The sequence below is a fragment of the Bos javanicus genome, chromosome 19, assembly GCF_032452875.1.
Source record: "Bos javanicus breed banteng chromosome 19, ARS-OSU_banteng_1.0, whole genome shotgun sequence".
NCBI classification, from domain to species: domain Eukaryota; kingdom Metazoa; phylum Chordata; class Mammalia; order Artiodactyla; family Bovidae; genus Bos; species Bos javanicus.
In genome coordinates this window covers 56500873-56554961 of record NC_083886.1, presented here as the reverse complement: position 1 = coordinate 56554961, position 54089 = coordinate 56500873, and the positions used below count along the sequence as shown (strand labels likewise).

Here is a 54089-nt window from a genome sequence, read left to right as displayed (position 1 = left end):
ACGGACTTCAAGGTCAAATTCGATTTTCTCTACAGTCTTTCTTCTTTGAATAATTCTGTAATGTAGGAGAGGGTGGAATGAAAGAACAGACGTCTACTGTTTTTGCTTCTCCAGACCCTGAACAGTGTAGATTGGAGATAAATGTAACAGAAAACCTTTTTCCCCTACCACTCCCAAACCCTGCCCTAGTTATTTAAAAAAAAACAGCAGTGGACAATTTGTAAGGTGCCGTGCCAAACACAGGACTGATATTGAAAAACCAGGCCCTGGGTTTTTGCTTAGGATGCATTCTTTTTTGGGAAAAGCAGTGTCTGAGTTGATAGCTGATGTAAGATCCTGGACAGGGGGGCCTGGCGTGCTGCGACTCATGGGGTCGCAAAGAGTCGGACACGACTAAGCAACTGAACTGAACTGAGTTGATAGCTGATGTAAGATCCTGGAAGGAGTGCTTCTTTTTTAATTAAAAAATATATTTTACTTTTATTCATTCGGCTGTGCTGGGTCTTGGTTGCAGCACGCTGAATCTTGGCTGCAGGTTCTTCAGTTGTGGCATGGAGACTCCTAGTTGCAGCATGTGAGGCCTATTTCCCCCACCAGGGATGGAACCCAGGCCCTCAGCCACTGGACCACCAGGTCCAACCCACCATCACCTGTCCCAGCCAGTGCCTCTTTTTAAAAGGAAGATGCAAGAACACTCTCAAGCTTCCTCTTGAGCTCTAGTTACGACAAACAAGATTCCAACAGCAGGGTGAGCTTAATCCTGCAATATCACATAATGTTAGGGGGACACACAAAGGGAATTTTAGCGGAGGTTGATAAAAATGCCCACTACTCTGAAATGTGGAATGAGGTTTTTCTCCTGGCTACTAGCTTTTGACCAGTGGGGGACTTTCACCCAAAGTGTTTGGGTCTTATTTTTGTTACCTGTCTCCCCTGTTTTAAAGTGTACAGTTGACTCTTGAACAACATGCATTTGAAGTGCATGGTTCCACTTACATGCGGACATTTTTCCATTAAACAGGAACTGCAGTACTATGCAATCCGAGGCTGGCTGCAGAACTGTGAAACTTGGATACGGAGGGCTGACTCTCAGCTTATCTTGAATTTTCCACTGTGCATAGGGAGGATTGTACCCCTAAACTCTGAGTTGTCAAGGGTCAAGTGTATTTTTAAGAGGTCCCTTTGTGCAGACAAACTCAGTACACTCTGTTGACTTTCATATGAATAAGAATGAAAACAAGGACAAGACAATGCAAAAAACCCAAACCCAAATCAAGTTGCTTTATTTAAAACGATGAACAAGTTTCATCGCAGTCCAAGTTAAAAATGCCAAACCAGTGGCGGCTGTCCCCCAGCACTCCCAGGCATTTGGTGACAGTCCCCACAGGAAAAACTACAGCAGAACCAGCAGGCGCTCAGCGCACTTGACTTAAATGACTGAGGAGGCACCAGGTACTCGGCAGATGGTCCCAGTTCCTCTGTAGTGTCCAGTCTCCGTGGCGAGAGCAGGCGAGGTCAGTTCTCCTGCTCTCAGGAGAACAAAGGATGGGTGTGAGGTGTTCCAAGTTTCTGAACTTGAACTACAGATGAGACAAAGTTAAAAGCCATCCTGGGAGGGCTCCTGCAGTTTTGATGTATCATCATGACAGAAGCTAGGGGGGCAGGAGTGAGGAGAAACCAGACTCCACGTGGAACCATCAGCAGGACCCAATACACGTGACAACACACTTATTTGTGGAAACGCTACATACAATTCAAGAAATCTACAGTCGCGTGTTTAAATGCCTACTTCCTAAACAGTACTTTTTACATTTACCGCAGAATCCCTGTTCCACTCCAACTCCTATCTAGCATCTTAAAGTATACAGAGGCAGAACCTCTAATAAATTTGTAAAGCACTTGTACCAGCAATTTTTGTGCTGCTCCTTAAATACCTTTAGCTGATTTACAAAGAAGCTGTGTCCTCAGTTAAAAATACAGCTAAAATTATAATTATGTTCCTTTATGAAAATCTCATTAACTTGTACTTAGTAAGGGCTAGACTTGCTTTTCTGATCATGGAGATGGACGTGTATGGTTCTCCCTGCCCTGACCCGTCCGTAGTCCTTATGAACAGCACCCTCACAGTCTGTGAAGATCTAGGGGGTCAGGGATCTGGGTTTGTTGTCCCTGTGGTGTCTCCAACACCTAGAATAGAGCCTGGAGCGCCAACGTTTGTTGAACGTTTTAATAATGAACAAATGGGGATCTACAAGTTGAGCAAAATGTGAACGATGTTCCTGTTTTTGGTGGCTCTCCCCTCACAGGTGTCACCTTCAACATCACGGCACTACGGACCTCAGAGGCACCTACCATTGTGTGACACTGGCCACCTCGGGCTGATGGTAAAGCCTTTCGTGACCTCCCTCGTCTCCACAGACCCAGATGTCCTGGGTCCCTGACTCTGGTCTCACCCATCCTGATCCTCGTCTTCAGTAGTTATTAGTCTAGATCCTTTCTTCTAGGACCCAGCTTGTTGGTTTTTTAACATTTATTTATTTGGCTGCACTGAGTTTCAGTTACAGCATGCGGGATCTTCGATCTTCTTGGGGTAAACACGATCTTTAGTGGCGGTATGTGGGGATCTAGTACCCTGACCAGGGATTGAACCCGGGCTCCCTGCATTGGGAGTGCAGTGTCATAGCCACTGGGCCACCAGGGAAGTCCCCACCCCCATCCCCCTGCTATTGGTTTTAACATCAGTTGTCATCTCAGAGAATAATTTCTAAAAATATTTTAATGTTGTATCTTTCTCCTTACTGTCCTTGGCACCACTCACAGGAGCAGCTCATGCAAGGTGGGTAGAAGGGTTGACTTTAGAACAGATGGGCCCTTGGACCCCACTTCCTGCCTCACAGTGACCACCTGGCCACACTCCACTGCTTTCTTTCCTCACCTCAGCCCTACTTTTCGTCCACAGCGGTATGTTTGCCTGGCTCAGTGACAATAAAAGGCAGCTGCTGAATCTCCCCCGGCTAAGACAATGAAAGAGGGTCCCATAGTCCTTCATGGGGTGGTGGGAGCCAAGTGGTGTAACCTGTGCCACCCAGGCGCTTTCAGGGCAGGGGACTGCGGGCCTGTCACACAGGCTGGATCTCTTATCTCTGGATGTTGTTTATCAAACAGGAATTACCTTTGGCATCTGGGTGAGTAAAACTGGGCGGCTAGTCTCTCCAGCGGAACTTCTACTTCACCATGCCCACCACGCCCCCTGGCGGCAGGCGGCCTGTCCGGTGGTTTGATCCTTTACGCTGAAGCTGAGGGAGAAGCAGTTGGTACGGATTGGAGAGGAAAGGGAGTGTGATAGCCCAGCAGCAACACTGGGGAAAAGAAAAGCACTTTGAAGATGTCAAGAAAAGTTTTTTAAAGAGGAGGAGGAACGCCATTCAAGTATGAATGCAATCTCTGGATGATCCCTTCGGGGTCTGGGTTCCTCACACCTAGAGACACTTCCTGGGCTTCCCTGGTGGTTCAGTGGTAAAGAATCTGCCTGCAATGCAGAAAACTTGGGTTCAATCCCTGGGTTGGGAAGATCCCCTGGAGCAGGGAATGGTACCCCACTCCAGTATTCTCGCCTGGGAAATCCCACAGACAGAGGAGCCTGGAGGGCTCCAGTCCATAGGGTCACAGCGTTAGACACCACTCAGTGACTGAACACTCACAGGCACAGACATGCCCTGGAGCCAGAGCAGGTGTGTGTGTGTGTTGGAGGCCGCGGGGCGGTGGGGGGAGGGGGTAGTGGGGGGCGGGGGGGGGACGGGTAGACTGATAGTAGGTAGACTGATACTAGGAAATGGGCAGAAGTTCCACCCAATCCACATGAGTTTTGGTTGGCCTTTTAGAATGCAAAAAATTGGGCAAAGACAAAATAGGGGACCAGCCTTCTAGAGTAAAGCCACATGACCATCCCAGGGAGTTAGGAAGGGATGACTGGTCTGTAGACAAGTAAACAGGATTCCCTGATCACACCCACTTAAGGGAGGATTCTGAGAGCCAACGGTACGACTCCAGTTGATGGCCCACTCCTCTGCGCCTGCTGGCGCTGGTGAGGCTCCTCCGCCTTCACCTGCTGGTGCCCTTCCCTCCCGCAGTCCAACCTGGAAATTCACTGGATGCGTCCTCGACAGCCCCCTCTTATTTTTATAACACTTTAGTTGAATTTGGAGACAGATGAAGGCAAGCAGGCGAATCGAGAGGGCAAGAGATGGAACCTGCTGGTCAACCTCTAAGTATTTAAACCAGAGTTATTTAGAAACCTAAACAGATCCCAAAGACCAGATGCACCACCTCTGCATTTATTCCTGGCTGCTAACAGGATCACCCACCTAATGTCTCCAGGTCCAAAATATGAGGCTGTTAATTATGAAGCCTTTGAGAGAGCGAGAAACTTCTGACTCAGGGGTCACGTACGTGGTGGGAAAGATGGGGACAAATTTGTAAGAACCTGGTCCTGTTTATAACTTTAGTTCTGTGATGACAACACGTTGAACACCTTTCCTGCTCTGATCATAAACCCAACAAGCCCGATGGGTCGTCCTTCCCCCACAAAACACATCACAGGAAAATATCCTTGGAATCTCACAGCCTCTCTGACCAGAGTAAAGGTGATGAATGCTCACCCACGCACTGGGCAGTGGGTGAGTGGCGCTGGCCCCCGGCCGGGCTTCTGCTGCCAACTGCATTCCTGGACGGATGGCGGCACACAGGGAGGCGGCGCTCTCGTGGTCCTTCGTTTACATAACTGGTTCACATAGGACTCAGAGTCCACTCACCACTCTTGGCGTCTCTTGCTTGCGTGCAGCCGGCCACATGCGGATGGTGGGAGCCCCTCACCAACACCAGCAAGGCGACAAGGCGTTCAAAGGATCACAGCCCTCCAGGCTTGCAGGTGGTTGACCGGTGAGGTTTTAAAGAAGCACAGAACCTTCTCACCTGATGTCACAGCGGCCTTCAGTGCTTCGCTGAGCATGCTGAATTTTTTTTAACTTCTTGACAATCTAGTCTCAGTTAGCAGAGAAAAAACAGCATTTGACCGGAGACATGAGCTTGGGCCAGAGAGGATTATCCAAATTCAAAGAAGACAAAGGAGAAGGTAGGAGCAGAAGACAGGAAGACTGAGGTGAGTGGCTGCCAACAGCTGCCACAGGAGCCACCTCAGGGAGAGCTTCAGCTTAGGGGTGAGCACGGCCTCCACAAGTGTCCCTAATCCTGTCAAGGAAAGTACAACCGCCTGTGATCAGCTGGTAGACAGCACGGCTGCTGCAAAGGGGAATGAAAGGTTACAAGCAGAACCCCCAGGGCCCCAGGCTGAAATAACGGCAGGGCCTTCTCTAAAGACTTTCCTTATAGAGTACAAATACAAAACCATACCCCAGGGGCAGATATAAGTCTACAACAATGGAAACAAGGCAAGAAGAGAACTCTAAGGCTGGAAAGGACAACTAGGGCTCAGAAATGCAGGATCCAATCTGATCGATTCATCTGATTAGGACACCCGAATAGCCCCCACGGGATTCCAACCAGACCCCAGAGAATGCGGAAGAGATGACAGAAAGGAATGTGGGTCCTCCACTTCTGTCACATTTAAGCAAGTGCCAGGCTGCTTGGAGACACAAAGAACATAACAGGGGCATCAGCTGCAGCGGGCAGGGACTTCAGACAGAGTCGCAAGAGCCTCAGGATTTCACTGTCTGCCCAGAAACCATCCCTCTTAATGCCGCCCCAGTGACGCTTCGGCTAGCAGCACGTGGACAACAGGGCTCTGGGGTTTAAAGGCCCGGGACGCAGACAGGCCTCCCGGGAGCCGGGCATGTGTGCAGCGCTGGGGTAGCCACTTGCAAAAAGGTTAGCTTGTTGATTTTACCTCAAGTTTTAACTTATTTAGATCCAATTCCATTTTTTTTGTTGTTGTTTAATAATTTAGTCTGTTTAGGCTCGTGGGATCTAAGTTCCCCAAGTTCAGGGACTGAACCCAGACCCTTGGCAGTGAAAGCTCAGAGTCCTAAGCACTGGCCCACCAGGGAATTCCCTCCCTCAGGTTTAACACAAAAACAAAACCCCGCTGGAGACATGATTAAGATTTTATTTAAAAATCTGCAAGTGCTCCATGCAGTGGCAAACTGGGAGAAAAAGCAGGAGGCCACGCCTCAGACCCTTCAGAAGCTTGGGGACAACTTCTCAGCGTTTCACCCTTTACTGTGATAACGAACCATCATTTCCCCACTGAGGGCAGCCACCACCCGCCAGCAGAATCAGTCTTTTCTCCCAAGGTCACAGCAAGAAGAGCAATGAGAGGAGATTCTGGTGTTCTCCAGGGAAAAAAATTTCCAAGATATAAGATGAATTTAACTTTTATTAAATAACGTCAAGGTTTCCCTTGGCACCATTCACACGGATCCTCACCCTTATGCTTAAAACAAGCCCCATGCACTTGCATCGGTAGCGGAGAAGAGAGCTACTGCCGCAAACACTGAGAGAGAGGCTCCCGGCCCCGGAGGTCCTCATTCTCGGGCTTTCGGGGCCCTCCCGGGTCTGCGGGACCCACCGGGCTGCCCCGGGGCCCTGCCGCAGGCTGCAGGCGCGTCCTCGCACACAGACGACAGCCACGCGAGGTCACCTGGAGGAGCTGCGCTCTTTGCTCACGCAGTCGTCCTGCGAGGTGGTGTCCCCGTTCCCCACCATGCCGCACGTCCGCCTCTTCTTCCTGCGGTGCATTGTGCCTTCGCCTTCAGAGCCGGACTCGCACTGGACGCAGAAGGAGAAAAACAGGGCATCAGTCGGAGGCAGCCAGGGACTGAAACTGGGCCCTCAGCAGTGAAAGCAGAGTCCTAACCACTGGACACCAGGGAACTCCCTCTAAGCTTATTATTTACCATCCACGGAAATTCCTAACATGGGCTTTCAGTCTGGAGAATGCTTGAAGTTTAAATCCCGACACCACCGTCCCCAGCTGTGTGATCCTGCATCATTTACTTAACCGAATCTTCAGCTACGTCTCACCCCTAGAAACTACTCTGCGTGCGTGCGTGCAAGTGAAGTCGCTTCAGTCATCCCCGACACTTTGCGACCTTATGAACCATAGTCCGCCAGGTTCCTCTGTCCACAGCATTTTCCAGCAAGAATACTAGAGTGGGTTGAGGGGATCTTTCCAACCCAGGTATGGAACCCGCGTCTCCTACATCTCCTGCACTGGCAGGCGGGTTCCTTACCACTAGCACCACCTGGGAAGCCCAGTGACTGTTTTAACGATTAACAAATGCTTCAGAGCTATAAAAGGGGCAAACCTCACCTCACAGAAGGACTGAGGACAGTGGCAGTTCTTGGAAGAAGAAGGTGAAACACGACCCCCTCTCTTTCCCTTCTGGGGAGGAGGCACAAAGTCCCCTCTGGTTTTTCGAGGGTGCCCTGCCCTGGAGGACTGGGGAGCGAGGGTGGCCTCACCTCTGAGTCCGAGTCGGACGAGCTGGAGCTGGAGGAGCTGGAGGAGTCACTGGAGCTGTCGGAGGCGATCCCCGTGGATTCCTGCAGGTCAACGGAGTCAGCCAGGACCGCCAACTCCGGGTGCTCCTGCTTCAAGATCCTAAGGGATGAGACACGTGCTCTCAGTGTGGCGACAGCCACCCACAGAGCCCCAGACTCAGGGCTGAGCCCTGCCTCTGCTAGACGTGCCGGCACGGTGCTGAGGACAGACACGGATGCACAGGCCGGGCACAGAGCCCCCCGCTGCTCAGGCTTCCCTGAAAGGAAAACCAGCCGCACGCGACTGGCTGCTGCCTAGTGAGCTCAAAAGCCACGCGTGCGCTGCCCACACGAGGCTGCGCGCCCCTGAGTCAGTCTCGGGAGAAACCATCTCTCTCCCTCGTACTCTTCCCTGCACCTTCCTAGCTGATGTTTTTTAATCTCTCCTTTCCACAGCACAGTGCTCAGTGATGGGAGCTGGGCTCAGTTAACGTTCTATTTGTTAAGAGCAGAAACAATAAGGTTTGTGAGAGGTAAGAAGCGTCGGGTGATAGAGTGGGTCCCCCCTCACTGGAAGGTAAAGCTGGACGGGACTGTCGGGGGGCGGCCGCCAGCCCGCCCCTTAGGGACCTCGTCTGGTGGCCACTGCAACCGAGGACAAAAGACACACTGTTCGGGAAGGCCTTTCGGAAGGACCAGACGGCAGCACACAGCGGCCTGAGGGATGGAGTCAGTGGGCCTCGGACGCCCGAGAGTCCGGGGAGAACAAAGCCACCACCCTTGCTGGCCCTCTCAGCAGGGAGGCTGAGCACTGAGCAAGCCGGGATCCCTCTCTTACCCCGAGAGCTGGTCCCTCCAGGTCAGGGTTGGGACACAGTGGCACGGGGTGGCTGGGGGTGGCTTGCACTGCCGCTGCCCGTGCTGTATCTGTTCTGTGGATAAACAGAGGAGCTAAGTCTCCAGGGCAGTCACCTCACTCACGAGAACCGAAGGTAATAAGTTCAAATGGGGGTAAAGCTTTTGGAATAAGGAAAAGAAAACAACCAAAATCAAACCCAAACAAAAATGGCTTCCTTTGCTAGAGCTAGCTTTGAGGAAACACAAAACCAAAACCGAAAAAACGAAAACAGAAAATGAGGAACAATCCCAGTTATGACCGTGTTCGTTGGGACGCCTGGCCTCGATCAAACGTGCAGTCTGAGCCTGTCACCTCAAGGCTGGCAAGCATCCTGAGAACTGGCCCTGACCTTGGACCCACTCTCTTCTACCCGTGAGGTTTTGCAGCCCCAGTTTTTCCCAGGCCTGAGTTAAACTCAGCACATGTTATAGCAGCAGTGGACTCTTGCCATTGTATCTCTGGGGTAGAAGTTGGAGCAAAAGCAAAAAGTAAGAAATCAAAAATGTCTCTCACCTATACCATTTCCTTGACAACTTTGGTCTCCCTCTTACCGTCTTGTGCCAGACAACAGGGAAGTTGGTACTGCTGGCAAAGTTCTGGGTGATGGCAATGGTGGTGTCAAGATTAAGGACAACGTGCCACCAGCCTCCTGAAATCCAACAAATAAACAGTTAAACAGGAATGGGCTCTACACACAATCGCCCTATAACACAAATTTCACATAACATGTAACACAAACTTCTGAAACTGGGGATTCCTGTCCACAAGGGACAGTCTTAAGAGAGCCAGGACCCGGTGTGGTTAGCACTCCTCCTGAGGCAGGAGCCACCACCCACCTGCTTGTGCTAAGTTTCACTGGAGCCTGGCCACGCCTGCTTTCCTGTCCCCTGGGCAGAGCTGAGCCCTTCCGACAGACACCATCCAGCCTGCAGTGCCTAAAATATTTATTCTCTGGCTCTTTTACAGAACAAATGTGTCCAGCCCTGTCCATCCAAAGCTGTGACCAAAACTGTAAAGGCAGCAAGTTCTTCGGTTTCTAGGAAGAGGGTGCATATCTTAAATACCCTCAATTCTAACACTTGGCCTATCAAAACAAAGCGTAATTTTCAGGTGTGGGATTTCCCGCCTCTTGGCTTTTAAGTAACTGTTTCCTGACTTAATCCACCCAGTGCTACACTGTGTCAAAAACCCCATTTATGGAAATAAGCACAAGTCACTGAACACACACAAAGACACTGGGTAACTAGTAGGAATAAAAAAGAATAGGCTCTCCAGCAGATACGAAGTTTTTCAATAGTCGTAATACACACAGGCTACAAGAAAAGTGGACAGCAGCCCCCTGAGCCGGAGATTACGCAGCAACACATCACAGTCAGAGGCAGGCCCCAGTCAGTTCACCGGGAGTCAGCCTGCGGAGGGATTTCTTTGACTCACTGTATATAACTGTGCTCAGGAATGACAGATTACTGAAATCAAAGAAAGTATACCTGGTACAAAAACAGTCTCTCCTGGTTTCTGTAAGATTTCCAGGGGTTTGAATTCGGGTGGCCAGGTTGGAAGCTGCGTCCGGGGATAGATGATGTTAAACCAGGTAATAGCTTCATCTTGCTGGTTCCCTCCTTCTTCTCGGGTCACCTTGATGAGCTCCCTAGGCGTGCTGGTAGGGAACAGGCACCAGCGCTTGTGGCCCTGAACTAAGGCATTCCAGGCACTGGTTCCCAGAGGGTCGATGTGGATTCCTGTTCCGGACCGCGGTGGCCCCATCACAAACCACCTAGAGGATGGAGCATCCAAGATGTGCAGTGTGATTTGACTGCATACATGCCACAAAAGCAGCTTTCAGTTTTATACAAATGTTATTTTGAAAACTATGCAAATTCTAATATTTAGAAATGCTGAGTAAATCGTACATGGGCTGATCCCTAACAGAAAAATCACTGATGTGGCTTATTGCTGGACTTCAGCTATTAAAATGTCCCTTACAGAGACTTTCCCGGTGGTCCAGTGGCTAACACTACGAGCTCCCAATGGAGGGGGCCCAGGTTTGATCCCTGGTCAGGGAACTAGGGACTTCCTTGGTGGCTCAGCAGTAGAGAATCTGCCTCTTAATCCAAGAGACACAGGTTTGATTGAGACGACCCCCTGGAGTAGGAAATGGCAATCTGCTCCCGCATTTTCCCCTGGGAAATCCCATGTACAGGGGAGCCAGGAGAGCTACAGTCCCTGGGGTGGCAAAAAAGTTGGCTACGACTGATCGACTAAACAGCAGCAAAAGGGAGCTAAATCCTGCATGCCACAGCTTAAAAGAGCCTGCATGCTGCACCAAGACCTGGCACAGCCAAAATAAATAAATATTTAAGTAAAATAAAATGTCCCTTACAGATCACTGGTTCAACTTTGATTGCATGCTTGGATCACGTGAGGAAGCTTTCAAAAATCTGATGCCCAGGCAGCACCAGGCAGGAGTCCCTGGGCAGGTATGGGAAGCCCTCTAAGTTCCATGAGCGACCATGGCAGAACCACTCACTGTTTCAGAAAAAAGATTACTTGCTGGAGACAAGATTATAACCACATCACTGCCCAGTACTTACCTGTAAGGGGGCCTGCGCTTCTCCCCCGCATACTGGAAAAGGTCATCGGTGAAAAACTTTGGCACCTTGTAGTCTTCCAAAAGTTTCCTTCTTTTGGGGTGTTCCCCGTAGCTGCTGTCAAAGATGTAAAGGGGGCTGTCATCGCGGGTGCTCTCCATGTACTCGATGTAGTATTTCATCTTCATCTTCACCGAGTACCCGTCGTTGTCCTCGCCACACTTGAACTTCTGGTTCCGGTATTTCCTTTTGAGGCGCTCCAGAGTCCACTTCTCCTGCGCAGACCAGCCCTCTTGGGCATTCAGCAGAACCACGGGCTTGTACGGTCTTTCATATCGCTCCACAAATTCTTCCACCGACAGTTGTAAAGCGTCTGCCCTTTCCACATTGTCCTGAGGGAATCAGAAAAGACCCATCGAATTAAAAAAAAAGAGAGAGAAAGAAAAGCCCGGTGGCAGGTAAGGGTGTTCCCCAAAGCCAATTAGCAATCATAAGCCCAAGGAGCCAGATTCTAGTTCTGGCTCCTCTTAGGGAGGGGAAAGGACTTGCGTGCATTCGGGCACAGCAAACCCATCGCCATCCTACCAAGGAAGCAGGGCTTCGCGTCTCCCACTTGTGGCCTTGAACACCTAGGTTCCCTATGGCCCCGCCGCCCAAAAGGGGTGCAGGGGTGACAGGCCTCGTGGAGGGCGTCAAGGGGGTGCGGCTCCAGCTGCCCTCGGCAGGCGCGGCTGCGGCGAGGAGAAAGGAGGCCCGCGCTGGAACGGGCGCCGACGACCCCGACCTCCGCGGGGTGCGGGCGAGCCCATCGGAACTCCGGGGGCAGTGCTGGGCGGCACCTCTCCGGTCCCGGGAGAGGTGCGCACAGCCCCCGGTGGATGCCCGTGGTCCGCCCGGCCCGCGATCGCGGCCCGCTCACCGCCACGGCCGCCGGGTTCAGTGGGAAGCTCTCGTAGTAGTTGTGCCGGGTCCAGTCCAACGAGTCCTTCAGCTCCGGCCGCGCACTCCTCTTGGCCTCACGGATCCGCTTCTTGCTCTTGTGGTTCATCCTGCAGGGTCACCACCAGCTGGTTCCGCGACGACCTCAGCGCAGCTCGCTTCCTGCCACCAATGCGCCGCTCCCCTCTCCGCACACACACACACACCCAGACTAGGGCGACGGCAGCACCAAGACGCCCTTCGCTCCGGCCCGGCGCCTTTAAAGTCGCCTTCCAGAAGATTCACTCCCTAACCACCTTCCGAGCCTCCGGTTGGACGAGTGGCTGCCGTCTTCCCCCACCTCCGGCCTCTCGCGATAAGCCATTGGCCTCTGCGTCTCCAGGCCCAGCCCTCACACATACCGGATATCCGCCATGTTGGGAAGGTCAGCCCAGTCGAGCTACCTCTTCGTTGCGGCCCCGCCTCTCCCGCGTCCGCTTCCTGTTCGTCACTTCCGGCAGCGAAGGGTGTCTCTTTTGGCTCTCTTCCGGCCGGCTACCCGCCCGCTGCACCTGTTCTGTGTGTCTCGTTTGCCTGGTGTTGGGGGTCTGTTCTCGCCGCGTGGTCATTTCGTCGCTCGAGGGGTGCTTCCCCCGCTTGCTGTCGGGTAGTAGCGACCTGAAGTGCGCCGGGGAGACGGCCCGAGCAGACCCGGGGGCCCTCGCGCGTGCAGCTTGGCAGCCTGGCGGCCCGGCGCCCTCCCCTGCTCCCGGCCCGCACGGAGGCCACCGACTCCTCTTCGGACGAGGGTGGCCTCCGAGGGCAAGTGGTCCGGGCCCAGCGCTTTCGGTTCTCGGAGGGGCCGGGTCTGGGAGATGAGGGGGCCGTACTGGAAGTGTGCGTCCCGCAGGTGCGTGCCAAGGCACCCACCGGGAATCGCCTTAGCGCGGTAGTGTTTCTCAGCCGGCCTGGGGCTGTAGGGAGGAGTATAGGAGAGGGGGTCAGGGGCTTTTTCATTCAGCCTTCGGGTGAACCCGCAGAGCCAAACGGTTTGCTATGAAGCCTTTTGGCAGATTAAATGTCGAGAAGGGGAACCTCTCCGTACCTAATACTTCTTGCTGGGAAAGTGACATTCTTCACACCTAATTTTTTTAATCTTGTTGAAGGGCGTGTTAACTGAGATTTATCTGGGACAGGGGATTCCAACTCTCATTAATCAAATAAAGTTTCTGGGGCCTGGTCTTGCTTCCTTTCAGCTCATGGCTGCCCCCAAATTCTCAATAGCAATTATACGTCCGGTTTTTCAAAGCGTTTTCACGTTGCAGCGTTTCATTTGATTTTAACAGCAGCTGGTGGGGTAGACATTGGCAGCAACGGTTTTGAATATGAGAAACAGGTTAAGGGTTGAAGGCTGGAGTGGAATCCATTTCTGGCAGTCTCTAAAAGCCTTCGTGTTAAAATTCCCCTTTGGATTTCTTCCCAGATTGAGGAAGTGGATGAAGATACACCTTGTGAAAAGATACACCTTTACTATAAAAAAATGTTGTAATTGGGGTATTGTTGAAGATATGTCTTTTTTCTTTTAATTACCTAAATCTGGATAACTTACACTTCAGATCAGAACTCCTTCATTGTACTCCTGGGTAAAATCCACCAGGGCAGGCATTTTTGTTTTATGTTTTATTGTATTTATTTAGAAACACAGACAAGAGTGGGCCATTTCAGTGGGCGAGTGCAGCCTGAGCACTCAGATTTTTGTTGAGTGTATTGAATGATTATGTTCAGACCTTCAGTTCCTTCACCTTTGGTATCTTTACCTTTTCAGCCTATCACCCTGGGAGGGGCACCCATTACGAAACAGACTTGCAGTTTTGCAGTTAAACAGTCACTAACTCTGTATACTTTGTACTAACTAGTTTTCATTGAATTTTCCTGACATTCTATGAAGATAGTGCTTTGGAGTTGAGGAAACGGAAGCACAGGTTAAGTAACTTGAGTGAGGTTACACAGCTAGTATTGATAAATTACATTTCTCAAGTTTGAACTCAGGCAGGCTTATATCAGAGTTGTGAGCTATGTTGCCTTGCCTACCTAAATACCATGCTCATGATTCAGTGCCTCCGCAAAGGCTTTACAAGTTGCCTGCCTTCCTAACTCCAGGACTCAGCTCTACTCAGACATCATCTGAGATGTCATCCTAGAATCACCCTGTTCCTCCTCAGCGTTAGCACGTTGCTGCCTGTGCTGTCGCTCAGTTTTGTCTCTGTGACCCCATGGGCTGTAGCCCGCCAGCTTCCTCTGTCCAGGCCATTTCCCAGCAAGAGTACTGGAGTGGGTAACCATTTCCTTCTCCAGGGGATCTTCCCAACCCAGGGATCAAAGCCTGGCCTTCTGCATTGCAGGTGGCTTCTTTACCATCTGAGCCACCAGGGGAGCCCATTACCAGGTTATGCCTAGCTTAAAACCCTCCAGTATCTTCTCACTGCACTTAAATAAAAAGCTAAACTTCCTGTGGCCTACCAGGCACCACAAGTCTGGTCTTTGCTTTCCCTCTGACCTATGCTTGTACTATGCAACCCTGCCTCCAGCCCTCAGGCCCACACTGCCAGGGAGAGGGCCCCGGGGAGGCCTTGGCCTTTGCCTGAATCATCCTCTCCCTATCTTGAGCAACCACCTTGTGGTCACTGCCCACCCCCATTACTCTCACATCACCCTGTTACACTGTGCTGGTAGCATTATTACTGAAAATACTTGCACACACACACACACACACATTCCATGAGTTACATCCTCAGCCTAAAATAGCCACTAAGCCACAAGCCACTCAGGCCCTGGATAAATTCTAGTTGAGTAAGTGAATTATGAAGAATGCTTATCACAAAAAGGAAAAAAAAGTGCTTATCACATTGTATTATAGTTTTATATTCCCTCTCCCCCACCCAAGGGGCTTCTCTGATGGCTCAGTTGGTAAAAGAATCCACCTGCAATGCAGGAGACCCTGGTTCAATTCTTGGGTCGGGAAGATCCACTGGAGAAAGGATAGGCTACCCTCTCCAATATTCTTGGGCTTCCCTTGTGGCTCAGCTGGTAAAGAATCTGCCTGCAATGTGGGAGGCCTGTGTTGGGAAGATCCCCTGGAGAAGGGAAAGGCTACCTACTCCAGTATTCTGGCCTGGACAGTTCCATGGACTATAGTCCAGGGGTTGCAGAGTCGGACATGACTGAGCAACTTTCACTTCACTTACCCACCCATAGAATGTAAACTAGAGAACAAGGAATTGTCATTTTTGTAATGGATGCCAGTGCCAGGCACTCAGTAATTGCTGTATAAATATTCTGAGTTCCAGCATGTTATTTATGGCATACAAAAAATTTCTTTTCAGGTCCTGCATCTTCAATATGGAATGTATGTTTGGCCCTGTGCTGTGGTCCTGGCCCAGTACTTGTGGTTTCACAGAGGATCTCTGCCAGGCAAGGCTGTCTTAGAGGTAAAAGTGCCCTTGAGGTTTGCAAAAATCCTAGATTATAAAGTCTGTATGCTGGTTATTGGGTTTCGTTAGATATCTATTTTTAAGTCAGGGATGATGTGGCCAGTCTCCATGGCAGGTGAGTTAAAAACACTTTAAAGTGTAAGTGAAACCCATTGACTAATCTTAAGGAACCTTGGCGTGGAAGCAGTCTTTGAGGCCATCTTTCTAGGGTGTCCCAACAGGGTCATCCAGGCTCTACTATACCACTGCAGCCTTTCTCGAAAAATGGCTTTCATCTTTGGAAATCTTGAGATTAGTTTTAAAATGTATCCAGTGCTTTCTCACTACTCCACCTGGCTTAAGACTGCTGAAGGCTTACAGAAGTAAACAAGTCGTTTGCAGAAACGGTACTATGCTTAAACCCAAAGGCTGAAGACAAACCAGAAGCTTAAGGACACCTCTTAACTTTTGCAGAAGCATGTAAATGAAATGAAGGCATTTGGTGCATAATTCAGGCTCAAAGTAGTGATGGTTTTTAGCTACTCAAAAAAGGTCGGGAATCTGTGTTGATCCTTGAACAGGAAGCATGTTTCAATCCATAGCAATAGTAATTTTTTTTTTTTTTAGCAATAGTAATTTTATGTAAGGATTTCTTGGTATTATGCAAAGTATGTTTAAGTTCTTTGCTGTTCTAAAGACCCAACTAGAAAAATCCCAAGTCATGCTGTAGACCTGTCAGACTTTAGCCATGTAAGTTATTTAAAATTGGTAGTAATTTAATGGCTAGTTATACATTCAGGTCACCCACTGAGCTTCTAGAGACCTGGGGTCGTCATTATTAGGAGCTCCTTATAGATCATGAGAACCAAGTGACTGAAGGTCACTATAGTGCTATAATGCCCTGGACATCCTGAACAATGGAACTGCTCAAGATATGCTCCCACTTGGAAATGGTTGATCCTCAAACAGCTCAGTGATTGGAGCACCCACCCTCCACAAGACTCAAAATCCACATACAACAGGTGGTTGTTCCCACACCCCAGGACTCAAGAAACTGGATTGCAGAGTCCTAGTTATCAGATCTGATCAGTCGCTCAGTCGTGTCCAACTCTTTGCGACCCCATGAATCGCAGCACGCCAGGCCTCCCTGTCCATCACCAGCTCCCAGAGTTTACTCAGACTCATGTCCATCAAGTCGGTGATGCCATCCAGCCATCTCATCCTCTGTCGTCCCCTTCTCCTCCTGCACCCAATCCCTCCCAGCATCAGTCTTTTCCAATGAGTCAACTCTTCACATGAGGTGGCCAAAGTACTGGAGTTTCAGCTTTAGGATCATTCCTTCCCAAGAAATGCCAGGGCTGATCTCCTTCAGAATGGACTGGTTGGTTATACACCCTCCCAATTCAAACCTGTAGTTGCAGTTGAGGGCCCTTTAAAATGCTGAAATTGACCAACTCCTTTGACCCAGTTAGAACTGTCAAGTTTAAAGGGAGTAAAGCAGTGTTGAATGGAGTTTTATAGACATGGAAAATTCAAATTTACACATTGACCCTGTACTTAAAGGCCAATGCATGAAATGAGAAATCATTTGCCAAGATCCACAACTTGTTGCAGTTCTAAGCAAAACCTTTAAACTTGTTACTAGATTGGTGCTGGAGTGAGCCTTCCAGGAATTGTGGCTGCAAAATGTGGTGCTGAAGTCACACTGTCAGACAGTTCAGAGTTGCCTCACTGCCTAGCAATCTGTCGGGAAAGCTGCCAAATGAATAATCTGCCTCAGGTCCATGTTGTAGGACTCACCTGGGGTCATGTATCTCGGGATCTTCTGGCTCTACCACCACAAGACATTATTCTTGCATCTGATGTATTCTTTGAACCAGAAGGTAAACCTTTTCTTCTTCTCGGTAGTCAATTTAACCACAGATACAATGGAATTAAAAGTCTATTAAGAAGTCTTTTCTTCCCAGACTTTGAGGACATTCTAACTACAGTTTACTTTTTGATGCAGAAGAACCCCAAAGTCAAATTGTGGTCTACTTACCAGGTAAGAAGGTAAGCCTGAATCCTGGTTTACTCCCAGTTTTATTAAAGTTAATGCAAGCGTTACTACTCATTCAGTGTCTAACTTAAGGATAAAATGAGAACATATCTAAAGTAAAACAAGAAAAGCTTGGTTTTTTAAAAGTAATTTATTTTTTTCAGTGCTGACTGGTCACTTGAAGCTTTGCTCTACAAGTGGGACATGAAATGTGTCCACATTCCTCTGGAATCTTTTGGTGCAGACAAAGAAGATATAGCAGAATCTGCCCTTCCAGGAAGACATACTGTTGAAATGCTGGTCATCTCCTTTGCAAAGGACAATCTGAATTACACCTAAAAACTGTTTTGGGACAATGTCAATACTGCTTAGCAACCTGGCAAGCTAACTGTGTGACTCAGACCACTTCAGCTTCTTGAGTACAGTGGGTTTGAAGATGGTCAGATCTGCTGGCTTTAGACTGTGATGGGTCACATAACCGTTAAGACAAAAATTAAAACTATAAGAAAAAGGACCTGGACTGTTCCTAAATTATTAAAATAGGGCATAAATTAGATTATAAGAAGGGGGTTATTCAACTTTTAACAACGTGCTACCTTAGAGCATTGAGGAGAGTGGGTGCTGAACTGGCATTTCCACTTTTTAACTTAGGGGGTAAAAAAAATCAACTACCAAACATTCACTTTCATTCTATACAGTCAGTAACATTCACAAGATAATTGCACAGGTCTTTCAAATAAATGAGAAGGGAAAAAAGACCAACACATATTCTGAGAAAAGCTAACACCAAGAAAACGTTTTAATTAAACTACAGAAACAATGGCTATAGTACAGAATATTCATGAGCAAAAAGATACACCATGTTATAAGTACTTACAAAATTACAAACCATTTGTTTGCTTCCTTAACATTTTCCATATTTTAAGTTCGTACATGAAGATGATCAGATTTACCATTTTGGGGGGGAAGAGGAAGAAAAAAAAAAAGGTGTATTTATCATCGCTAGATGTGCTCACTGTATGCTCCATTATTTATATGCAAGGCCCGGGTGACTGGAAGTGCAGTTGTCAGGCATTTTAATAAACTGGACAGCCATTTGTTTCTGCACGACAAGGCATCTTTACACAGGAGCAATCAGGAGAAAACAGGAAACAGCCAAGCACTCTGCACTGCAACACGCCACCTTAACAGCTAACCAGCATTACTCAACTGCTACACAACTGCGCCTAGTGCACAAAAATACATAAGAGAAGAGATTAGAATTGTGTTTGGTAAACAATCCTTCCCAAAAAAAAAAAAAAATAAAAATCAAGTCTTTTCACCTGAAAAGTCTTTATACAAATTTGGGTTCTGTTTACCATTTAGACCTGAAGGTAAATAACATATACAAATAAATTTACACCAACTTTTGTAGGTTTTTAATTTTAAGGTAGGAAGGCAATGTTGAGTCAATCTCTTGACAGCTTTAGGCTGTGTGTAATGGCTGCACACGTTTCCTTAAAAGTCAGGAGGCCACAAATTAGGTTACCAATCTGTTTAATTCCAAACAAAAAAAGTCAGCACTATATAAACAAAAAGGAAAATTTACCTCAAATATCCAAGTCAATAATGAAATCTGAAGTCGTTCACCTTACTAAATTACAAGAAATTTGAATAACAGCAAAAAAATGGCACATAAAATGAGTTTGCCACCTGAGGCAAAGCTTAAAACAAGTAAAAAGTTAGACAAAATGTTACAAAATAACCTTTTCAATAGCCAGTTGCTTGTTCCAAGGACTCTTCTGATGGACTGAGTACTACCGAGTAAGTGGTCCTTTCCCCCAAGTCCTCCTTTATGTTGCTTGTCGACACATCTAGGTTTGAAAAGAAACAAGCTCAGTTTACCTTCCATTAAACAAAATCACCAAAAGTGCACATGGTTTCAATTTCAGTACTTACTAAGGATCTGGTGAAACCAGTAGGTTACAGAAAGGTTCCAACCAGCCATTATCCATTTTTTAAAGGCCCAATTAGGAAAATTTCACAAAGGTTACCATCAGCACTAAAAACGTGTGTTTAGCTTATGTATTCTTGGCCAAATGACCAAGGTGAAAAATGGTAAGGGGGGAAAAAAGAAGAAAAAAAAAAAAAAAAAAGGAGGGGGGGAGGGTTGGGCTGTATCCAAACAAAACAATTAGTCAGTATATTTTAAGTTTTTAGTTTTCAAATGAAACCATTGGCATTTTAGAATGCTTTAACATCTGAGCTACTTAGGGCCCTTTCCTTTTAAAAAATAGGACCAAACAATTTGAGAGTTAAAGACACACTATCCTTTCCCCACCCAGTGCAATCAATACCTGTAAACTTTTGATTCCAAAAGTTCATTGCTTCTTTTTCGCAATTCGTTTGCCACATCCATTAGAATATGAAGTCCCAGTCAGTACAACAATAGTTGAACTGATTGTTTTCTCTAAGAGGATAGTGCATCTTTAACATTTAAAGACAAACCTGCTCCAATACACGCCCACAGAAACTGGTCCCTGGAGGATCAGCCAAATCAGTTAAAATCTGCAATACTGGCCAATATTCTTTTATCAAACAGGAGACCGCAGCTTTAAAGGGGAAAATGCAGACGTTGGATAAAAACAGCAAGAAATAGTCATTTTCATTAATAGGTCTCAAAACAGTTCATGAAACAGCCATTATCTAAGCTTTATACACATCCTTTCTGCAGACCCCTCTTCAGTATAACTCCCAAAGCTGAGTTAGCTCAGAGCAGTACTCCTAACATCAGGAGCCATTTTTATGTTAATACGGAACAAAACAACTACTCCAAACCCCATTTCTGAATTCGGGCCGTGAAGTCTCGGAGTCGCGCGAACCTTACCATTTGCTTAAGAGGACACCGCTCCTTCCTCTTCCGGAGACTTGGGAGGACTCTTGGATCGCGACCTGGACTTGGATTCCCTCTTGGACACGGGTGGAGGACTCCTGGACCTAGACCTGGATCTGGACCGCGAGCGAGATCTGGAGACCGACGAGGACTTGGACTTGGATCTTCGCGCCGATCTGGACTTGGAGGTGGATCGCGATCTTGAGCGAGTGCGGGACCGGGACTTGGAGCGGCTGTAGCGAGATCGACTCCGGGACCTGGACCGGCTCCGACTCCGGGATCTGCTGCGGCGACGCCGCCTAGGGCTGCGGACAGGGACAGCGGCGCGTCAGGGTTCGGCGGCCCCGCCCGCGTGCTCCCGCCCGCCCAGGCCGCCATTATCTCGCCGCCAGACGCCCAGACGCCATTTCCCTGGTCGCGAGGCCGGGTCCCCGCCCTCCCGCGCCCCGCCGACTCGGCCCGACCGCCACCACGTGTCCCCGTAGGCCTTTGTGATGCAGCCAGGCCCTCCCGGAGCCCCGGCCGCGACTCCCGCCTGCTTACCTGCGGCTCCGACGTCCGTAGCCGCCGCCCCCGTACCTGCGGGGCGGGGGGCCCCGGCGGCTATGGTGCGAATCCGGGGGGCGGCCGTAGCGCGCCATCTGCACCCGCAGCTCGCGGCCGTCCAGTACGGCTCCGTCCATGGCATCCATGGCGTCCTCGGCGTCGCGCTTGTCGTGGAAGCGGACGAAGGCGAAGCCGCGGGACTCCTTGGTGTAGCGGTCCCGCGGGATGTACACATCGCCGACGCGCCCGTACTTCTCGAACACGCGCCTCAGGGTGTCGGGTGAGGTGCGGTAGGTTAGGTTATCCACCTTGAGAGAGGTCATGCCCTCCACATCGGGAGGCGGGCGACCGTAACTCATGGCTCTGGAAAGTCGGGCCGGGGCTGCGCGCAGACGAACTAATGCCCCGGCGGGCCCACGCGCTCGGCTGCAGCGGCAGCGGTTTCCTCAGGTTAGCTCGGCTCGACGCCGCGCCTCTTTCCTGGCGGTTGGTTTCCGCGTGCAGACGTTTCGAAAGGCCGAACTGGAAAAGTCCACAAGAGAAGGGCCCAACCGACTCCACCAGAGAAGCAACTGGGCCGGCGGTGGCTGCAGCGCCCATTTATATCCCTCCTCACAAAATGGCGCCCGCGCCACCCGGAAATGAATCTTCTGATTGGCTCATCTCACCCCGCCTCTCAACGTCCCTGCCGCGCGCCCCGCCCCTGTCCGGCGCGCTTGCGCAGAGTAGGCGGGCGGGTCGAAAAGCGCGGAGTCACTGCTGCTGGGAGGGGGAGCGGGATTGGCCGACAGTTGGAAAGCCCGCGAAACGCTCCTTCCGGCTGCGAGGCCCGTTGTGACAGGAGGAAAGGGAGGGGCTCCCCTGCTGGGCTCCGCCTTCTTTTCGTGCCACTTTCTAATCTCGCAGCTTTTCTGCTGGAACCTCCGCCTTCTCTGTTCAAGGGGTATTCCTTCACCTTGCCCCTCTGTGATTCTGTCTCCTCAGACCGGCTTCGCGGCCTACAGGCTTCCTTCCTCAATTCCTGACTCCTTCGCTGGGTTCCACTTTTTAGCTCCCGCCTTTCCGGAGCCTTCGAGGTCCTCCCTGCTCCCTCCGAGCGGATGCGGGAGCCCTAGCCGCGAACTTGCGCTTCCCCGGCCGCCCTGGACTACAATTCCCAGCGAGCCCAGCGGCCGGCGTCTCGGCTGCGGTCAGGTGACTGGGTCGCCTGACCTGAGGTGAGTCAGGGCAAGGCGGCGGGGCCGTACCGGCTGCTGCATCTCGCCCTTGACTCCTGATTCTCTCTTGGCTCCTCAACTTGGAGCAGCAACGTTCTTTGCTCTTCTCAGGGTGTTGGGTCCTTCCCTACTCGAATCGTGTGCTAGGAAGGTCCTAGCTAAGCCTGTGGGGAGAACTTCACCCTAAGCCCCGGATTCTACTCCAAGACCTGGAAGTTGACAGCTTGGCTGCCCTGCTCCTGGATCTGCCTCCTCTCACCATCTCATTTCTTCTCCCAGGATTGCAGTGGGTTCGCCTGGAGGAGAGCTGAGTGACTGCCCTGGGCTACTGCTGACCTCCAGCAGAGTTGAACCAAAATGTCCCCGGAATCTAAAAAGCTTTTCAACATCATTATTTTAGGAATTGCCTTTATGTTTATCTTCACCGCCTTTCAAACTTGTGGAAATGTAGCGGTGAGTTGGACTTTGTTCTCTCTCCCTCCTTTGCAGTGCTTGTCATAATGCATTCCAAAAATGATCATGTTATGTCTAATAGTACACTTAAGTTGCACCTTTTATTTTGTCACCTAACACTTCCTCGTTTTCCATGATAAGATTTGATTTCATGTGTCAGACATCTCTTAGTGGGGTCATTTATTTCTCTGATCTGATTTGGAGTTTATATGTTGACCTATTTATTTGTTATCTGTATTAAGGACTATATTAGTACTTGGACAGTTTAGGGAATAAACGTAAAGTCTAGTTATAGATGATCTTCAGCCCTCCCCACCTGACCTGCCTGCCATTGGTTTGCCTTCCGTTCTGTAGTCCTTTCCCTTCTCTCCTGTTGGGATTTCTGTATTAAGTATCCAGCATCTTGAATTTTTACTTTATTCTCACTACTTGGAGACAGATTTTCTGAGGGGGAGGGAGATTACAAAACGTTTTCATTGATTAGTTTTATTTTCCACACAGCAAACTGTCATCAGGAGCCTAAATAGTACAGATTTTCACGGCAGTGGATATACCAGGTATTGTACTGTATGATTGGTTCTACTTTGTATATCCTACAAGTTGCTTAAAAGTCACGGACAACATAAGATACTGTGATTGGATTGTTTTTTCTTCTCTGTATCTAGACTGTTTAGGGGAACATAATGTGGTAAAGATGATGAGTTTAGTTTTCAAGTAGAATTAGACAATGAGGTTCAAAACTTAATTGCTGTGGTATTTTAGGAAATTGCTTCTATGTGATCAGCTTCCTTGCTCAGGTTAATGTGTGTAAAGCACTTAGCAGAGTGGCTGGCATTTAATAAGCACTCAGGTATTGTCATAATTACATCTTCCCAATCCTAAATAGGATGTTTTATAAGACTCTTGAAATATTTGTTGGTCTTCCTGTTTTTCTAATTTCATAATTATTAATATACTGTCATCAGGAGCTTTTAGATTTCAGTTAAGGTGTTTAGTAGCAATTTTACAGGTGGAGAAAATGAAGTGAAAGGCTCTTCATAGGTCACTAGTACATTGTGATTGAAGTTGGGACTGTAACTCAGTATAAACACAAACAGATTTCTTAATTTCTCTATGGTTAGATTGTGGTCAGCTCCTCCTCCCACCCTCCCCAACTCTTCTTATTTGGTTCTTTGTTATCTAACCTAAACCTGATCTTATGTATAATACTTGAGAGTATAAGAATGTTAAGGTCCATTTTTCTAAGTGACTAAAGACGCTTACTCCTTGGAAGAAAAGTTATGACCAACCTAGATAGCATATTGAAAAGCAGAGACATTACTTTACCAACAAAGGTCCGTCTAGTCAAGGCTATGATTTTTCCAGTGGTCATGTATAGATGTGAGAGTTGGACTGTGAAGAAAGCTGAGCACCAAAGAATTGATGCTTTTGAACTGTGGTGTTGGAGAAGACTCTTGAGAGTCCCTTGGACTGCAAGGAGATCCAACCAGTCCATTCTAAAGGAGATCAGCCCTGGGATTTCATTGGAAGGAATGATGCTAAAGCTGAAACTCCAGTACTTTGGCCACCTCACGCGAAGAGTTGACTCATTGGAAAAGACTCTGATGCTGGGAGGGATTGGGGGCAGGAGGAGAAGGGGATGACAGAGGATGAGATGGCTGGATGGCATTACCAACTTGATGGACATGAGTTTGAGTGAACTCCGGGAGTTGGTGATGAACAGAGAGGCCTGGTGTGGTGGGATTCATGGGGTTGCAGAGAGTCTGACACGACTGAGTGACTGAACTGAAGTGTAGCACGCCAGGCCTCCCTGTCCATCACCACCTCTCAGAGTCCACCCAAACCCATGTGCATTGAGTCGGTGGTGCCATCCAACCATCTCATCCTCTGTCATCCCCTTCTTCTGCCCTCAATCTTTCCCAGCATCAGGGTCTTTTCAAATGAGTCAGGTCTTCACATCAGGTGGCCAGCATATTGGAGTTTCAGCTTCAACATCAGTCCTACCAATGAACACTCAGGACTGATCTCCTTTAGGATGGACTGGTTGGATCTGCTTACAGTCCAAGGGACTCTCAAGAGTGAGCCATTACGTTGAGTTAAATGAATTCTGGTTTAAACAAGTTATAGCTACATGATTATTTATAGCAGTGAGATTTCATGCCACTGCCAGGAGTTGTCAGCTAAATCTGTAGGGCAGACTGGTTGATGAGGGCCTCTGGAATCAGATTCCCAGGGATGAGATTCTGGTTCCACCATTGACTAGCTGTCCAGCTGCAGTTTTGACAAGTTACTTGACCCCTCTGTATTTCACTTCTCTTTTCCATAAAAAATAATATGTTCTTCATGAGGTGTGTTAGCTGCTATAATAATTCACTGGTATATTAAAAACCATATTGTCCAAGGCAGACTAATTATTTTCATTTGACAGGACTTCAGTATTTTAAACAAGTGAAAACTTTAATGTGACATTTAATGTAAGGACGTAGTTATAAATTCTGACTAAAGACTGAGTGGTTATTGCAAAAACAAAAAACAAACAAACTGTAGACTCTAATTAGGTTTGAAAAAAATTGAGCTTTGAGACAGTGTTTCAAGAGTTTTGTTTTTTTCCCTTTTGTGTGTTACGTGTGCAGCATGGCAATTATTTATGGAGTGTTCTCTGCTTCAAATTTGATTACACCATCAGTGGTTGCCATTGTAGGACCTCAACTCTCTATGTTTGCTAGTGGTTTATTTTACAGGTAAGTAATCCCATTTTCTTTCATTTAATTAGAATGCCTTCAGCTTCTTTCAAGCACATAGTAAACTTGTGCTTTGAACTTGCTGACTTGGTTGGAATAGATTATAGGTAGTGTTTTAGAGGTTTGGCTCTCTACTTGATGCTTAGCGGTACTGTTGTTTTAAAGTGATGGGATTTGTGTATATTTGCTTTTCTTTTTCGACTAATATATATAATATACAAAAATCTCTTTCTATAGGCTTGAAAAGAACTCAGGTAATAATCTTATTTTGTGTCAAGTAGATTAATGGGAATTAAATTTCTTCTGGGCTACAGAACTGTAGTCCCACTGTGTGCTGAGCTTTTTGGCGAAGGCCAGTTGCAAACCTTTATTCAATGCCTGAGTTCACAAATTTGAAATAGTAAGTTAAGAAATGACACTTGTCCTCTTTTTTCCAACACTGGAGAAGCCCTTTACAGCTTGAATTTTGAAAGAAGAGATCCCTCAGAATTGATTCCTAGAAGGCATAATTGACATTCTGTTTCAGGTATTGTTTGACTGTAATACGTTGACCTGTTATATTTTAGCATGTACATTGCCGTTTTTATCCAGCCTTTCCCGTGGTCCTTCTACACAGCCTCTGTTTTCATTGGAATTGCTGCTGCTGGTAAGCATTTTGATTTCTATTTTCTGAGTCTAAGAGTATTGTTTATATGTTTAATATATAAAGCTAAATGCTTTCATTCCCTTGATAAACTTTTGATTTGAATTTTAGTACTTTGGACAGCACAAGGAAACTGCCTGACGATAAATTCAGATGAGCACACTATTGGGAGAAACAGTGGAATTTTCTGGGCACTCTTACAATTTAGGTAATAATTTTTATGGCTCCATCTTTCCTATAATTTTTTTTTCTTTGGTCAGACCATTTTTTTAGATCCCGATTGTGTTGAGAACTCAGATCTTCTTTTTACATGAGTTAAGTTCCTAGGTACATGTCATAGAGATTTAAAATTTTATGGGATTACTTAAAGATTCATGGATCTACCTCATTGAAATTTATGATTAGCAAATGGAAAATAATATTAACCATAATGTATATAGCATCTGCTATACTTTAGGTGGCTCAGTGGTAAAGAAACCGCCTGCCAATGCAGATTGGGTTCAATCCTGTGGAACAAGTGTATGACGCCCACTCCAGTATTCTTGCCTGGAGAATACCAGTGGACAGGGGAACCTGACAGGCCACAGTCCACAGGGTCACAAAGAGTCAGATAGGACTGAAGTGACTTGCAGGCATGCATACTTTGTACATACCTTATATACTTCTGGACTTCCCTGGTGGCTCAGACGGTTAAGCGTCTGTCTACAATGTGGGAGACCTGGGTTCAATCCCTGGGTTGGGAAGTTCCCTGGAGAAGGAAATGGCAATCCACTCTAGTAATATTGCCTGGAAAATCCCATGGACAAGGAGCCTGGTAGGCTACAGTCTATGGGGTCGCAAAGAGTTGGACACGACTGAGCGATCTTCTTCACCGTACATACTACTGGGCTCTTTAATCTCAATAATAGTTACAATCTCCTGTGATAAGAAGGCATTATCTCCATTCTACAGATTAGATAACAAAAGCTTAACTAAAAGTTAAGTAACTTATCCAATCATGTGGATTCCAAAGGCCATGTCCTTCCCACCCAGTTATGCTACTTGACAACTGTTAACGATTAAATTTTCAAACAGAGACTAACTCTATGGACACTGAAGGATACAGCATGTTATATATTTCCACAGTAAAAAGCAACAACAGGCATACATGCTATCATGGAATCTGTCCTGAGGATTTACCCTCATATCCTAAATGCCTAAAATTTTGGCTTTGGTAAGGCTTAAGCAAAAAAAGAAATGCAAAGAGGCAAAATGGTTGTCTCAGGAGGTCTTACAAATAGCTGAGAAAGGAAGGGAAGCTAAAGGCAAAGGAGAAAAGGAAAGATACGGCCATTTGAATGCAAGTTCCAAAGAATATCAAGGACAGATAAGAAAGCCTTCCTCAGTGATCAGTGCAAAGAAATAGAGGAAAACAATGGAATGGGAACGACTAGAAAATTAGAGGTACCAAGGGAACATATCTTTGCAGAGATGGGGACAATAAAGGACAGAAATGGTATGGACCTAACAGAAGCAGAAGATATTAAGAAGAGGTGGCAAGAATATACAGAAGAACAATACAAAAAAGATCTTCATGACCCAGATAATGACAATGGTGTGATCATTCACCTAGAGCCAGACATCGTGGAATATAAAGTCAGGTGGGCTTTAGGAAGCATTACCAGCACCCATCTCACACACTAGCAAAGTAATGCTCAAAATTCTCCAAGCCAGGCTTCAACAGTACATGAACCATGAACTCCCAGATGTTCAAGCTGGATTTAGAAAAGGCAGAGAAACCAGAGATCAAATTGCCAGCATCTGTTGGATCATCAAAAAAGCAAGAGAGTTCCAGAAAAACATCTACTACTGCTTTTTTGACTATGCCAAAGCTTTTGTGTGGATCACAACAAACTGGAAAATTCTTAATGAGATGGAGATACTAGACCACCTGACCTGCCTCTTGAGAAATCTGTATGCAGGTCAAGAAGCAACAGTTAGAACTGGACATGGAACAACAGACTGGTTCCAAATCAGGAAAGGAGTACGTCAAGGCTGCATACTGTCACCCTGCTTATTTAACTTATATGCAGAGAAATCCTGGACTGGATGAAGCACAAGCTGGAATCAAGATTGCTGGGAGAAATATCAGTAACCTCAGATATGTAGATGACACCACCTTTATTGCAGAAAGCGAAGAAGAACTGAAGAGCCTCTTGATGAAAGTGAAAGAGCAAAGTGAAAAAGTTGGCTTAAAACTCAACATTCAGAAAACTAAGATCATGGCATTCAGTTCCATCACTTCATGGCAAATAGATGGGGAAACAGTGGAATCAGAAACTTTATTTTTTGGTCTCCAAAATCACTGCAGATGGTGACTGAAGCCATGAAATGAAAAGATGCTTGCTCCTTGGAGGAGAAGCTGTGACCAATCTAGACAGCATATTAAAAAGCAGAGACATTACTTTGCCAATGAAGGTCCATCTAGTCAAAGCTATGGTTTTTCTAGTAGTCATGCATGAATGTGAGAGTTAGACCATAAAGAAAGCTGAGCGCTGAAGAATTGATGCTTTTGAACGGTGTAGAAGTTCAAAGAATTGATACTTTTGAACTGTGGAGAAGACTCTCGAGAGCCCCTTGGACTGCAAGGAGAGCCTACCAGTCCATCCTAAAGAAAATCAGTCCTGAATATTCATTGGAAGGACTGATGCTGAAGCTGAAACTCCAATACTTTGGTCACCTGATGCAAAGAACTGACTCACTGGGAAAGATCGAAGGCAGGAGGAGAAGGGAACAACAGAGGATGAGATGGTTGAAAGGTATCACTAACTCTATGGACAGAAGTTTGAGTAAACTCCAGGAGTTGGTGATGGACAGGGAAGCTTGGCATGCTGCAGTCCATGGAGTTGCAAAGAGCTGGACACAACTGAGCGACTAAACTGAACTGAAGGCTTAACAAGTACGAATATCGTTTTAAGGGTTGTATGTTAAGAAACTGGAGTGTAAGTGAATGATTTCTTCCCTGTTGCTGTTTAGTCACTCAGTCCTGTCTGACTCTTGTGACCCCAAGGAATGTAGCCCTGCCAGTCTCATCTGTCCATGGGATTTCCCAGGTAAGAATACAACAAAGGAGTGGGTTGCAATTTCCTTTTCCAGGGGATCTTCCCGACCCAGGGATAGAATCTGCGTCTCCTCCATTGGCAGGTAGATTCTTTACCACTCTGATTTTTTTCCCTAGGAAAGTGCTAAATAAAGTATTTGATTAGATGCAGATAACTAAATCATTGATTTTTTCACCAGTTCTTTAAAATACAGAATTTTAGAGGTAGAGTAAACTTGTTTTCTGGGTGTCATTTTCAGACTCCAATACATCACATGTTTCAAAGTGAGTCAGGTCTTTGGAAGCCGGTTCTGAATCAGGTTGCTGTCACGTGGAAGGAGACTGAGTTCCCTCAGTCAGTTGAGTTTTTCAGAAAGAGGGTGAAGTCGATACTTTTAAATGACTTAGGGCAGGTAGATAACTTCGTTATGTAGGCCTCTCTCTCTTTTTTTTTTTTTTAACAAGGAATGGAAAAATTATTTTAAAGCCCATAAATATGAAAATAACTTCCCAACATCCTCTCCCTCCTTTTCTTCCCCCAGCTTGTTCTTTGGAAATCTCTACATATATTTTGCTTGGCAAGGGAAAACTCAGATATCAGGTTTGTTTTATTCACTGTGCTTTATTCAGATACGTTCAAAGCGAAATAGCAGTTCCATGAAAATTCCCAGTATGCTTGGTTCAGATTGTTCTAGTGAACGTTGGTACTCTTAAGTCCTCTCAGATTTTTGCTTTTAATATCTTCCCTTGGATTATATTATTATACTAGGATTTACAGCTTATGACTGCACTTCAAGTAGGATCTCAAAGTGTGGGAGAAGGTTGTGCATGTGTGGGTAGACTAATCAGTTGTCAAAAGAATTTTTAATTCACTTGTTTTGTCTATACTCTGATTAAAAGAATATGATTAAGTTCTTATGCTGTTTTTCTTTTGGCTTATTAGTATTTCTCTAACTGAAAGACAGGTGGATGTATCCTATTTATCTCTTTGTCCTAGGTTTTTACTGATGCAGTAAAATAAAATTAGTGATAAAGTATGTAAATAGTTATAAACAAAATACTGAACATGATACTGACTCTGAAATTGTTTGTGTGGCTAGTGCTATCTACTTTCATCTTCGTTTTTCTCCCTAGAGAGTGACCGAAGAACAGTGTTTATCGCCCTAACGGTGATCAGCCTTGTGGGAACAGTACTTTTCTTTCTCATTCGGAAACCAGATTCTGAAAATGTCCTGGGAGAAGATGAATCTTCTGATGACCAGGACTTGGACATCAACGAGTAAGAAATTGGAAACATTCCTTTTATTTTAAGCTATATTTTGAATAGATACAGTCTAGAAATTACAAACCTGTTATAGGCCTAACTGATATCCAGTATTAGACAGACATGAGGGGAAAGTTTTAAAGCAAATACGCAGAGAAAGAAGATAAAGAGGAGCTGTCAGGGAGGAAGAAGGGAAAGGAAGATAGACAGAGGTGGGGGAGGTAGCTAAAAGGTTTGTGGAGGGATTTTAGTCTCATCCCAGGTCACTTCCTGTATGACCCTGGACAGTAGCAATGTTCCCCTGACTTTCTCTGGGCCTCAATTTCCTCCTTCGGTTCAGCAGACATCTTCTGTGTTTTAATGTTTGAGGATATAGGCTCATAAAGTTAAATAGAAAATAGTCCTCAGTCACTTTCTTGGATCCAGGCTTAAAATTTTCTGGTCATATGGTACAAGTGAGTGGCAAGGCCACCAACATCGTCATAGATTAGCCGTGGTTACACCCACGCTCTGGATTTTGCACTAACCTGTGATGGTAGTTTCCACTGACATAATTCCTGCAGGGAAATAAGTTCCTAGTCCTGTTTTTCTAAAAGTTGTGAATAACCTTGAGCATATTTCTTATGTATTTGGCTGTGCTGGGTCTTAGTTGCAGTATGTGAAATCTTAGCTGCGGCATGCAGGATTTTTAGTTGCAGCATGCAGGGATTTTTAGTTGTGGCATGCAAGATTTTTTAGGTTCTTTAGTTGTGGCATGTGGGATCTAGTTTCCTGACCAGGGATTGAACCCAGGCCCTTTGCACTGGGGGCATGGAGTCTTGGCCACTGGACCACCAGGGAAGTCCCATTTATTATTACTTTTTCTTTTTTTTACAAAAGTTTATTTTTAAATGTATAGCAGGCTCTAAAACAATACTTCATTCTAGCTATAGGTGGCAACAGATGTTATAGCTGGAAATCCAGACGTTTAGACAGGAATGGAATTAAGGGCCTTTATTTCCTCAGGCACAAGGAACAGCTTTGCTTTTTAATAGATTTCTTAATTCCACTTGTGGCCAGGGGGCCATTCCCCGAGACCTCTTCTTTCCGTTTTTGGTTGAATGTCTTATCTTCCTCATCCATCCTCTTGGCCTGGTTCTTGGGCTGCTTCAGCGGCTAATGGTTGCCATCTTCAAGGCCAGACGTGGCACCTTCTGCCCCTTTCCCAGGTCCTGCCACTGAAAGCAGGGGCCTGTTTAAGTTGTAAGTGAAACTGTCTAAAACCTTGCAGGTGATTTCTCTGCAGGTCGTCATCTAGATTTGAAGAAAGGGGAATAAGAAGTCTTTACCACTCTTGTGCTATGTGAATTGATAAATTGTGAAGCTTGCCTTACAGAATTTTATCTGTTGTTAAAAATTTTTGCATTGAACTTTCTGTGCTGCCTTTTTAAACCCCCAAAAGGGCATAAAATTCTCCAGTCACAGGATCATTAAGCATTCAGAATTTGCACTGTTCCAGGCAAAAGAGAGGTGTTTATATGAATATACATATGTATATATATCACATATTTTTAAAAGCATAAACCAATGGATATTGGAGAAGTGGTCTCCAAAGATGAATGACACAAACTTAACAAAAATTCAACATTCATTCAGCAAATGTTAGGGGCTGTGAAGACAAATACAGTCCATCCCTGTGTTCATGGAACTTCATTGCTAGACAAGGGATCATGTACCTGTCATAAGGTGCAGTGCTGAGTGGTTCTGCTCCACCTTGTTGATCTTTCTCTCCCTGAATTGTCTTCCCAATCTTGAAACTTCTATGTCTTTATTCTATAAAGAGCACCATGCATGCACTAGCCATCTTCCAAAAGGTAGGAAAGAAGTAATGAGCAAGACAGAGAAGTCCCTCTTCTTATGAAATTTAGTTGTAGATGGGCTGGTAGTCACCATGCATTTTAAGAACACAGCAGAGTGAGTTCTACCAGACAGTGAGAGAGGGGGAGGTGGTGGAGAGCTGGGTGGTGAGAAGGTGTGAAGATCAGCTGATGTCTGTTGCAACAAAGGCCAGGTGTGGAAGGGAGTGTGATGGCTACCGGAGGGCCCGCGGGATGTGCACAGTGCAAGTAGGAGCATCTGCATCGGACAGAGAGATGACTGCATCAGGATATGGCGGGAGTTTGGATTTTGTTCTTGGTGTGATCAGAAGGCACTGAGGACATGTGTGGGGTCTGACTTTAAAGGTACCATAAAGTGGAGTCCACTCTGAATGATTTACAGCAGAGTACTAGCTGAGTTGATTATATTTCAATAGTCTATAGCCTACACATCAGTTCCTACTTATTTGGGGCCTGGAGTGTGAAATAGTATATCCACCCTGGTGGCTCTGTGGTAATGAATCCACCTGCCAAGCAGGAGGCGCAGGTTCAATCCCTGGGTTGGGAAGATCCCCTGGAGAAGGCAATGGCAACCTGCTCCAGTATTCTTGCCTGGGAAATCACAAAGGAGCCTGGCAGGCTACAGTCCGTGGGGTCACAAAGAGCTGGACACGACTAAGCGGCTAAAACACCACCACCCGATCTTATCCAAGTACCAGGTGAGGGTAGCATCATTAAATAGAGTCTACAGAGTATTCACTTCCAGGGATGGCATGAGGTGTGGGTTTTTTTGTTTTTTGTTTTTTTAATTTATTTTTAATTGAAGGATAGTTGTTTTACAGCGTTGTTTTGGTTTCTGTCATACATCAGCATGAATCAGCCATAGGTATACACATGTCCCCTCCCTCTTGAGCCTCCCTCAGGCTTGAGTTTTTATGGTGGGGGAAAATGTTTTCCTATTGGTTAAAACATATTACCTTTTTTGTGTCAGTAATTTAAGTCACCTGCTCTCCTTTAGATTTTTTCTTTCGGTTTGTTTGTAAACGATATCTTTTCAAGATCTAGGAGTAGACTTGGCTGATAGGATAAGAAGTGTAATTTCTTACAGACTCTCTTACCATGACCTGCAAACACTTACCCTTAAGTTACTGTATCTCGTTTCCTTCTCACAGGTAAGTGATAGTGGCCCTGTTTTATAAATGAAAAAGTAAAAGAGAAATGAAGCCACTTGTCTAAAACCACACAACTAATAAGTGGCAAAGCAGGACTCCGCCTCGAAGCCCGCGTTTTTAACCAGTCGGTGATACTGCGCCCAAACCCGTGTAGCCGGTGACGGTGTTGCTTTTAACACTGAAGGACCACAGTAATTTTTTACGTAGTTGGAATGGTGGAGAATTGAGCCCTCACGATTTGCTTTTACAGTTTAGAAACAGCAAGGTAGAGGAGACTTTTGTCCTGCCTGAAGTATCATTTCTTTCTTTCCTTTTAAACTTTTTTTCCTTTTTTTGTCTGGGTTGGGTGTTTGTACAGCTTGTGGGCTTTCTCTGGTTGTGGCTAGGGCTTTTCATTGCAGTGCATGGGATTTTCTTGACAGGCTGTAGAGCGTGCAGAGAAGTACCATTTCTGAAAAATACATGCATGACTCTGTGTCATAAATTTAATGTGAGAGAATCATGTTCTGTGGTTAATAAAGGGCCACCCAAGTAGCACTTTACCCACAGTCTCTGAAGCAAGGACACCTTGGAGCAGGGAGCATTGAGGCCACTGAAGTGTTTACCAGACCACATAGAGCACAGAGCTTTTACAGACTTAAATGAAAATATGATCATTTTTTGGTTTGTTCTCTTTTTCAGTTTTCTGGGGAAAACTTTTTTCTTTTTATCTTTTCAGGTCTCCCCAGAGCAACATGACAAAGGCAGTAGATGCATTTAGTAAGTATTTTCTGTATCTGAAGTGCAGGAACTGTTCAGGAATAACTTTCCCCCTTTCTCTGGTAGCTTTGCATTGACAATACCCCAGTATTTTCACATTTCTAGGTATACTGCTCTGAAATCCGCTTGTCTTCTCAATAAGTATCTCTAACATGAGGCCTGTGAGGGATGGAGAATAATTCAGTGCCCTACCTGAGTGCATGTGTGAGGGAGGTCTGAGGAGGAGGAGGCAGAGGTTTAGGAGTTTATAGGAGGAAGTGAGGACACAGACCATTTCTTCAAGCATTGCTTGTCACTCCTTAGAATAGAGCAGAGGCTCGGGTAACCCAGTATCATGTAAAACCAATTATCCTCATCTGTTGAGGGCTCTTCCTGGCTAAACCTCTCGATGTGTTTTATTTTGTTCTCACGACAAATCTGTGAGTATCATATAATACATATGTATCACTATCTCCATTTTATAGAAAAGAAAACTGAGGCTTTGGCAAAATTATTTACTCAAGGTCAAACAAGGAATTTCCTTCTTGTTATGAGAGGCCTAGAAAGACATGTTGGCTTCTTTGGTGAACATGAAGTCAGGCAAAGGGAGGGTGATGACCTTCAGGCTTATGGGCTGGTTCATCCAGCTTCAGTAAGACTTGATGCAGCCTCTGTGCTCTGAAACCCCCCCGCCGCCCTCGATGTCTCTTAATATTAACCAGATTCAGGATGTACTTTCTAGATAGTTGTATCAGCTTTGCCTCAACTTCTCTGTAAAATGAGACACTAACACAGTGAGGGCCTCATGCTTTTTATCACGGAGCTGGTTGGTTACCTAGTGTAGGGTTTGGTAGTAATAGGATATTGGGCTGTTAGGTTTGAATGGGGAGAAGGAAGGGAGCAGCTAATAAAGATAAGACATATAAGGTGTCACAGGGCAAGAAAATTTAAATTTGGGCAATGGTTCCTGGCAGTTGGGGAGCAATGTGAAGTTAGGAGGTGGCAATGAAGCCAAAGGCAAAGAGAAAGGGAAAAGAGTGTCCAGGCTTTAATTTGCTTGTGAGCCAGTGTTTCATTTATTACTTAATCATGATATTCCTTCAGTTGATGCTATAATAGGTATTGAGTAGAAAGGATTCCTGCTTATTTAAAGGCACTTACGTTCCTCAGCTCAATGTATATGTTTAATGCAATTCTAGAAAATTTCAATGAGAACTTTTAAATTTATTTTTTGGTCCTGATAAAAGGTTCCTCTGGAAGAATAAACATCTGTCAATAGCCAACAAAATTCTCAAAAAGAACTTTCCCTAGTAAATATCAAAACGTATTATGAATTCATTTGAAAACACTGGAATACGGGCAGCACTGGAACCGAAGTCTGGACGCAGGTCTGTGTTCATAAAGGAGCATGGAATACTGTAACAGAGCCTTAAAGCAAGGCCAGACAGCGGACTGCATGGGAGAAGTGTGAACTCGTACTTCCCGTCTTATACTAAAATTCCATGTAGATTAAATGTAAAAATGAAACCATAATAGTAACTGTAAGAAATTAATTTGGTAGAGGAAAGCCTTTAACAGGTCTGTCAAACAGTAAGGGGAAAGTATGCTCTTTTTTACCTAAAATATAAAATTTTGATCTCTCACAGTAATCAAATGAAATTAAAATGGTGGGGAAAATATTTATATGATAAAGGGTTATGAACCAATAAGAAAGGCATGCGTTAAAACTGTGGTGTTGGAGAGAAGACTCTTGAGAGTCCCTTGGACTGCACAGAGATCAAACCAGTCAGTCCAAAGGAAATCAGTCCTGAATATTCATTGGAAGGACTGATGCTGAAGGTGAAACTCCAATACTTTGGTTTTTTTATTTTATTTTAATTTTTTTTTAGTTTTTTTTTTTATTTTTTTAAATTTTATTTTATTTTTAAACTTTACATAATTGTATTAGTTTTGCCATATATCAAAGTGAATCCACTGAAACTCTAATACTTTGGCCACATGATGTTAAGAACTGATTCAATGGAAAAGACCCTGATGCTGGGAAAGCTTGAAGGCAGGAGAAGAAGGGGATGACAGAGGGTGAGACGGTTGGAAGGCATCACTGACTTGATAGACCTGAGTTTAAGCAAGCTCTGGGAGTTGGTGACGTAGACAGGGAAGCCTGGCGTGCTGCAGTCCATGGGGTTGCAAAGAATCAGACACAACTGAGCAACTGAACTGAAGAAAGGCATAAGAAAAAAGTTATAAACAAAGAAAAGTTATTAAGTCTATAAGAAATGCAAATTAATAAGTTTTCTATTAAATTTCCAAAGATAATTCTCAGTATATAGGCTGTAGGTACTTAAATACATAAGACCACATTGTTAAGAATATAGTCCTTGTATTACTTTCTGAAGATAGATTTATTAGTAAGAATCAAAAGCCTTAAAAATGTTTATCCCTTTACTCCAACAATTCCACTAATAGGATTATCCTCAGGAAGTAAGAATTTTCCCCAAGATTTAGTTACTGTTTATATTAGTGAGAAATAAAAATAATTTAAATATTCAAGTACAAAGCAGCTATCCAATAGATTAGTGTAGCCATTAAAATGATTACTACAAATGTTAGAAAATGTTTGCTTTGTTAATATGAAAATAAATTGTAAAACAGTGTAAATAGTGAAATTTCTTTTTAAAAAGCATAAAGCCTGGGAGGAGACTCATTAAGGTGTTAGATTATGGTTATTTTCCTTAATAGAATAACTTTATTGAGATGTAATTCACATAGTATACAGTTCACCCACTTATATAATTCAGTGGTTTTTAGTATATTCAGAGAGTTGTACAGATATCACCATAATCAATTTTAGAACCTATTCAGGTAGTTACCTGGTCTAGTGGTTAGGATCCAGTACACATGTGGCCAAAATTAAAAAAAAAAAAAAAAATTAGAACCTAATGATCACCCCCAAAAGAATCTCTGCGACCATCAGCAGTCAGTTCCCATTTTCTTCCCATTAGTAATCACTTTCCATTTCCTCTCCCAACCCCAACCCCAGCCCTAGTTATCCAGTAATCTACTTTCTGTCTACAGATTTGCCTATAACTGGACATTTTGTGTAAGTGGAATCATAGGACTAGTTGGCTTCTGTGACTGGATTCTTAGCATCAGTTTTTGTGTGGACATTGTTTTCAGATTTCTTGGCTGTATACCCAAGGGTAGTGGGCTTGCTGGGCTCTGGTGTCTCTGTGTTAAATCTTTTAGGAGCTACCAGGTTGTTTTCCAAAGTGGCGGTACCATTTTACATTCCCACCGGCAATGGACGAAGGTTCCAATTTCTCCACTTTCTAGAGTTATCTTTTTGATTATAGCTATCCTACTAGCCCCTGATGCTTCAGACAATAAAGAATCTGCCTGCAATGTGGGAGCCCCGGGTTTGATCCCTGGGTCGAGAAGATCGCCTGGAGAAGGAAATGGCAACCCACTCCAGTATTCTTGCCTGGAGAATTCCACGGACAGAGGAGCCTGGTGGGTTACAGTCCAGAGGGTCGCAAAAGTTGGACACGTCTGAGCGACTAACACTATCCTAGTATGTGTAAAGTGGTTTTTCGTGGCTTTGATCTGCATTTCCCCAATATCTAAGATGTTGATCGTATTTTCATATGTTTATAGGCATTTCATCTCTTCTTTGGAGAAATTTCTGCTCAGATCTTTTGCTCATTTTTTAATTGGGTTATTTGTATTATTATTATTTTGGCCACACCGTGTGACTTGTTCCCCGACCAGGGATTAAACCCCAGCCCTCAGAATTGGAAGTGCTGAGTCTTAACCAGTGAACTGCCAGGGAATTCCTCGTCTTTTTGTTATTGAATTGTAAGAGTTCTTTATATATTATAGGTGAAAGTCCCTTATATATATAATTTACAAATATTTTCTTCCATTCTTTAGGTTGATTTTTCTCATTTTCTTGGTAGTATCTTTTGAATCTTAGAATTTTAAAATTTTTTATGGAGTCTGATTTATCTACTTTATCTTCTGTTGGGTGTGCTTTTGGTGTCCTAGGAAGACTCCAAGTCACAAAGATTTATTCCTGTATTTTTTTGGTAAGAATTTTATAGTTTTAGCTTTTACATTTTGTTCTGTGATCCACTTGAGTCAAGTTTTATGGATGTTGTGATGCAGGACTCCAGCATCATTCTTTTGCACGAGATCAGTCATTCTAGCACCATTTGCTAGAAATACTATTCTTTCTCCCATTGAATTATGTTGGCACCCTTCTTAAAAACCAAATGACTGTGAATGTAGGAGTTTATTTCTCAATATGCCTGTTCTTATGCCAGTACCATGCTGTGTTGATTATTGTAAATTTTGAGTCTTCATTTTTGTTCTTTTTCAAGATTATTTTGGCTGTTATCAGTCCTTTGAATTTACATATGAATTTTAGGATCAGTTTGTCAATTTCCTCAAATGAATTATATTGGGGTTTTTTTTGATAAATGATTTTTTTTTTTAGAAGTTTTAGGTTCACAGCAAAATTGTCAATATACAGAGATTTCCCATACATGTCCTGCCCTCACCCATGCGTAACCTTCCCCGTTATCGTTGTCCCTCATCATTGTGGTACTTTTGTTAACAACTGATGAACATATAGTGACACAGCATCATCTAGAGTCTGTTGTTTACATTAGGGTTCCCTCTTGGTGTTGTACGTTTTATAGGTTTGGACAAATGTATGAGGACATGAATTCACCATATAGGATCATACTAGGTTATTTTTCTTTTTAGGTTATGTTTTAAAATTTCCTTTTGTTAGCTAAATCTTCTGATTACTCAAAAGCAAATATGCTTTGCTAATATGATTTTTCTAATTAAAATATTGTTTTAAACTTTATTAATCAAGTATTTTTTTCTGGAAGTATATGAAAATGATTGGTGAAAATATCTGACTGATTTTCAGTTCAGTTCAGTTCAGTCGCTCAGTTGTGTCCGACTCTTTGCGACCCCAAGAATCGCAGCATGCCAGGCCTCCCTGTCCATCACCAGCTCCCAGAGTTCACTTAGACTCACGTCCATCGAGTCAGTGATGTCATCCAGCCATCTCATCCTCTGTCGTTCCCTTCTCCTCCTGCCCCCAATCCCTCCCAGCATCAGAGTCTTTTCCAATGAGTCAACTCTTCACATGAGGTGGCCAAAGTACTGGAGTTTCAGCTTTAGCATCATTCCTTCCAAAGAACACCCAGGGCTGATCTCCTCTAGGATGGACTGGTTGGATCTCCTTGCAGTCCAAGGGACTCTGAAGAGTCTTCTCCAACACCACAGTTCAAAAGCGTCAATTCTTCAGCGCTCAGTCTTCTTCACAGTCCTAGTCTCACTTTATTTTAGTGAAATTCAAGAAAAAAGCTATCCTCTTTTGTATATAGAGAAATTCAGGACAGAGTGTCTGTGACTGATGTGTTTCCTAGTCATCCACTGAGTAGGAACTGAAATCTGGATCCACCATTAGTTTAGGATCCTAGATAAGTGGCCTTAAGTTATGAAATGTGAGCAGGTTCAAAGACAGTTAAAATGTGCAGCTTTTAGAAATGCATTTTCCACTGTAGATTTCAACGAAGTTAAACAATAAAAATTAAAAATTAAAGGGATCAGAAACAAATGAGCAGAACTAAGGTTTCAGTCCTCAGATCCAGAGACTGAGAATCCAGGAAGTGGTGGTATCCCAGCTTGGGGTGGTCAAAAACCTCTGGGCTGATTCTGACCTTGAGTCCAGCCTTAATGCTGCCCTGGGAAAGTTGCTTAGGGAAATTAGCATTTTGCCAACTGTTGACTCCCTAACCTTTAATCAAGTCTGTTGGAATAGTCTGTTGTTTTGTTCTGTTTCTTTTCTCTGTTTCACGTTTTATTTGTTTTCTTGAGAGCTGGAAAAGGTGTTAGAGAAAACACAACTCTAGAATATATTTAAACAGTTGAAATCAACATTTTACTTATAGGGCAGGTTTAGTTCATATGTTAAGCATTTTAATCTCAATCATTAACCTGTGTCCCAGTGTCTCTGTTTACTGGCATTATTGACAACAAGTAATAATGAATTGGTTGAATGAATATTTTAGAATTTTTGTTCGGTTGATTAAAATCTAGTTTAGTTCAGTTCAGTCGCTCAGTTGTGTCCGACTTTTTGCGACCCCATGAATTGCAGCACGCCAGGCCTCCCTGACTATCACCAACTCCGGGAGTTCACTCAGACTCACGTCCATCAAGTTGGTAATGCCATCCAGCCATCTCATCTTCTGTCATCCCCTTTTCCTCCTGCCCCCAATCCCTCGCAGCATCAGAGTCTTTTCTAATAAGTCAGCTCTTCGCATGAGGTAGCCAAAGTACTGGAGTTTCAGCTTTAGCATAATTCCTTCCAAAGAAATCCCAGGGCTGATCTCCTTTAGAATGGACTGGTTGGATCTCCTTGCAGTCCAAGGGACTCTCAAGAGTCTTCTCCAACACCACAGTTCAAAAGCATCAATTCTTTGGCGCTCAGCTTTCTTCGAGGTCCAACTCTCACATCCATACATGACTACTGGAAAAACCATAGCCTTAACTAGACGGACCTTTGTTGGCAAAGTAATGTCTCTGCTTTTGACTATGCTATCTATGTTGGTCATAACTTTCCTTCCAAGGAGTAAGCGTCTTTTAATTTCATGGTTGCAGTCACCATCTGCAGTGATTTTGGAGCCCCAAAAAATAAAGTCTGACACTGTTTCCACTGTTTCCCCATGTATTTCCCATGAAGTGATGGGACCAGATGCCATGATCTTAGTTTTCTGAATGTCGAGCTTTAAGTACTCCTAATTTTTTTTTCTTTTTTTGCAGAAAAGTCTCTGAAGTTATGTGTCACCAAGGAGATGCTCCTTCTTAGCATTACAACTGCTTATACAGGTAATGGAGTTAATTACAGTGTTGGTTTTCTGTAACTGTGTAATGACAGTAAGTGTCGAAAACAATAACTGTGTTACTTTCTCACAATTCTGTACATTGACGTGTCTCAGCGAAATGGTTTTTCTGATGGTCTCAGTTGGGGTCTCTTGTGGTTCTTTAAGTTATAGTGCTAAGGTTCTTTAAGTTATAGGGCTAAAAGTTCCAAGGTAGTTTCATTTGCATGTCTAAAGGGGTCTAATGCAAGCTGGATCTCACCTCTCTCCATGTCTCAGCATTTGCGTGACCCCTTCCCGTGTTGGTGAAAGCAAATCACAGGGCCAACCTAAATACCACCTAGGGGAGGGTTCTGTACAAGGGATTGAAAAGCAGGAGGCTTGATTCATCTCAGCCAGTGATTTTAGGACAAAATGGAGCACTACAGAAAATAATCATGAGTAAATCTTTGCCACATGAGTATGAATTAAGAGAATTTTCAATAAAACAGAATGAATTCTGTGGCTTCCAGTGATAATGTGATGTGGTAATAGGTGAAGTAGGCTTAGGTCTTAAGGAAATCTGTTTCCTTGTCAAAAGTTGCGCTGATATGTCAGTTATTACTTTTGCCTTTACAGTTGACCCTTGAACAGTGAAGGGATGGATTAGGTGTGCTGACCTCCCCTGTGATCAGAAATCTTTGCGTGACTTCAGTCAGCCGTTTGTATCTGTGCTTCCTGGTCTGCACAGTCGACCAACTGTGGACCCTGTAGTACTACAGGGTCCTGCACAGTTCAAACTGGATTTGTTCAAGGTTCAACTCTCTGCGCCTCATAGGTATAGGTAGAAACATCTTATTTTTAGGTCAAAGGGTGGTGTCAGAACATCTTCAAAATTCAGGTAAGATTTTGTGACATTAAGGAACCAGGTCTTCTACTGATTTGCTCTAATTTTTTACCCAAATTTTAAAAATTTCTTTTCCTGGAAAACATGTTTAATTAAAACTTTTTCCTTTAAGCAAAAGTAGATAGTAGGTATTAGTCTTGCCACCATATGTTCCTGTTCCCTTGGAAAGCTATTAATAAGGATAATGAGTACTTTAGTGTCTCTGTTACAAGTTTATGTTAATTATGTCCTCTGTCCACCCCCTTTTTGTGCAGAGTGACTGTTTTAACATAAGGCTGTCTTTGCTTATTTGGGTTTTATGTTCTAATCTGAAATATGTGACAGTTGCCATCTCGTGGCTAATTCCTTTTCATCAGTTATGTCACGTGGAGTAGCATTTCAGTCTGAGTGAATTTTATTTTATACATGCATAGCTCAAATACTACAAGACATGAAGACATGAAGAAAAAACCAGGAAAGGTAGACTGTGTTTCTTCAGTACAAAATCCAGTGCTTTGTTATCTGCAGTTGGTTTACTCTAAGGATGTAGAGACTTGAATGCAGAGAGCTGATTATGGGACTTGAGTATCTGGATTTTGGTACCCATGGCAGATACTGAAGGACAACTGTAATTTAAATCTGACTCTTTTCTAAAGGTCTGGAACTGACTTTCTTCTCTGGTGTATATGGAACCTGTATTGGCGCTATAAATAAATTTGGAACAGAAGAGAAAAGCCTCATTGGACTTTCTGGCATTTTCATCGGCATTGGAGAAATTTTAGGTTGGTTTAAAAAAATTTTGCATTAAATCAGTTTGTTACAGTTATAATGGAAATTTTAAGTATATTTCACTTCTCTGTCCTTGGATTTCTGTTTCTTTGCTTATTTTTATCCACATGGGTATGTCTGGTTTTTTTTTTTATTATCACTGTTCTAAAACTAAATTATAAAACTTTTGCCAAGTAATTCAAGACAAAGCCATAAGTAAGAAAACAAAGATTTTTGCTTTTTGTTTCCTGGATTTTCCTCTTAAAATACTTAGGGAATGTGTATTAGAATCCCTGAATTTCTTGTTCTCTGGATCTCTGACACCAGTTGTATGTCCAGCAGTACAGTTCAACTCTGACACTAACTCCTAGAGTTAGCAGCAGACCACACAGGTTCAAGGGTACAATCCTGCAAGGCCAGCCTCACTTCAGACGCCAGTCCAAGTCCTGAGTCCCCAGGCCATCTTCACTTCTGTCCAGCTTGGCTATACATTCAAGGATTCCTACAACACCCCTGGGAAATGCTATGAAAGGAAAGTGAAAGTGAAGTTGCTCAGTCGTGTCCGACTCTTTGCAACCCCATGGACTATAGCATACAAGGCTCCTCTGTCCATGGCATTTTCCAGGCAAGGGTACTGGAGTGGGTTGCCATTTCCTTCTCCAGAGGGAAATGCTATACTTACTGTTAAAGTTTATTTAATTAAGGATGCAGATGAACAGCCAGATGAAGAGCTACTTAGGGCAAAGCCCAGAAGGACCCCTGGCGTAGGAACCTCCATCCCCTTGGAGTCTAGGATGTGGTACCCTCCCGACACTTGATGGAGTCATCACAGGAAGCTCTCCCAAACCTGTTGTGTGGGGATTTTTATGCACATCTCATCATGGTGGATTAAATCATGGCAGACTCAATCTCTAGCCCCTTTCCCCTCCCCTGAGATGGGGGGTGGAGCTGAACATTCTAGTTTTCTAATTAAGACTGGGTCCTGGCAACCAGCCTCCATCTTGACTAGAGCCACCCCCACAGTCCTTCAGGGGTCAGCATTAACTCAGGTGTGGTTGGAAGGGGTTAGTTAAGATAACTAGAGACACTCCTTTCACTGAGGAAATTCCTAGGGTTTCAGGAGCTCTGTGCCAGGAAGCGGGGAGAGGAGACAGGCTAAGACCACACCTCTGTTTTGATTATGGCACCAGTCACTCCTGCAGCGGTGATCCATGCAGTAGTGGATACTGTGTAACATGTGAGGAGCTTCCCAAAACTTGCTGTGCCTCCACTGTATGAACAAAGCATGGAGCTTATATTTTTGGGGAAGAACACATGCAATAAAAAATATCTGAAACTTAGAATGTCAAAATGATAAGCACTATAGAGAAAGGACGGAGAAGCAATGGCACCCCACTCTAGTACTCTTGCCTGGAAAATCCCATGGACAGAGGAGCCTGGTGGGCTGCAGTCCATGAGGTCGATAAAGAGTCAGACGAGACTGAGCAACTTCACTTTCACTTTTCATTTTCATGCATTGGAGAAGAAAATGGCAACCCACTCCAGTGTTCTTGCCTGGAGAATCCCAGGGACAGGGGAGTCTGGTGGGCTGCCGTCTATGGGGTCGCACAGAGTCGGACACGACTGAAGTGACTTAGCAGCAGCATGGACAAAGGAGGGTGGGGGGTTGGTCTATTTTTTTGTTCCCTATAATTAATTTTAGAACATTTTCATTGCCTTTTTCCAGTCAACTGCTAATCTACTTCCTCTGTAGATTTATTCCGGGGACATCTCATGTGAATGGAATCATACAATCTGTATTTTTCTGTTGTCCCTGGCTTCTTTTACTTGACACAGTGTTTGCAGGGTGTTTTCATGGTGTAGCATGTATCAGTACTTCATTTCTTTTTTCTTTTTTACTTCATTCCTCTTTATTACCAAATAATATTTAGTCACATGGATCTACCACATTTTTATTCATCCATTCATCGTGTCATGGACGTTTGGGTGGTTTTTGCTTTTTGCCCATTATGAATAATGCTGCTGTGAACACTAAACCTAGGACTGAAATCGCTGGGTCAGGTGATAACTCTGTGTTTGACTGATTTGTCTAATAACAGGTCCTATTTTCCTGTTCCTTTGCATGCCTGGTAATGTGGATACTAGCCATTGTGAACTTTACCTTGTTGGGTGTGGGATGACTTTTACATTGCTGTTCCTGTTCTTGAGCTTTGTTCTTGGATGCGGTTCATTTACTTGGAAACAGTGTGACTTTTTGAGTCTTGCTTTTAAAGTGTGTTGGATGGAACCAGAGTAGTGCTCAGAGGAGGGCTAATTATCTCTCTCCCCCAAGGGAAGACCCTTTCGTGAATACCCAGTGAATAATAAGATTTCCGGTCTGGCTGGTGGGACCAGGTACTCTGCCCAGCCCAGGGTAGGGCACTAATGCCACTAATCCTTTTGGAAAGCTCTTTCTGATCTCTGCTACTCACATCCTGTGCTGATCAGCTTTCCTTTTTGATGCCCTGTTTTGGAAACTCAGGCACCTTGGTCTCCCCAGCCCCTGAGCTCTGTCTCCGTGACTCAGGGAGGCTGTGGGCTTCCTCCTGCCTTCCCTCCCCTTCTGCCTCTCTTCCCTGTCTCCTTCCCCTGTCCTCGCTGCTCTGCTTCCGCCCTCCCCCTTTCCGAAGCCCCCGGCCTCTCAGTCAGCTGGGGCAGGTGTGGGCCTCGCCTCATTTGTTCCGTCTCTCTGAGATCACTGCCCTTTGTCACCTGAGAATCTGTGTCTTCAAAACCGTTGTGCCATATTTTTTTTTTTTTTTTAGACTGGGGGTAAATTCAGTTCCTGTTATTCTATCTTACCTAGAAGTCTGTCCTGATTTTTATAATTTCCTTTGTTTCAACAGTTATTTCTTACTTTGTATGTTCGTGCTTGCTTTCTTTATTTTATTAAATTCACTATTTGTCCATTTATTTTTTCAAAACTAAGTTTTTGATATGTTAACTTGGCCTTGGATTTTTTTGTTTGTTCATTGATCTTACAGGTGGAAGCCTCTTTGGCCTGCTGAGCAAGAATAATCGTTTTGGTAGGAATCCAGTTGTGCTGTTGGGCATCCTGGTGCATTTTATAGCTTTTTATTTAATATTCCTCAACATGCCTGGGGATGCCCCCATTGCTCCTGTTGAAGGCACTGACAGCAGCGCTTACATCAAACCCAGGTACAGTGGCGGCCCTTTTTCTAGTAAGTTAAGGAAGGGCAGGAGGTAAAGGATGGCTTGGAATTTAGAATGGAGCAGTTAGTCCTTTTCTGTAAGTCTGTTACAAGGTCATTTGTCATGTGTTAATGGAGCCAGAATGAGTTTGAATAGAAATCCATAGAGAATATCAAGTTATTTTTGTGATTGTTGGTTTTAACCTTTCTCCCCACTAAATCTTTTTCTTGATCTGTGAAGGATTGCGTAAGTGTCTGATTTGAATTTTTTATCTCTGCCTTTTGAGCATTGAAATCTCTAGATGTTTTTGGACTTCAGGGAAGAGCAGTGAGGAATGAGGGGTGATCTGTCTGCTGGGTCGGCCGCCCAGCCCTTTCACAGTGGTTATGGGAGTTTTGCGGGTGTCATTTTACTGCACTCAACCCTCAGATTCATTTTCAGCGTAGGCATTTATGTCTGGACCCACAAGCCAAGGGCAGCCCCATCCCAGACACACTGTTTGCTTCCCTGATGGTTAATAGACTAGAGTCGCTAGACTGTGAAGGTGACAGCATTTGAGTATAAGTTCTTTGTAAATTCCATGTTTATTCATTCTTGTTTCATACACTTGTTTAAACTGGAGAGTAAAATGTTTTTGTGGGTGAGTTGCTGTTACATTTTAAACAACTCTAACAAATACTATTATTAATGCTCACTCTCAATTAATTTTATTTTAATCAGCAAAGAAATTGCCATCTTCTGCAGCTTCCTGTTGGGTCTTGGAGACAGCTGCTTCAATACTCAGCTGCTTAGTATTTTAGGTTTTCTCTATTCTGAAGACAGCGCCCCGGCTTTTGCCGTCTTTAAATTTGTGCAGGTAAATTCTTTTTTAAACTATGTTTAAAGGCGGGTCTTTTTGAAGTGCTGTAACTTCATTTTCTTAATGTTTCTTAAATAAAAGTCTAGGAGATCCTATAAAAGGATTTCTGATCAGAATGAGGAGATAGTAAGTACTGTGATCTTTTTTGTCCCATCACTTGTATAAGAGATTTTACATTCCGGCCTCTGCGGCTCAGACTTCTTTCAATAGATACTAGAGTTCATGGTGTTCACAGGTAACAAGTGTGCTTCTCACTGTGCATGCACGTAATTTTATCACTCCAGTTTTTTGTTTTTGTTTTTTTTTTTTAACAAAATACTATTTTAAGTAGCAGACTGTAGCTTACTTGATTATTCCCAGCTCTCAGTGGGACTTGATGGTGCGTGTTTGTGAGCTAGTGACTAAGGAGGTGCCCTCTAGATGCAGAAAGAGCAGGGAGCAGTGACAAGAAGCCTTGGGTCCAAGCTGTGGGGTTCGTTGTGGAGTCGGCTGGGTCACGTGTGCATGTTTCATGATCTGTTTTGTCTTCTTTATTCTTAGTCCATTTGCGCAGCCGTGGCATTTTTCTACAGTAACTACCTTCTCCTTCATTGGCAACTCCTGGTCATGGTGATATTTGGGTTTTTTGGAACTGTCTCCTTCTTCACTGTGGAGTGGGAAGCTGCTGCCATTGTAGCCCGGGGTTCTGACTACCGAAGTATTTGAAGAAGGGTGCCAGTGAGAGGAGGCCGCCTCTTCAGACCCTCGGCTGAGCGGCAGGGCCGGGCAGAGGAGGCCGCTCTCATCTTCACCATACCTTGGAGGCTGTTAGGATGGAAACTCCGAGATCTAAGACTGCTAAATCTGCCAGAGTTGGTATTCAGGTTTACAAATATTGTTTAGAAACTAGTGAAATAAGGGAACTTGTCCTGTCAGTCATGATGTTTGAAGATGTTGTTTTTCAGTTCATCTGTCTCACGTTCCTTATGGTCATGTTGTAAATGTAAATGTTTTCTTCTGCCCCCCGTTCTCGTTGAGAGATCATGCTTTGATCGAAACTACTAGGCCATATGTGTATGAAGACTCGTATGTCGTGTGAAGACTCCTAGGTGTGTGGCTGTGTGTTACTATGTAGTAACAGGGAGCATGTGCCACCCCATGTGTGTCTGGGAATGACGTTGAAGTAAATCATGTAACACTGAAATGGAATCTTTGAAAAGATTTGCACATTTTTGATAACTTTTCTTGTAGTTCCTAGCAAGAGGGGTACTAATCAAGTATTATGAAATGAGGTAAAAATTGTCTCAAGTTTTAAAAATAGGAATCTTACATTTGTAAATGAACAGAAACACACTTAAGAAAAAAATACACATTTATTGATGGAGGCTTTTGCTAGTAATTTTTCTAGAGGATGCAGTGCATAAGAAACAAACAAACCCAGAACACGTGGTGAAGTCTAAGCTGTGGCGGCAGGCTGTTGTCACTAAGAAACACCATTCCATATGCATGTCTGGGAATGGAGTCTAACTGTTTGGGGGAGATGTTTAGAATGGAAATGTTAACTTTAATCCATAAGAGCTTTAAACAGTTATTTTAATTGAGATAATTCAGAAATCATAAAATTCATCATTGTAAAGTATACAGTTTAGTGGCGTTTCAGTACATGCACAAGATTATATAGCTATCACTACTATCTTTTCCAGAACGTTTTCATCACCCCGAAAGAACCCCCCGTGCCTACTGGTAGTCATTCGCCATTCTCTTGCCTGGCACTGGTGGTCAGTAATCCGTTTCCTGTCTCTGTGGATTTGCTTCTTCTGGATATTCCCTATCAATGGGAAAGCTCACTTTTAAAATTGAAAATTAACTGAACAAATCAAGAGTTTTATGGCAAAGTAGATTTAATCAAGAAGACAAACAATATTTTGCTTTCCATTATTTTTTAAAACCTGCTTAGTAATTTTATGAAGTGTGAGTTTTAGACTTGATGGCAATTGTAGGGAATTGTGGTTAGCTGGAACCCTTAGAGAAATTGCATTTGTATGGAACACTGAACTCTTTTGCTCCAAGTTGTAAAATTGTGGTTTTCTTTCTTGAAGTTGAGATAAACTCAGTTGATAGTTGATTTTATATAAATTGTAAATGTTGTTTCAGAATTAATGCAAATGAATTTATTATCTCTTTAAGCACATTATTGTCTACTCAGATGTATTTGTTTTCTATCACTGTATGACAGATTACTCCAAAACTTAGCCATTTCCCTGATGGTTCAGATAGTAAAGAATCTGTCTGTAGTGCAGGAGACCTGCGTTTGATCCCTGTGTCGGGAAGATCCCCTGGAGAAGGAAATGGCTACCCACTCCAGTATTCTTATTTGGGAGAATTCCTGGACAGAGGAGCCTGGCAGGCTATAGTCCATGGGGTCACAAAGTCAGACGTGACTGAGCAACTAACAGTTTTTTTCACTAAGCACATTATAGTTTACCCAGATGTATTTGTTTTCTATCTCCAAATGACATATTACCCCAAAATTCAACCACTTAAGACCTACGTATTCTCTCATAGTTTCTGCGGGTCTCGGTATGGCTGGACCAGGCCCTCCAGCCAGCCCAGGCTCTGTCACAAGGCTGCAGCCAAGGCGTGACCCGGAGGAGGACCTGCTTCTCAGTTTAGTCTCATCCTTGGCAGGAGTTGGTTCCTCACAGGCTGTTGGACTAAGAGTCTTAGTTTCCCACGGCTGTCCTCATCAAAGAAAGCAAGTGAGAAAAGCCAGAGGGAAGTGCCAGCAAGTCATAAGTCACCGTCTTTTATCACTTAATCTTGAAAATGACATCTCATCACTTTTGCTGTATTCTCTCTACTAGATGCAAGTTACTAGTTCCCGGCCACACTCACGGAAGGGGGTGGGGGTTACACCAGGGAGTGACTAGAACCAGGATCCCCAGGACCGTCTCGCAAGGCTGCCTGTCTCACGTTCAGCTGGGAACTGGGCCCTGCATTCCCGTGTTCCTCACTCTGCCAGGCTCGGGCTCCCTTTGCTTATGATAGGTCTGTAGAATTAGGCTGCAGAGGGTCAGTAGCCTCTGTTAATACTACTGAGTGCATTCTCCCAGGGCAGCCGTAGCCTCTTATCATGACTGGTAGGATTCCTGGTAACTGCTTTCACAAAGGAAAAGAGAGTGAGGGGAATGTGTCAGGAACACGACTTCTGGGCTGCCTCCCTCCTGTTGTTATGTGTGATGTTCTTCACCTTAAGTTCTGTACTCACATTTTGTGTTTGGGTGGGTTTCGTTTTGTTTTTTTTACTCAGTCTTTATGTCTATAAATAGTGTTGGCCTTGGTGGGCTCTTTATTTGACTGATAACAGCTCGTTTGAATTTATATCATTATTTGAATTTGAAATGTGGTATGAAATAAAGAATTTAATTTTTACGCTTGTTTTATGTACTCTGTCAAATAATTTATGCTTCTGGGTAAGTAAGTCTTCACTTTGTCTCACATGGGTGTGTGTGTGTAAGTATGAGTGTGCTGTTCTTTTGCTGCAGATTTCTGTATATTGAAATTTGGCTTAGCCCTGGAACAACCTTAATTGAGTCACAACTGTTTTACTCTGTGTGAAGGCGTCCCCCACCTACCTCTTCTGCCCTATACCCGAAGGCTTGAATACCTTAAAACCTAGGCTTTGGCTGTTTACACTGAGGCTTGCTTTCCTCTGGGAGTTAAGTTCTCAAAATACAAAAAAAAGTTGCCAATTAAAAAAATAAAGTGAGGATATAAGAGAAACTGAATCCTTGGTAGGAATGTAAAATGGTGCTGCCTTTACGGAAAACAGTAACGTAGTTCCTAAAAAAGTCAAACTAGAATCACCGTCTGATCCACCAATTTCATGTTTGGGTATGTACCCCAAAGAATTGAAAACAGACTTGAGGAGGTATTTGTACAGTTATGCTTGTAGCAGCATTGTTCACAACGGCCAAAAGGTGAAAACAACCCAGGTCCATCAGTAGATGAATGGATAAACAGAGTGTGACCTATACATACAACAGTATGGTGCCTGCTGCTGCAATAGGGGGCTTCCCTGGTGACTCAGCAGTAAAAGAACGGCGACAAAAGGAGAAGGGGGCGGCAGAGGATGAGATGGTTAGATGGCATCACCAACTCAATGAACTTGAGCAAACTTGGGGAGATACGATCTGCTGGAGGAGGGCTTGGCAACCCACACCAGGATTCTTGCCTGGGAAATCCAATGAACAGAAGAGCCTGGCGGGCTACAGTCCATAGGCTTGCAAAGAGCTGTCTGTACATGACTGAAGCTACAGCACGCACGCATTGGGAGATAGTGGGGGGAGCCAGGCGGCGGCGGTCCATGGGGTTGCAAAGACTCGAACATGAGTTAGTGACTGAACAAGAACTGTAACAGGAGCAGAGCCGGTGCCCCAGAGGGCGGGGTCAGGGGTCCTGTTCAGTCAGCTTTGCCAGGGTCTCTGGGCCTTCCAGGCCCTCTGGTCTCAGGGTGGGCAAGTGTTCTGGGGGCTCAGGGAAAGGCTGAGGGCTGGGTCTCAAGAGCTCCAAGGCCCTCCTCATGGCCGCTTGCAGGCCAGGCCCAGGCCTTGAAGCAGCAGCGAAATCTTCCCCTCTCACCGTCTCCTAATGGCAGCAGCTAGCTGTCTCCACGGGTCACAGTCCAAGGAGGCCCCAGCAACTGGAATATGTGGACACGGTCATTAAGGTAAGAGCTTCATGGAATTCCCTGCGGGGCCAGTGGTTAGGACTCAGCACATTCACTGTCGTGGCCCAGGTTCAATCCGTGGTTAGGGAACTAAATTGCTGTAAGCCTCAAGGTGTGGCAAAAAAAAAAAAAACACTAAAATTGTGCGGCCCTGCATGATATGTCTCAGGCGACCCCAGGACTACTTGTAAATTGGGAGATTTGCTAGCAGGAATCAGGGGTACTCTCAGGGTTTATTACAGTGACCTCGTAAGCCAGGTCATCAGGGACAAAGACCCTGTGGGGAGTCTAGAAGAATCCAGGTACAAGCTTTCTTAGGCTTTCTCTCTCCCTTCCCTGAAGGTCACCCAGAGCTTCCTCTTGCCCCTTTGCCCCTGCATTGAAGATGTAGCAGCATGTGCGATGTTTCTGACCAGGAAAGCCTGCTAGAGACGCACCCAAGGGTTTTACAGGGGCTGGTTGCAGGCAGCCTCTGCCTGGCATTTGCCAGGATTTTAGACTTGAGGAGAGAAAGCAGGTGTTTGTTTAGCATAAACCACATTGTTCGGGACTTCCCGGGTGGCGCCATAATAAAGACTCCATCTGTGATGCGGGAGACTTAGGTGGAATCTCTGGGTTGGGGAGATCTCCTGGAGGAAGAAATGGCAGCCCATTCCAGTATTCTTGCCTGGAGAATTCTGTTGACAGACGAACCTGGTGGTAGTCCATGGGGTTGCAAAGAGTCGGACACAACTGAGCGACTAACACTTTTCATGTGTATAATTGAATCACTTTGCTATACAACAGAAACTCACGCAACATTGTAAATCAGCTATATTTCAAAAACATTTTTTTGATTAAAAAAGTTAATTAGGGACTTCCTTGGCGGTCCAGTGGTTAGGAATCCGTGCTCCCACTGCAGATAGCACAGGTTCCATCCCTGGTTGGGGAACTAAGACCCCTCAGGCTGCAAGGTGCAGCCAAAAAAAAAGTTAATGTCTAATTACATAATTAGCCAAGATGTCTCATTAACATAAATACTTGGGCTTGTTTCATTGGTACTTTTGGTTTGGTTTTCAGCAAGTAAAACATGGTTAAACAACTCCTTACAACTCAACTCATACTACTTAAGAAAAAAATTGTATTTTCTAGAAGATAAGGACACATAGTCCATGAAAATGGTCTGACTCTTGAAATTTTGTGTGATTCTTCTGGCTTGTTTCTTTATAAACTTTTTATTTTATTCAATTGTAAAAAGGTAGATTTCTCCCCCAGCCCCACTCCCATTGCTTTTGGAATCTTAGTTCCCTGACCAGGGATTGAACCTGGGCCCCAGTAGTGAAAGCCCTGAGTCCTAATCACTGAACCACCAGGGAATTCCTGACTTTATGTTATTTTCATTTTCAGTTTTTGTTCTTTTAAAGCAGACTTCATTTTTTAGAGCAATTTTGAATTCACAGCAACGTGAAGGGAAAGGTTCAGAGATTTTTCTTATCAACGTGCCCCACCAAAGTGGTACATTTATTGCAATTAATGATCCTATATTGACACCTTGTCATCAACCAGAGTCCTTAGCTTCGGGACCTCCCTGGTGGTCCAGTGGCTAAGACTTCAGGCTCCCCATGCAGGGGGCCCAGTTCCATCTCTGGTCAGGGAACTAGATCCCACATGCGCCACTAAGACCTGGCACAGTGAAAAAATAAATATTTTTTTAAAGTCCTTAGTTTACATTAGGATTCACTTCAGTGTTGTACGTTCTGTGAGTTTAGACAAATGTATAATGACTAGTATCCCCCGTTATAGTATCCATCATATAGTGTAGTTTGACTGCCCTAAAATTCCTGAGTTCTTCCTGTTCTTCCCTCCCTCCCCCAGAAACCACTGACTTTTTTTTTTTTTTTTTTTTACTGTGTCTATAGTTTTGCCTTTTCCAGAATGTCATATAGTTGGAATCATACAGTATGTAACCTTTTCCAGATTGGCATCTTACATTTAGTAATACGTATTAAGTTTCCAACATGTCTTTTCATGGCTTGATAGCTCATTTCTTCTTAGCACTGAATACTATTCCATTGTCTGGATTGTTAAAAAACAAGACATCAAGCCCAAATAGAGTGGCTTATGGTAAGTTCCACGTCCCCAAACGGAGACTTAATTTCAGTTTCAGCTCTCCCAGAAATGGAATCTTAAATGAGTCAATCAGGAATTGCCTGACCAATACTAGTTAGGTAATCTGCCTGATATTGACCCCTGCCACCCGCTAAAGAAAAATAAGCTGTCAATAACCAATTTGCTTTTTGGCCTAGTATAACTTCCTTGTTCCTACTTCCTCTGTCTTTCTCTCTCTCTTTTTTTTTTGGCTGCGTTGTGCAGCTTGTGGGATCTTAGTTCCCTGACCAGGATTGAACCCGTGCCCTGTGCAGTGAAAATGTGGCATTCTAACCACTGGACCGCCAGGGAATGCCCAAGTCCTTCATTTTGTAAAGCTCCTCAGACCTCCTTTCTATCTGCTAGATTTGCATGCTGCCTGTTTCAAACCAGTGTTTGCTCAAACACTTAAAAATGTTTACATGCTTTGGTTTACCTTTTAACAGGATGTACACAGTTTATTCACTTACCAACTGAAGGACATCTTGGTTGCTTCAGGTTTTGACAAGAATAAAGCTACTCTAACCATCTGTGTGCAGGGTTTTGTGTGGACATACGTTTCAACTGTCTTGGACAAGCACCAAAAGAGCACAATTGCAGCATTGTATTATGGTAAAGAGGATGCTTAGTTTTGCAAGAAACTACCAAACCATCTTCCAAAGCAGTCGTACCGTTTGCCTT

At 44.6% G+C, this 54089-nt stretch overlaps 4 protein-coding genes across 16 annotated transcripts; 2 read left to right on the top strand and 2 right to left on the bottom strand.

Annotated features, from left to right (window-relative positions):
- Positions 1-6373: 6373 nt before the first annotated feature.
- On the bottom strand, positions 6374-12254 carry JMJD6 (jumonji domain containing 6, arginine demethylase and lysine hydroxylase). Of its 4 annotated transcripts, none has more exons than XM_061392725.1 (6): positions 11903-12031; positions 10987-11375; positions 9883-10169; positions 8909-9044; positions 7480-7618; positions 6374-6783 (listed from the first exon to the last, which is right to left on the bottom strand). In XM_061392725.1, the coding sequence occupies exons 1-6, from the start codon at positions 12029-12031 to the stop codon at positions 6652-6654; spliced, it is 1212 nt and encodes a 403-aa protein (XP_061248709.1). In that variant the 3' UTR covers positions 6374-6651. The 4 variants fall into 4 exon arrangements, with proteins under 4 accessions (XP_061248709.1, XP_061248711.1, XP_061248712.1 ...); XM_061392727.1 differs by lacking the exon at positions 6374-6783 and adding an exon at positions 8336-8429 and having other exon boundaries at positions 7494-7618; positions 11903-12250; XM_061392728.1 differs by lacking the exon at positions 6374-6783 and adding an exon at positions 8336-8424 and having other exon boundaries at positions 7528-7618; positions 11903-12248.
- A 14-nt stretch (positions 12255-12268) lies between these two features.
- METTL23 (methyltransferase 23, arginine) lies at positions 12269-18717 on the top strand. 4 transcript variants are annotated; one of them, XM_061392734.1, is made up of 5 exons: positions 12269-12346; positions 15285-15389; positions 17017-17254; positions 17339-17423; positions 17574-18717. In XM_061392734.1, the coding sequence occupies exons 2-5, from the start codon at positions 15306-15308 to the stop codon at positions 17746-17748; spliced, it is 582 nt and encodes a 193-aa protein (XP_061248718.1). In that variant the 5' UTR covers positions 12269-12346; positions 15285-15305; the 3' UTR covers positions 17749-18717. The 4 variants fall into 4 exon arrangements, with proteins under 4 accessions (XP_061248718.1, XP_061248716.1, XP_061248717.1 ...); XM_061392732.1 differs by lacking the exon at positions 12269-12346 and adding an exon at positions 12404-12811; XM_061392733.1 differs by lacking the exon at positions 12269-12346 and adding an exon at positions 12404-12850.
- On the bottom strand, positions 18178-21461 carry SRSF2 (serine and arginine rich splicing factor 2). Of its 5 annotated transcripts, XR_009731483.1 has the most exons (5): positions 20825-21435; positions 20276-20586; positions 19897-20000; positions 19155-19262; positions 18178-18635 (listed from the first exon to the last, which is right to left on the bottom strand). XR_009731483.1 is itself a non-coding variant. In XM_061392731.1 (3 exons), the coding sequence occupies exons 1-2, from the start codon at positions 21184-21186 to the stop codon at positions 20283-20285; spliced, it is 666 nt and encodes a 221-aa protein (XP_061248715.1). In that variant the 5' UTR covers positions 21187-21461; the 3' UTR covers positions 18178-19262; positions 20276-20282. The 5 variants fall into 5 exon arrangements, 2 of the variants coding, with proteins under 2 accessions (XP_061248715.1, XP_061248714.1); XR_009731481.1 differs by having other exon boundaries at positions 18178-19262; positions 20825-21450; XR_009731482.1 differs by lacking the exon at positions 19897-20000.
- Positions 21462-21955: 494 nt separating this feature from the next.
- MFSD11 (major facilitator superfamily domain containing 11) lies at positions 21956-49984 on the top strand. 3 transcript variants are annotated; one of them, XM_061392722.1, is made up of 14 exons: positions 21956-22044; positions 22324-22497; positions 22999-23054; positions 25131-25238; positions 25805-25884; positions 25993-26089; positions 29503-29561; positions 30095-30239; positions 33971-34011; positions 40831-40896; positions 42411-42536; positions 45546-45720; positions 46435-46570; positions 47114-49984. In XM_061392722.1, the coding sequence occupies exons 2-14, from the start codon at positions 22402-22404 to the stop codon at positions 47276-47278; spliced, it is 1350 nt and encodes a 449-aa protein (XP_061248706.1). In that variant the 5' UTR covers positions 21956-22044; positions 22324-22401; the 3' UTR covers positions 47279-49984. The 3 variants fall into 3 exon arrangements, with proteins under 3 accessions (XP_061248706.1, XP_061248708.1, XP_061248707.1); XM_061392724.1 differs by lacking the exon at positions 46435-46570 and having other exon boundaries at positions 47114-47279; XM_061392723.1 differs by having other exon boundaries at positions 22037-22497.
- The last annotated feature ends 4105 nt before the right edge of the window (positions 49985-54089 follow it).

What these genes read in the sequence shown, in the direction of transcription:
- JMJD6 (XM_061392725.1), bottom strand. Translation starts at nt 12,031, where the DNA reads ATGAACCACAAGAGCAAGAAGCGGATCCGTGAGGCCAAGAGGAGTGCG. An exon ending in AAGCGCAGGCCCCCTTACAG is followed by an intron (nt 10,170 to 10,986) that starts GTAAGTACTGGG and finishes TCCATCCTCTAG; the next exon opens with GTGGTTTGTGATGGGGCCAC. An exon ending in AGAGACTGTTTTTGTACCAG is followed by an intron (nt 9,045 to 9,882) that starts GTATACTTTCTT and finishes GTTGGATTTCAG; the next exon opens with GAGGCTGGTGGCACGTTGTC.
- METTL23 (XM_061392734.1), top strand. Translation starts at nt 15,306, where the DNA reads ATGTATGTTTGGCCCTGTGCTGTGGTCCTGGCCCAGTACTTGTGGTTT. An exon ending in CAGGCAAGGCTGTCTTAGAG is followed by an intron (nt 15,390 to 17,016) that starts GTAAAAGTGCCC and finishes ACTTGTTACTAG; the next exon opens with ATTGGTGCTGGAGTGAGCCT. An exon ending in TCTACTTACCAGGTAAGAAG is followed by an intron (nt 17,424 to 17,573) that starts GTAAGCCTGAAT and finishes TATTTTTTTCAG; the next exon opens with TGCTGACTGGTCACTTGAAG.
- SRSF2 (XM_061392731.1), bottom strand. Translation starts at nt 21,186, where the DNA reads ATGAGTTACGGTCGCCCGCCTCCCGATGTGGAGGGCATGACCTCTCTC. An exon ending in TACGGACGTCGGAGCCGCAG is followed by an intron (nt 20,587 to 20,824) that starts GTAAGCAGGCGG and finishes CCCTGTCCGCAG; the next exon opens with CCCTAGGCGGCGTCGCCGCA.
- MFSD11 (XM_061392722.1), top strand. Translation starts at nt 22,402, where the DNA reads ATGTCCCCGGAATCTAAAAAGCTTTTCAACATCATTATTTTAGGAATT. An exon ending in TGGGCACTCTTACAATTTAG is followed by an intron (nt 26,090 to 29,502) that starts GTAATAATTTTT and finishes TTCTTCCCCCAG; the next exon opens with CTTGTTCTTTGGAAATCTCT. An exon ending in CGGCATTGGAGAAATTTTAG is followed by an intron (nt 42,537 to 45,545) that starts GTTGGTTTAAAA and finishes TTGATCTTACAG; the next exon opens with GTGGAAGCCTCTTTGGCCTG.